The sequence below is a fragment of the Loxodonta africana genome, chromosome 1 (assembly GCF_030014295.1).
Source record: "Loxodonta africana isolate mLoxAfr1 chromosome 1, mLoxAfr1.hap2, whole genome shotgun sequence".
Classification (NCBI taxonomy): Eukaryota; Metazoa; Chordata; class Mammalia; order Proboscidea; family Elephantidae; genus Loxodonta; species Loxodonta africana.
In genome coordinates this window covers 30,432,457-30,502,542 of record NC_087342.1, presented here as the reverse complement: position 1 = coordinate 30,502,542, position 70,086 = coordinate 30,432,457, and the positions used below count along the sequence as shown (strand labels likewise).

General features: G+C 53.5%; 1 protein-coding gene across 2 annotated transcripts; it reads left to right on the top strand.

Moving 5' to 3' along the window:
* The first annotated feature begins 18,770 nt into the window (after positions 1-18,770).
* On the top strand, positions 18,771-40,525 carry EPHB3 (EPH receptor B3). Of its 2 annotated transcripts, XM_064278663.1 has the most exons (16): positions 18,771-19,246; positions 28,061-28,125; positions 29,924-30,596; positions 32,842-32,997; positions 33,775-34,125; positions 34,304-34,428; positions 34,579-34,738; positions 34,822-34,930; positions 35,268-35,320; positions 37,411-37,533; positions 37,649-37,896; positions 38,542-38,757; positions 38,869-39,018; positions 39,108-39,301; positions 39,390-39,545; positions 39,645-40,525. In XM_064278663.1, the coding sequence occupies exons 1-16, from the start codon at positions 19,159-19,161 to the stop codon at positions 39,751-39,753; spliced, it is 2,976 nt and encodes a 991-aa protein (XP_064134733.1). In that variant the 5' UTR covers positions 18,771-19,158; the 3' UTR covers positions 39,754-40,525. The 2 variants fall into 2 exon arrangements, with proteins under 2 accessions (XP_064134733.1, XP_064134696.1); XM_064278626.1 differs by having other exon boundaries at positions 38,542-39,018.
* The last annotated feature ends 29,561 nt before the right edge of the window (positions 40,526-70,086 follow it).

The following is a 70,086-nucleotide window of genomic DNA, read 5'->3' as shown; positions in this document are numbered from 1 at the left end:
GGTGGAACTCATTGACCTAGCCCAAGAGGGCTAGGGATGAGAGTGTGAAGGGCATGTCTGAAGTGCTGGGAGGTGTGTGTGAATGCTCAAGCCTAAGGCTGCTACCCTTTGTGACCCAGCTTGGATGGCTAGGGATGAGCTGACCAGAACCTGACGAATGAAGAGAAAGATGTTTGACACCATGAGTTGGTATGGATTGCTGCAATTTGATGGCTTCCTCTGGACTGGACCTTGCTTATGGTTGTAGATGCTCAAAAGTTCCAAATGGAACAGAAGAGTCTTGAAGACCAAGAACATGCTTGTCTCCCCAGTACTGGTTTGATACTGAGGGCCATTTAAACACTGGCTATCTAAAATGGGGGAAGATAAAAGCGAGAAGTGGCTGGCTTACACCCTTTCATAAGTGTGCTTACATTAAATCATGAGGAGGATCCCCACTAAATAGATGCCTCTTTTACTGATGGATCTGGGGAAGAGAGGTGGGGAAAGACGCTGGTAGGGTTTTATGATTCAACTGTGAGTGTTGATTGTTAACAGGGTTAACTGTGATTGTAAAAACTGTAATTGTAGAAGCAGTAACTGTGACAGAGCAGACTAAGGAGGAGGCACTGCTGGACTGGAGTACAGTGGCCGAACCTAAAGTCTCTTCAAGGTTTTGCTGTGCTGATACCTTGTAAGGCTCAGAGCTAGGGAATAATCCCTCAGTTAAATATTATCAGACACCAGGAGGGGTGAAGCCAAGATGACTTTGGAGAACCTGGCCAGATCAGATGGATACCTGCTGCAGACCTGAACGGCTAGTACCTAAGTAACCTCACCCTGAGGACTCTTTGCCCTAATGAAGGACTAATTGTTAGTGACTGTTTTGTACTGGTAAAATGATTGGGAGAGGGAAGTTATCCTCCAAGTATGGAAGAATCATGGCTAGAAAGCTAGGGGGTGGCCTGTGATGTGATGGATGGCTTTTGTGTAGCCTTTCTAGCCATGGTCTTGCAACTCCCACCCAAGTGATTGGGTACATACCCGTTGACTCATAATAACCCTATAATCACTTATAGTGATTGGGTGGGACTATACAAATAAGGCAGTTGTGGCTCACAAAGGGGACTGGTCAGTTTTGCCTTAAAAGAGAGCCAATTCTAGAGCAGAGGGAGGATCCCAATGCCACCGAGCAAGAGCACCCAGGAACGGAGAGCGTGTCCTTTGGACCTGGGATCCCTGCACTGAGAGGCTCCTGGACCCAGGAGACAGAGAGTGAGCCGTAACCCTGAAGACGGTGAGAAGCAGTGGCAGAGAAGCAGTGGCAGGAGAGGCTGGTAGGAGAGACGGGGCGGTGGGGTTCCCAGCCCACAGACTGAGAAAGCTGAGTGCCTTTGGGCAGAGGCCTAGGGCCTAGGAGAGGTGTGCCTGTGAGCACAGCTGGGAAGAGGCTGTCCTGATGGAAGAAGCGTATCCTGAGTGTTCCTGAACCTGAATTGTAACCTGTTACTTCCCCAATAAACTCCATAATTGTAAGTATTGTCTGTGAGCTCTATGTGGCCATAGCAATGAATTGTCAAACCCAGCGGAGAAGTAGAGATTGTCGTGAGAGGGATGGTTGGTTTCAGAATTGGTAAAGACAGCGGAGACAGCAGGCATGTCTGATTTCTGCCTCATAGGAATCAGCTTTGGGCTGTTGATCTTGATTCTCCTTCGCCCTTGTGAAGTTAGAGATCAGACGCTGCCCCCAATCCATTTTTAGAGACACCAGCCGTACCTCCCATGGCACTCTCTGCTTCTCTGCTGGGTTTGATAATTCATTGCAATGGCCATACAGAACTCACAGACAATATTCATGATTATGGGGATTATTAGGGAGTAACAGGTTACAATTCAGGTTCAGGAACACTCAGGATACAGTTTTTTGATCAGGACAGCTTCTTCTCAGCCATGCCCACAGGCATAACTCTCTCTGGCCTCTTGGCCTCCGTCTTGCTTGGGCAAGTGTTACAAAACTCTTTTAGTTTTGCCAATAAGTGCCCAGAGGCACCCCACTTGACCAGGAAGCCTCCTGCCTGAAGGTGCTCAGCTCTCTTGCTCTGTGGGTCAGCACACCCACTGTAGCTGCCTTGCTCCATGGGCCAGGAAGCTCACCACACCATCTCCTGCCAGTTTCCTGGTTCTGGGGCCTCTGCTGCTGCCGTTCCTCTGCTGCTGCTTCTCTCTATTTCTCATTGTTTCTGTTGTTACATCTCTTTCTCTCCTTCTTCTGGGTCTAGGGGGTCTCAGCGCAGTAATCCCACGTCCAACGGACAAGCTCCACTCCTAGCTCTTCTTTCCTGGTGGTAGTAGGTCCCCCACTGCTGTGCGATTGACTGCTTTTTTAACCTAGAAGGATGGCAAAACTGACCAATCCCCTCTTTAGGATTCAATATACCTTATTTGCATGGTCCCAGCCCCCACAAGGGTGCCACACACCTTTTTTATGTAATTAGCAAGCTGTCCAATTCCCTTGGTGGGCCACAAGTGCCTCATTTGCATAGTCCTCACCCAGTCATTTGGTGGGCGTTACAAAGATGATAGCTAAACAAAAACCCAAACCAGTTACCATCAAGCCAATTCTGACTTATAATGACCCTATAGGACAGAGTAGAACTGCCCCATACGGTTTTCAAGGAATGGCTGGTGGATTCAAACTGCCAACCTTTTGGTTAGCAGCTGAGCTGTTAACCACTGCGCCACCAGGGCTCCAAGACTATGGCTAAAAGAAGGGCCATATTGCATAATTCACTGTACCTCAGGAAGGGCATGTCTTTGCAAATGGCCACAGCACCCAGGCTGGCTGCACCAAGGCGGCAGTACATTGTGGGCACCCACTCAGCCCAGTTACCATTCTGGTGTACCAACTCTCGGGGTTCATTTCAGGAGGAGCTGAGATAGTGCCTTTGTATAGGGAATGCAATAAATACTTATAAAATGTTATCAAAAAATTTCCACAAGAACCCCATCAGGTGGGTACTCTGAGCATCCCCATCACAGAAAAAGAAAGGGGTGCCCAAGAGGTTAAGAGATGTGTCTAAGGTCACCTGACAATTAAGCACTGGACTGGGATAGAACTGTCTCATACAGAAGCCTAGACCTCCACCAGCTTAGGAAATAAAATTTCACTGACATAGTTAAAATCTCTGCTTCTGCTTCCTAATCCCCTTCACCTCTCTCCTCTCCAACCACTGTCTTGAATTTGGTGTTTGTGGTTTTCATGTTTATATGCCTTTACTATATATATGGAGCCCTGGTGGCTCAGTGGTTAAGAGCTCAGCTGTTAACCAAAAGGTCAGCAGTTCATATCTACCAGCCACTCCTTAGAAATCCTTTGGAGCAGTTCTGCTCTACCCTATAGGGCTGCTATGAGCCAGAAGTAACTCGACAGCAATGGGTTTGTTTGTTTACTATATATATAGCACCACCCATCTGCCAGTTTGTCATACCGTGGTGGCTTGTGGGTTGCTATGATGCTGGAAGCTATGCTACCAGTATTTCAAATATCAGCATGGTCACCCATGGTGAATGAGTTTCAGCAGAGATCCATACTAGGAAGAAAGACCTGGCAACCGACTTCTAAAAATTAGCTAATGAAAGCCTTATGGATCATAAAACAATATCGTTCAATGTAGTGCTAGAAGGTGAGCCTCCTGGGTTGGAAGACACTCAAAATACACAGTGGCTAGCACAATGGACTTGTGCACACCAACAATCGTGAAGATGGCACAGGACCAGGCAATGCTTCATTCTGTTGTACACAGGGTTGCCATGAGTTGAATCTGACTTGACAGCAACTGAAAACAACACTGTATATATGAGAATCCATAAAGAGCACCTACTGTCCTATTGTACGTTTCAAACCTTTTGATAAACAGCATCATACTAAAGAAATCCTCCAGCAACTTGCTTTTTTCTCTCAAAGTTGTGTTTTTGACATTGATTTTTTGATACATGTAAATTTATCTCTAGTTCATTTATCATCACCACTTTTTAAAACCCAGCACTCTGTTGATTAAGGTAATGCTCAAGCATATTGCTCCCCAATTTTCGCTATTGTAGACAAGGCTGCTACAAGCATTTGTGTTCAGAGTCCTTCTGCACATTTGAGAAATTCAGAAGGGTGTACACCCAGGAAGGTCACTGGGCAGCACAAATGGTTTGCTCTTGGCTACCTACCGAAAGGCTGATGGTTCGAATCCACCGACGAACACTGGGAGAAAAAAAGGCTAGTAATCTGCTTTTGCATAGATCACAGCCAAGAAAACCCTATGGAGCAGTTCTACTTTGAAATATACGGAGTCGTCATGAGTCGGAATTGACTCAACAACAACGGGTTTAGTTTGCGGTTTATATACCTGGGAGTGGAGTTACCGGCTGAAGAGGCTCTTCAAATTCCTAGTGCAGTTGACCCTGGTGCCAGCATTGTGCCAGAGCTCCTGTAGCTCAGTGGCCTCACCTACACTGGTTTTGCCTGATTCATACGTAGAGCCTATATTCTTTATACTGTAGTTAATGGTCCTTTGTGTTAGAAACAATAGAAGAATCGTTATACAAGCAACTGCATCTAGACTCTATTCTTGGCTATCAAGTACTCGGCAAAGTCTGGCTGAAGGTCACCACGGCAAGCTGTGTCATTAATTGAAAACATCCTGCTAGGAAACATGGCGTGAAAGACATGAAGCCAACGAGGGGCTTGGACAGGCGTGTTGGCCATTCTCCCCTGGCCATCTGCTTCAAGACGTCATCCTTTTGTCTTGACCTTTTGTCTGAGGGTATAAAGAGGGAGTCTAGGCATCTGGGTTTGCCTGGGGTGGTCCTGGTTTATGCCACTTTTCCCAGTGTCATTATTAATAGCACCTCCTTTGACTTTTCGAAGTGTTCAGGTTTGGAAGATAAATTATACGGTCACCCTAACTGTATGAGTGGCAGCTCAGGTCAATTTCCTATCTACAGGTTTCTTATGCTCTCTGGTGGAGTCCCTGGGTGGTGCAAAGAGTTAACACACTCGGTTGTTAATGGAAAGGTTGGAGATTCAAATCCACCCTGAGGCACCTTGGAATAAAGGCCTTGCGATCTACTTCCAAAAAATCAACCATTGAAAACTCTATGGAGCACAGTTCTACTCTGACACACATGGGGTCGCCATGAGTCAGAATTGACTTGACAGCAACTGGTTCTTGGCTGTGGTCAATGCGGATAGGAGAGCCCACGTGCTGCAAATCACAGGGGAAGAATTGGCAATTGTCTCTGCAGAGGTTTTAGGTGGGAGTAGGAGCCTTTGGAACCATTCAGAGAAGGAGCTAACCACAGCCCAGAGGCCCTTCCGCATCACTGTGGAGTCCTGGCATGGCTTCATGGTCACTGCCTGTGGGACAGCTGGCTCCTGGGTCAGGTGGTGCTGGGTAGCTTGGCGGGTGCCACTTCCCCCCAGCCCTCATTGTCCTCTAGCTGCAAATCCGTTCCAGGCCACCAGACAGAGCTGCCTGCCAGCACTTTCATGAGAACAGATCCTGGATGTACTCCGTGAGTGTGGCCAAGCTCTTGTGACAACACCTCCTGGAATAACAAAGGCGTCCTTTGTGGGCAGCCGGCTCCAGTTAACAGCTTGTGGATGGCTGGACTCCCTCTGGCACTTTCTTTTCTAGACAGCACCACCCCCACCTCCCGTTTCCCGCCCCCCCCAATCCATTCAATTCAAGACAATCTGGGATCCTGGATAGATAATTGGGCCTGGGCCATTTGATCAACTTGAAGAGGTAAGTCAGGGCAGCCTTCTAACATGAAGACTTCCGGAGAAGGTGTCTGGCCATGAGGGGTGGTTCCTTCCCAACTTTGTGCCACATCTGAGCGAAGGCCTCCAGCTCAGCAGCGGGCTCCCGAGACAAAGGCTTATCCCCCCACACACAAAGGATTGCCAACGGAGAGGTCTCTGAAGCCTGAATTCTTACTCTGCAGACCAGACCCACTGAGGATTACTTTGACCAGTGGAGTTTCAAGACCCTTCTGGGCACTACCACTCCATGAAGTCTTGGTTGGGCTGCTCCCGCCCCACCTTATCCTGGATGATATCGTGCCCTCTTGCCTTGGCACAATAGTTAAGAGCTATGGCTGCTAACCAAAAGGTTGGCAGTTCGAATGCACCAGCCGCTCCTTGGAAACCCTATGGGGCAGTTCTGCTCTGTCATAGGGTTGCTATGAGTCAGAATTGACTCGATGGCAATGGGTTTTCATTACAGAGAGTATACCCCTTTCTGTGAACTCTGTGAGTTATTCTAATGAATTATAGAACCCCAGGGCAGTGAGGGTCAGCAGGGCCCAGCGTCTGTCCATTTGGCAGTTGATTAGAAGCAGAGTCCTAACTTGTGAAGACCTCAGCCTTGGGTGGCTGGTGGACAGAAGAGGGCCATGTAGGTAGTTGTTTTGTAAAGACCTAACTCTGGGTGGTTAGGGTCAGAGAGGGAGAAAATGCCATGTGGGTCACTGGTGTCAGAGATGGAGAAGTGGGATAGCAGGGATGTGCGTCTCACCTCCCATTAGGCTTTGACTCCAGGATGCCTGGAGCAGCGGTCATCTTAACTACAGCTAACGTTCTTGGAACTGAGCATCCTGGACCCACTTAATTCTGGCAACAGTGCTGTGAGGTAGATGTTAAGATTTAGGGTCATAACTTAAAATATAAATAGGGAGAGACAAAAAGAAAGAGGCAGGATGTTGGAAGAACAAGGATAGTTCACAGAGCTTACAGAACTAAAGGAAAAGATGAACAGACTCAGATTGGACTGGGACGGGACCAGGGCTTGCCATGGCTGTTTGTGGACCTGCCACCCTGACGCAGCACCAAATTCCCAGGAGAAGGACCCCAATCAGCCTGACTTGGGCCATCTGCCCACACCTGTGACCAGGAATCACTTTCTGCAATGACACCAGGTGGAGTGAGTTCACCCAAAGAAAGGGTGAAGAGGTAAATACATTTGGGGCAGTTAAAAAACAGCAGTGGTGTACCATGTAAAAAAAAAAAACAACCATGTAGGTGCTATTATTATCTCTGTTTTCCAGAAAATGAGGCTTAGAGAAGTTACTTGATTTTATCAAGGTCACAGCTGATATTGAATGACAAGACTTAAACTCAACCTGCTTGATTGCAGAACCCAGTGTTAATTCCTACTTTTGCTCGCCACCCAACCAAGGATGGGTGACTGGGGGTGGGGGCGAGGAACAACTCACTTGATTACGAACAGTAATATACAGAATAACAGTGATTTAAAGTTTGGGAACCTGTGAGAAGGTCATTGCAATCAAACAGACAGGAGAGGAAGGACTGACCTAAGCCAGCTCAGTAGCTAAGACGGCTAGGAGATACCTAGAAAGCATGAAAAGAAGTTATGTAGATAAAATCTACCCGGATTGCTAACTAATAAAAAAAAAAAACTAATAGGATGTATGAAATGAAGGAAGCAGAGGAGTGAGGCTACATGGACACTCTGCTTTCTGATTTTGGGCACCTGGGTGGATGGAACTGTCCTCTATAGAGATAGAGAACCCAAGAGAAGGAAGAGGAATGGGAGAGGAGATCAGTGTAATTCTGGATATGTTGAGTTTGAGGTGCCCAGGAGCCTGTTGGATAAATGGGGTCTGGAGCATGGGGAAGAGCACCCCCAAGGCACTATGGAGTATAAGGCTGGAAAAGACCTAAAGAGTGACCCTGGGTCTCAGAGCATTTAGCGGCAGGTGAGTTCAGAACACTTCCTGGCCACAGCAATATTGGAGAGAATATCAGAGAAAGTATCTCATCTCTTACTGTCCATCAGTGCGATTCTTTCTCCTTTCTTTCTACTTAAGATGGGAGTGCTTTCTCCACCCCTCTCATCATCTCGCCTTGTCTGCTAAGTCATCCTTTCCATCTCAGCTTCCACGGCATTTTCTCAGCGTAGCCTTGCCTAGCCTCCCCAACGTGCTTTCACGGCATCCCATATTTCTCCTGCATGGCACACAGTGCATTGTAGTAACAATCACGTGAGTACCATAGTCCCCTCCCCCCATCTGCCATTTTGCTTACCGTGGTTTCTGTTACCCGCAGTTAACTGCATAGTGAAATCTCACTCCAACCGATTCTGTCCCACCCGGGGACCACATTCATACAACTTTTATTACAACATGTATATTGTTATTATAAATAAATAAAACCAAACCCGTTGCCACTGAGTTGATTCCAACTCATAGTGACTCTAAAGGTCAGAGTATAAATGCCCTATAGGGTTTCCAAGGAGTGCCTGGTAGATTCGAACTGCTGACCTTTTCATAAGTAGCTGTAGCTCTGAACGGCTACACCACCAGGGTTTCCATATATTGTTATAGTTGTGCTATTTTATTATTAGTTATTGTTGTTAATCTGTTACTGTGCCTAGTTTGGGAAACCCTGGTGGCGTAGTTGTTGAGTGCTATAGCTGCTAACCAGAGGGCCTGCAGTTTAGACGCTCCTTGGAAACTCTACGGGGCAGTTCTACCCTGTCCTATAGGGTCGTTATGAGTCGGAGTGCCTAGTTTATAAATTAAATGTTATCGTAGGTATGTATGTATAGGACAAAACACAGTATATATAGGGTTCCATACTATGTGTACTATGGAGCCCTGGTGGCTTAGCAGTTAAGAGCTTGGCTGCTGACCGAAGGGTTGGCAGTTCGAATCCACCAGCTGCTCCTTGTAAACCCTATGGGGCAGTTCTACTCTGCCCCATAGAGTTACTATGAGTCAGAACCGACTCAATGGCACCTAACAACAATGACATACTATCCACATTTCAGGAATCCATGGGGATCTTGGAATGTATCCCGTGTAGATAAGGGTAGACTACCGTAATTATTTTCCTACCAGAGTGTAAGCTCAGTGAAGGTAGGGACTGTCCTTATCTTGTTCATTTTTATATCCCCATAGGTGGAGAACCTCCCTCTCTTGCCGTCTTTGTTTGCTCCCCCTTTTCCAGGGATGCTGATTTAATTGGTCATTTTCCAAAGCATGGATTAGGGCTTGTTTACTGGTGGACGGGGCCACAGTGTACATACTAAAACTCACCCACGTTCCTGTGGTCCTTCTTCAGCTTCCTTTATCTGTGCCACTGGCCCAGTAAGACAACCTGGGGTCTCTCTTGCGGGTTGGTATCTTTTCCTCTCTCCTCTTTCCATGAGTCCCAGGCACCTAGAAGGGCTCTTTGTTTGGTACGGCCCCGGTCTGGGCTGTGAGGTCAAGCAGGAGCTCCCACCCAGCTCACAGAGAAGCCTGCCAGGGAACTCATGTGCTCACCCGGCTAAAATGCCATGTTGGTTTCTCATTGACTTTTATCCTCACAGCTTCGGAAGGATGACTGAAGGGCAAGATTTGGCCCTTCTTGGGTCTTTTGGTCAGATTCCATCTAATAGACCTCTCACCTTATTTAACTCCCACTCAATGAAGGAAGGGGAGAGTGAAGGAAAGAAGGGAAGAAGGAGGAAGGAAATAAAGGAATGATGGAAGGAGGGAGGAGAAGGAAGGAGGAAGAAAGGAAGGAGGGAGAAATGAAGCAAGAAGAGAAGGAACGCACACACCAGAGCTGGCTTCCTCCTCTAGTCATGACCATTTATGAAGATCTGTCTCCAGGAAGACCCTGTCTTAGACCACTGAAATACGATGCAAATCCTGGGCTTCGCTCCTGTGTACACGTAATCCATAGGCTGTGTGCCAGACAATGTGACCGCAGTTCCTAGGCCTCATCCTGATGAGTTTCGAAAGGCTCCTCTGTCAATCAGCCAGCCAAGCAGCAGCGCAGACCTCTGTAAGCTGAGCAAGAGTTAGGATGGCTGACGGACCTGTGAGATAGGCAGTGTTTTCTCGACCCATTAGTGGTCTCAAGACCCAATAACAAGTCCCTAAAATCTAAACCTGTTAGTGCTCACACAACCCTACAAACTGGATGTCACCATCTGCTCCTTTTTTTTCAAAAGGGGACGTTAAGGTGCAAAGAAATTCTGTAATTTACCGGACTGCCCAGCGCTAGTAATAACAAAAAAACCAAACCCGTGTACCCACTATAACCAACACCTGTTGCTGTCAAGTTGATTCCGATTCATAGTGACCCAATAGGACAGGGTAGAACTGCCCCATTGGGTTTCCAAGGAGCGGCTGGTGGATTCGAACTGCCGACATTTTGGTTAGGAATGGAGCTATTAACCACTGCTCCTCCAGGGCTCCAGTAATAACAATCATTAACATTAATTCATAATAGTAAGTGGTGCTGCCGTTTATTGAAGACCTACTACGCGCAGGTACTCTGGTTGGGCTTTTCCATACTGCTCTCATTTCATCCTCATATCTGTCCCATGAGGTACCCAGAAGGCCCCACGAGGTAGAAGTCATTATTTTGCAAACGAGGAAACTGAGAATCAGAGATTAAGTGACTCAAGGCCACAGGGCTAATGAGAGGTGGGGCCAGATTTCTAACGCAAGTCTGTCTCCAAAGCCCTTCTTCCTTTCACTATGCTATCCTGCTTCCAGCTGGTAGTAGGAAATGCAGCTAGGATTTTGTGAGTAACAGGAAAGATGGAAAACATTCAGAGAAGGTCTGTGAGGTCTGACCTCACAGTGGTAGCTTCAGAAATCAGGGAGAAGAAAATGTCAGGTGAGTACTATGCACGCTGGAACCTTGGGGCAGAGCAGAGGCCATTTCTGCCTGGGTTGGGATAGAAGCCCAGGATGAAATTGGCCAGACCCAGTGCCTGGGCAGATGCTGAAGACTGGGGACAAGAGAGAGAAGGGGCCGGGGGCATTTGGATGGCCCACGCTGCCTAGAGAAGGGGGGCAGGGTCTGGCAAAATCCTTTAGTTTTGCAGCAGAAAGGACAGCCCTACCCACAGGCGCCACCAGGAGGTTCCTTTGGCAAGATGAGGGGTCAGGAGAACTCCAAGGTTGTTCTCTCTAGGATGCTTCTATACCAGGTGGTAGGGAGGAGGGTAAGAAAATGCTAGGCTAAGATCTCCCTAGAAGGCATTGTTTTGAACAGCAAACTTGACTTTAGTTACTCCTTGGCTTGAAACCTTAAGACCCACCTGGAGCTTTCTGTCTCAGGCTGAGCTCCAAGCTCCCTGACAGGGTGGACAAAGCCCTCTGCAGCATGGCAACTACTGACCTGCAACTCCTCCTAGACTGCACCACCCCAACACACACTTTGTGATCTAGGGAGTCCCCCTACACACACCCCCAACTCCTGCACATGAGAACCATCTAAGGGGCTTTACACACAGGTCTGAGGCCTCACCCAAACCATCAGTATCTTGGGGGTGGGCACCTGCCATTTTTAAAAGCTCCCCAGGTGATTCCAGTGGGTAGCCAGGGCTGAGAATCTCTGTTGCTGGCCTTTCCCCTGTCACCCTCTCCTGGCAAACACCTCTTATTCCCCAGGATCCAGTGAGGTCTCAGCTCAGTGGCTACTTCCTAGGGAAGCCTCCCATGACCCCTTTCCCAGAATGCTGTCTGGCAGGCTAGGCTCAGGTGCCTGGTCTACCCTGAGCTCCCATGGTGCATTGTGCTTGCCCTGTGAAAGCCTGTCACTTGTCTTTCTCTGCTTTGGCTATGATTTCTTTGAGGGCAGGGCCTTGCCTACTGGCTCACAGGTGTACCCCTGCACCTGGCATATAAAACCAGTTCAATAAAAGTGAGCTGAAATGTTAAATATCAAGTCAAAACCTGTCTCCCTAAAAATTTCCCCAAGTCCCTGATATCCCCTCCTTCCTAATTAAACATGGAAGCCCAAGTCTTCTGTGCTTTTTAACTTTTCCCAGCCGTCTATGGGCATGGGTCCTTAATTAGCACTTTTGGATCCCTCCGGGTCCTCCTGAGCTGGGAGCTGGCTCTCTGTTCCTGCAAACATTAGTGTTTCCCCAAATAGCTCCTAGAAAAGGAAACGCGGCTTCTCCGCAAGAAAGAACAGTTTGCAAACAAGAGCTCAGCCCAGGCAGGCTCAAAGGCAGCCAGAGGGTTCCCCTCTCTGGGAGCTGTTTAAAGCACCTCCATTTAAGATCACAGAGAGGTTTAGTCAATACTCATCCACTTCCTGCCTTCCTCAAGGGAAGCCACACCGAGCGCTCTCATCAATGAGGGTACTGGCTGCAGAAGAGCTTCAAGAGAGCGGAAGGGATGATCCGTGTTGGATCTGAAGAAGATGAAGGTGAGAAGCTGCCAGCCGTCACCAACGGGGCATTAGTTGGCTCTGGGACAGCCCAAGAGCCTCATCCTGGCCCAAATGACCTGAGGCCATTTCCGAAAACAACCCTGGAGGGAAAGGCCTGTACCTTCTCACGTCCTTTGAATGGGCCGCTTGGAAGTGGGAGAAGGAGGCAGGAATCCACAGGGTATCTTCCTTCCTTCCGCCAACTGCCCAGGGCCTGGAGGGAAGCCAGGCTGCTTGCTTCTGGGGCTTGGGAATGTCCCCAAGTATAAGGAGTTGCAGCAGGGTCCCTGTCTTTGAAGGGAGGTGCTGACTAGTATCCTGGTCTCCCGCCCAGTGTTGGGGGTGGATAACTAGTCTTTGGTTTCCTGTCTCCACTGGCTTTCCTTCTCTGAGTCCAGTTTCCTCGCCTGAAAATGAGGATTTCAGGGATCCAGATGTCAACGTTTCCTTCTAGCCTGGCCTTCTGGGGTTGGCAAGAAAGTGGGAGAAACAGAAGGAGGGAAAAGTGCCGGAACAGTTGTGACTGGAGAGAAAGAGGGGCACTGAGCAGCCATGCCCGCACAGTGGCATCTAGACCGGCGCCCAGCCCGGGAAGGAGAGGTGAAGAGACTGCCCCTACATCTTTTATGAGGCATCAGATTAGGAAACTGAGACATTGGTGGTTCAGTGGCAGAATTCTCGCCTTCCATGCGGGAGACCCGGGTTCCATTCCCAGCAAATGTACCTGAAGCACAGCCACCACCCATCTGTCAGTGGAGGTTTGCCTGTCGCAGCTGATTGTTGCAGGCATTATGGCTTCAGGTTACTTTGTGGAGCTCGAGTACTGGCTGTGCAGGTTCTGAAGGCCTGTGGTCCCAATGGGGTCGCCATTGTACGCTTAATGGCATCTAGGGGTGGTGTACCTACTGAGGATGAGCCAGCACCAGGGCTGGAGAGGGAGGTCAGGATGACTGCATTGAAAGGACTGGATCCATACGACACGCTTCCTCCAGTGGCAGCTGCAGGCGCCCAGGAAGGCCCCTCCGTCACCAACAAAGAAACAGTGGCTCTATCTGCTAAGACAATCATCTGGTTCTGGCTGCACCAGAGGGAGGTCCAACGATGCCCAAACTATGGAACCCACTACAAGCTGTGCCCCCCCAGTTAACCCACTGAGCCCCTGCACCTACTTAAAATGTGCTGTCAAGTTTTCTTCTTCCCGGTGAAGACTAGCCATTGCGTTGACTCCTTCTTCAAAACACTATGGATCACAGTGGTCCATCTGCAACTGATCTTGGGGATAGCAGAGGACCAGGCAGTGCTTTGTTCCATTGTATAGGAGTTGCCATGAGTCAGGGGCCGACTTGACAGCTGCTAACAACAGCAAGGTCACACAGGTAGCAAGCAGGGGAGCTTTGTCCAGTCCAGGGATGGCAGGTAGGTTTAACTTCATGTGCCAACTCTGACAGATTGGTAAGGGCTGTCTGGAGCATCATGTTAAGGATAGAGTCCATGATCAACTAGCAATGTCTGCCACAGGCTGGGGATTAGAAGGGGGCAGCAGGCATACCACGTATTTGCTGTACTTCCCCATTCGTTTAGTAATTGTTACTGAGAGTCTACTTTGTGCAAGGTACTGTTCCTTACACTGGGGAATCAGTGGTAAATAAGATAAGCCCCTGCTTTCAAGAAGCTTACATTCTAGATGAGGAGGCAGACAATACATGTAAACAAATGAGTAAGTAATATAATCTTAGCTGGTGCTAACTAGTACAAGGAAAACAAAATAGTACAATGGGATAGACAGTGACGATGGGGAGTAAGAGTGAGGAGACGGGGTGGCCAGGGAGTTGACATCTGAGCTGAAACCTAAACATTGAGGAGGGAACAACCTCGTGAAGGGCTGAAAGAAAAGCATCCAGACAGAGGGAACAGCCAGTGCAACAGCCCTGAGGTGGTGCATCCAGGGACAAAAAGGCCAGAGTTGAGGGCAAGGGAGGAGGACAGTACAGGAGATAGGTGTGGTGAGGAAGCCAGCTGTATGCTCAGTGTGCCTGTTTGGATGTCTGACAGACTGTGAAAACTCAGCCAGTTCAAAACAAAATTCCCAATACCCACCCCTTCCCCCACCCCACCCACCCACACCACCAAACTTGCTGGCACCAGCATCCACCCTATTGCCCAGACCACTGTGCCACAACTCCAGCCTTGTCAGCATTAACTGTGGCCTGTGGCCTCCTGGCTGGTCTCCTTGCCTCTACCCTGGCCCCCAGCAGATGCCCACAAGCCACGAAACCAACCAACCCCACAGTCCTTTACTTGCTACCCCAAAGCTCTCTTCCTCTTCAGTTTTGTCTTTTTTGCAACTATCTTCAACCCACAAACCTAGAGACGTACAATTCACTGGCTTTTTAAAAGAGACTCTGGTGTTGGTCACAGCCACAGGGACATTAGGCCCCAATTCTATTCACACATTCCTCTTCTTGTCCCCAAACTGACAGTGCATCTAGAGTGGCTTGGGGACAGACCATAGGCTGCCACAGGGCCATTTATAGGGCACCTGCACACTCCTGGCCCTGTGGCCAGAGAAACCACAGTTGCCATCATTCCACATTCACAAACATGGATCCTTAGACTCTGAAAGATTCTGCTTCTTATCGTAAGTCCCACAACTAGTAAGTGGCTGAGCCAGGATTTGGACTCAAGTCTCTCTGATGCTAAAGCCCAGGCTCCTGCTTCTGCATCAGGTTTCCTCTGGACTCAGATAGGCAAGGGCCAAGGGACTCCCAGAGAGATGCCTTGGCCTCAGCCTGGCATCATTCCAGGCTCAAAGATCAGAGCCTGCTCCGGAAAGAAATGAGGGTTAGAACCTTCTGCCCACCTTGCCCCAAAGAGATGGGGGTATCCTGAACTCTCCTGAGTAGGAATGTCCCAGCATACGTAGCACCCACATCCTGTGGCCTCCCCTAGCCTGGATTTCAGCCCTCATCCCTTCACCTGGCTCCCACCCACATCCCCCCTGTTGCCAGGTGGTCACTTTCATGCCCTGGGCTGTTATAGCTGGTACCTGGGTGCCCTCCAGCCTGTCGGTCTCTTGATCAGAAAGCATTCCCGTGGGAACCATGGTGCCAACATCCGGTGAGGATGGCCCTCCGTTACCTGCCGGCCCTGCTACCACTGCTATCAGGTCCAAGAACAAAGGAGCTTGGTGCCTGCCGCCCGGCTGGCTGTGTTTGTCCAGGGTGAGGCCTAGCCTGGCACAGATGCTGAGTAAACAGGAGTGTCGGCCTCACAGATCCGCCTCGGAACGAGCAGGGCTTCAGCTGGGAGGTGTTGCTGCCAGGCCACCTGCCGAAATACCGCCCAGCCCAACGCCAGCAAGCACCCCAGGGGAGGGGACCTGTAGGGTAAGTTTGTCCCATCTGGGCCTCAGGTTCTCCAGCTCTACAATGGGAGAGTTAGATGAGACGGTCCCTAAGGTCCCTTCTGTGGTCCAGAGCCCTGAGTGACGTTGCTGGGAGCCTCTGGGGTTTGAGAACAGACCTGGGAGGCAGAAATGCCTGGAGGGTAGGGGTGGAATCTGGGCTTCTGTTGCCTGGCACATAACCCACCCCCAGCCTCATGTACCTCCATGTGCCTCTGTTTCTGGCCAGGAGGGCTGATCTCTCTCGGCAATGTCTCCCAGCACAGGACCCATGACCTTGTTCACCCTAAGGGAGTGCCAGACCTCGGCCTAGGGTACTTCACGGGCAGAGGTTTAAGCGTGACCATTTGCTTCTGAGGCCACCTAGGATCTGACCTCTCACTCTCTGTCTCCAGGAATCCGAGGGCACCTGGGGAGGGGGTCAGAAGGACCATGGAGGGATGTTTCTCCAGTTAGGGCAGTGAGAGAGCCTGCATGGTGCATCAGAATCACCTGGGATGTTTGTTAGAATGCAGATTCCTGGGCCCCGCGCCAAGTGATTCGGACTCCCAAGATCCAGGTGGGAAAGGATGGCTCAAGGGTCTGAGTTTTTAACAAGTACCTAGGTGATCCTTGGAGCTCATAGGTGGCAAAAATGGTTAATACGCTTGGCTGCCAACCAAAAGCTTGAAGGTTGAGTTCATCCAGAGGGACCTCAGAAGAAAGTTCTGGCAATCTCCTTTCAAAGAATCAGCCACGGAAAGCCGTGTGGCGCACAGTTCCACTCAGACACCAGTGGGGTTGCCGTGGGCTGGGACTGACCCTGTCGCGACAGGTAGGTGATTCACAGGTTTCAAGGGAAACGGAATGAGTGTGTCTGAGAGCTGGATTCAAACCCCACCTCTGCTACTTATTAGCTGTATGACTTTGGGCAAGTCGCTAAGCCTTTCTGGATCTCAGTTTTGTCTATAAAATAAGGATATAATAACAGCTACCTCTTAATAAGTGAGGTCTGCTTAGCAAATAATCTGAGAACCTGGACTATATGAAGAACAGGGCATCAGGATAGCAGGAAGGCTCGTTAACAACATGTGATCTGCAGATGACACCACCCTGCTTGCTGAAAATGAAGAGGACTTGAAGCTCCCACTGATGAAGATCAAAGACTACAGCCTTCAGTATGGATTACACCTCAACATAAAGAAAACAAAAATCCTCACATCATGATTAATGGAGAAAAGATTGAAGTAGTCGCGGATTTCGTTTTACTTGGATCCACAATCAACACCTATGGAAGCAGCAGTCAAGAAATCAAACAACATATTGCACTGGGCAAATCTGCTGCAAAAGACCTCTTTCAGGTGTTAAAAAGCAAAGATGTCACTTTGAGGACTAAGGTGCACCTGACCCAAGTCACAGTATTTTCAATGGCCTCATATGGATGTGAAAGTTGGACAATGAAAAAGAAAGACCAAAGAAGAATTGATGCCTTTGAATTATGGTGTTGGTGAAGAATATTGACTGTACCATGGATTGCTAGAGAAACTAACAAACCTGTCTTGGAAGAAGAATAGCCAGAACGCTCCTTAGAAGCAAGGATGGCGAGACTTGGAACATGTTATCAGAAGGGACCTGTCCCTGGAGAAGGACATTATGCTTGGTAAAGTAGAGAGTTATTGAAAAAGAGGAAGACCCTCGATGAGAGGCATTGACACAGTGGCTGAAAGAATAGGCTCAAACATAGCAATGATTGTGAGGATGGCATGGGACCAGGCAGTGTTTTGTTCTGTTGTATGTAGGGTAGCTATGAGTTGGAACTGACTCAATGGCACCTAACAACAACAGTTGCTTCAGAGTACTTACTGCACTCTGTGTTTGTTTAGTGAATAGGTCAGAAGTCCATTTGCCCAAACCAGAAACCTAGGTTTTCTCCCTGACTTTTCCATCTAACATATCTCTGTCAACTGCTCAACCACAAATTCAAGGAATACTTCCACCTAAATACATCTTAAACCTCCCTCTTCTGTCCATCTCCACAGCTGTCACCCTAGTCCAAGGTACCGTCTTCATCTTCCCCCGCCGGCTTCCACCCTTGTCTCCTCCCATTCACCCTCTCCAGAGGGTAAGGCCCTGCTTCAAACCCTAGCCCTCAGGAAGACTTTATCATGACTCTAAAAATTTTATTTTTAAATCCTCTGGTCCCTCACAGCTACTTCTAAGTCTCCTTTCAGCTCCTCTCGGGCTTTAACTCAACGCTCAAGATATTCTGGCCTTCTTTCATATTCCTCCAATGAGTCATGTTTTCTCCTGCCCCCCGGTATTCATTTGAAATGTGTTTCTCTGCCAGGAACAGGTTCCCTCCTAAAACACACATCCTTCACCCACTACTCATTTTTCATATTTCAGCTTGAATGTCATCTCCTCAGGGCCAGATACAACCGTCCCCTTCTCATGTACTTCCACAACTCTTTGTTCTTCTTCTATAACAATACTTTTACACTTTACTGTGATGACTTAACACCTGCCTCGGCCACTAGACCAGCCCCAAGAGAACACAACGTCTGTCTTATCCATTGTAGCCCCGGTAGTTATTAGAGTCTTTGGCAAATTGTGGCCGTTCGAAAATATTTGCTGAATGAACAATTAAATATACGGTTGAATGAATGCATGAATGAGTGAATGAACGAGCAAGACGGCCCTGTTCGCAGGATACGCCGCGATGGGCGCTCCAAATAGTGCCCAAGCTCTGCGCTGGCCCAGGGTCTCAACGTTCCTGGAAAAAGACTGCCACGTGGGGGCGACCACGGGCACGTGCGAGCCACAGGGGGGCGCCTCCAGCTTGTTGTATTGGGTTGGCACCCCGGACTCAGGCTCGGTTACTAAGCGCCAATGGGCGGCAGGGGGCGGGGTTCTCCCTCTGATAGACAGCATGGCTCCGCCCAATCTAATTCATCTTTTCCCTGGCCCCGCCCACGGCAGGCCTGACGGAGGCACCGCCCACTGAACGCCGGCAGAGCGCTCTCCTGGCCCAACCAGCGCGCCTGGCAGTCTGTGAGTGGGCGGCCTGCCGCTGGGGGCGGGGTCTGGCGTTGACGGGCAGGCGCGCGACCCCGCCCCTCTCGCCCTGAGCGGCCGCGCCAGCGCTGGGCACAGCAGAAGTGAGTACGTGAGCGGCGCGGCAAGATCCCGGCTCCGACCCCGGACGGCGCGCGCACCCGGAGCCCCGGACCCGAGTAGGGCCCGCAGCCGGCCGCCGCAGGACTGTGCACCCGCACCACGACCACCTGCGCCCCCGCCCGGCCCGCCTCCCCGAGTCCTCCGGCGCCGAGCTCCGCGGACCCTCCTGGACCGGTCGGTCCAGATTCCCGCATCCCCGAGGACCTCTGAGGTTGGGGCGCCGCAGCTGCCCCGGAGCCACCCGCCCGGATCGCACCCCCAGTGGCCCGGACCTCCTGGGACCCGACGCGAACCTCGCCCGGAGCCCGCCGGCGGACCCTCCCCCGGCCACCCGCAGCCCCGCCGGCGCGGCCCGGCTCAGCTCCCCGAGCCCGGCCCCGCCATGGCCCGGCCGCCGGGGCTCCTGCCGCTGCTGGCTCGGCTGCTGCTGCCGCTGCTGCTGCTGCCCGCCGGCTGCCGGGCGCTGGAAGGTGAGCGGCGTCGAGGGGCGCGCCTGAGGGCCGGGGTGCCGGGGCCGCCCGAGCCGGTGGGGGGCCTGCGGTGCCGGTTGGCGCGGGCGGAGCGCACGTCGGAGGAGGCTGTCCGCTGCGCCCGCTCCGGGGCCGGAGGGTGGCTGGGGCGGGCACCCCTGGAGCCGCCCAGGAGGCTCCCCCTGGCTCCCAGGCCGGTGGCTCCCTGGCTGCGGGTCGCGGGCAGCTCGGTTCGGGGTGAGCGTCCCGGAAAGTCAGGGCTCTGCCGTGCGCTTTTGTGGGAGGACCCTGCACTCACCGCAGAGAAGCGGAGTCCTTGGCACCTCCCAGAGGCGAGCAAGTGTAGGCGACGCACGAGAAAAGTGGGGGTCTCCGAGGCTGCTGCGAGGCTGTCGCAGGTGGGGGCGACGCCGAACTCCCCAGGTCGGGGGGCGGCCGCTGGTTAGGAACCCGTTGGAGTTAACTGAGAGTGTTGAGTGCCTGCACCCTGCTTTGTCAGGGGATGGCTGCGGGGCTGGAGAGGCGGGGGCCGGTTATTGTTTATAGTTTACCAAGCGCCAAATAAACACGAGGTGCTGTGTGAGCGGGCAATACATCCAGCTCTGCTCCTCTTCAGGCTGACCCCCCGCCTTCCAGCGGAAGACCCCGAGTGCACGGGTCTCCAGTGAAGCCCTGAAGTTGTAGGGCTCGCCCCAGGTAGCGCCGGAGCCCGACGCCTTAACGCTGTAACCGGAGGGAAAAGGCCGGCCTTCCCAGTGGGTCTATGAAACCTTCCCAGAGGGCCAAGGGGGTAACTTTAACTTCTAATGACTACCTGGGTGAACAGGCAGAGTGTTGCTGGCTCTTGTGGGGAAGCGCACACCATGCCACTTGCCCCAAGCCTGTGGGGGACAGAGGCCGACCCTGATCACCAACAATGGAGGAGCTCACACACCGGTTCCAAAAAATTTGTAGCCATTAAATGAGTGGGGGAAAAAACCTTCCTTGGGGGGGGGAGGGGGAGGGAAGGAGATGCCACAGAAATTTGGAAAACATTGGAATATAGACAGTGTTTAGGCATCTTTAACAAACCTAGTCACTTTCTTAGTTTGGGAACAAAAAATTCAGTTCTGTGTAACTTGGTGTGCTCATCTGTTCACAACTGGTAAACTTGAAGGCTGGTGGAGACTGGAAGGAAAAATGAACACAGTTCAGAGAGAAAGTCAGGTTCTGCTTTCTGTTTTTCTCCAGGGGAAAAAAAGGTTCCTCTGACACCTCCCCCCACCCCCCGGCCTTGATCTGAGTCCACTGGTGCTGACAGATTGATTCACACGGGTGGACCCATGCAGATTCAGGCAGACACACCGAGGTCACACCCACACTTGCGCACACTTACGCACATTCACCCACATGTGTGATAGGATCGCAGGCGTGAGAAACCATTGTGAGGCTTTGTTGTTGAGTGCCTTAAGGGTGTGATCCAGGGAGCCTGTTCCCAGGTCTGTGCCTGTCTCGGTGCCTGGGAGAGGGACACAAGAGCATATGTGCTCACACACTCACGCGGCTGTATGTCACCTCTGTGTGCCAGGTCCCAGGGCCCTTGTGGAGTGCGGTGGGTGCTAGTGCTAGTGGAGTTGGGGGTGTGGTTGGGTCAGGTAAGCAAGGGCTGCCTAGGGAGGCTCACCCCTTCTTCCGCCCTCCCTTCCATCCCTTCGTAATCCTTCCAGTCCTTCGAATCCTTCCAGCCCTTTCCAGGCTCCCAATCTGCCAGACCCCAGCTGGGAGGTGGTATCTAGGCCTTCACACCAAGGAGCTGAGGGGCTGACCAGGAGGCAAAGTTCAGATAAGCTGTGGCAGCCCAGGAGAGAGAGGGCAGAAGGGCCAGTGGCCTCCCTACCTTGACCCCTCTTGATGTGGAATGGGATCTAGGGCTTCTTTCTGGCTGGGGAAGGGGCTGGGAGAACTGGCCACTGTGGAGCTGCCCCTAGAAAGTAGAAATGACCTCTGATTGGGCCTTTTAGCTTCTGGACTAGCAACACCAGCTCCTTCAAGTGTCCCATACCTCCAACCCCATGGTCTGCCATTTGTGTGAGTGAAAGAAAAAGAGAGATGCCCCATGCAAGGCACTGACCTGGGCCCATCCTCCAGTCTCCCTCCCTGTGAAATGGGGATAGTAATAGTACCAAGCTCATTGGTTGTTGTGAGGACTGGATCATGAATATGTGTAAAGTGCTTAGCACACAGTCATTGTCATTCAAGGATTAGCGATAATTGTTAATACCCAAGGGTCTGCTCCCTGGGGACCGAGAAGTGAAGGTGGGAGGCTGGTGTGTGCCCTTGTCCAGTCCAGCCGAGGGAAGTTAGAAGAAGCAATGATGGGGGAGGGAAAGGACAGGACACCTGGGGGACTGAACTCCCCAAGAGGTTGGTCTGAGGGCTGGGGGCAGAAGTTATCCCCTCTCTTTCTCTGTCTCGCTGCAGCTCCAGGGGGGGAAAGGATGGGAAGAGAGCAGGGTTAGGGTGCAGCTGTTCCCCGACTCCAGCCTGCAACTCGCTCCCCATTCTTGAACTTGAAGGGCAGGATGGGTGGACTACGAGGGTCCTGGGCTGTGACCAGAGGTCAGGGCTATGTGGAGACCCTTGGCACTAAAGACCCGTTCAGCCCCCAAGTTTTATGGGTAGAGGTCTAGCCTTCCCCTCCGGCCTTTCATTTAGCTTTGCCAGAATTTGGTTTGCCCCTGGCCTAGGGCAGCATCTTGGCTCTCTGCATCTGGGGGCCATTACAGTTAGGCCTGGGGTGGCTGGAGAGGCCTGTGTATCCCCTCATGTACTCACTGGTTAGATGTTGTCTGGCACCTGATTTCTGTCCCTTGCTGCACACTTGGGGTTCACCAGGGCTCTGTACCCAAGGATCTCTTCAATTTTCCATGTGGATGGGGCTTGGACCTTGCTTATCCCCTGACTGAAGAAACCCCCTTCCTTGTCCTCTGATAGATTGAAACCTACCCCCTACACACACAGATTACCCTCAGATTTACCCACAGACACAGGGAGAGAGGGCCACCTTGTCATTCACTCTCCTTTTGAGTAATGTCCCTCAGCTCCCCCAAGCCACAAACCATCTCCCCTTCAGGACCATGGATGGATGGGGAAGTGGGGTCCAGTACTGTAAGTGGACCAGGAATGGGGCCCAAGGTGAGGAAGGGTGTCTGGACCGTGGGGCCTCTTATACCTGAGATAAGGTGGGGAGGTGCCTGCTGCAGACAGACCCTTTTGGAAAAAGAGAAACAGTCACCAGATCCTAAGCAGTGGTGGCCGGCACGTCCCCCTCCCAGTTAAAGTGAGTCGCCACAGCAGTGTTAATGACCCTTGAGGATAACAGAGAGAGTGGAACTCTTTCTCAGAGTCAGCGGCAATGACCACTGAGAGGGTGGTAGCTGAAAGGGGACCATGAGCCTGGGATTTCCGTGGCTTGCTAACTTGTTTGAGTCGTCTCTAGTGCCCCTCACCCCTCCGGCACATCCCTTTCTGTCTCGAGCTGGCACTTTGGAGCTGCCAAGGAGGGGCGGCAGCAGGCATTTGGGGGAACCGGTTTGCTTGTCACTGCCCTCCGTTTAGCCAGAGCTGCTGCCGCCGCCAACACAGTGACCTCTGCAGCAGCAAGCTAAAGCCGAAGCTGCCATAGGCAAGGCCTCTGCCACCCAGCCTTACACTAATTAAACAGCACGAAGAGGCTGAATCACCAGGCCTGCATAGTTTGAAAATTGTAGTCCTGCCTGTTGTGCTGAGTCAAACTGGTTTGTCGGGATGGGGAAGCTGCGGGGTGGGGGGCGGGTGAAGGCTGGGGCTGGGTACAGCTGGGCACCTGATGGGTGGGAGAGACCCCCTGTCCCAAGGCCAGGCCCTGGGCAGGGTCTCCCCATTGCCTTCTGCCCTCAGACCCTGGCCTGACTGACTGTGGCCAGAGCCCCGGGGAAGGGCTCGTGTCAGTCCATCTGTCCAGCTGTCTGGCTGGCTGGTAGGGCTAGTATGGGGTGGGGGGCATGTGTGAGCACTGAGGCATTTGGGCTCCCTGCCCTGTGCATCCACCTCCCTTCTCCTCCCTTTCAGGTTTATTTTGTTATAAATCCCCAGGATCTGAGGGGAAGAATGAAAAACAAAATGTGTTCTCTGTTCTGAGGTGCTCCCTCCTCCTTCTCAGACATGGGGGCCAGGGGAGGAGGCCCTACGTGAGGGCCTTGGGAGGCAGACCCTCCAGTTTCCATGGCGGGGTCCCCCCAAAATCCCTGTCTGCTTGGGCTGACCACCCGAGTGGGCAGACTGGTACACAAATATACACATTGACACATGCGGAGAGGCGGGGGGTGGGGGAAGACTGGGGAGCCAGATCGCTTGGGTTGGTGGGCTGAGGTAGGGACCCCATGGTGGGGGGACCAGCTGCACGGGTGCACAGAGTTTTCTCCCTCTCTTCACAGGCAGTGCCTCCAGGGTGTCCTCCAGCCCCTGCCTACTCCCCTGGCCCAGCCCTGGAGTGTGGCCTTTCCTGCCACCTCAGAGTCCCTGGTCACGATGACACCTTGCTCCCAGGGCAGGGTATTGCCGTGGGGTCTGGCAGCTCCATGAAGCTGTGTGGCCCTTCGCTAGGGCAGGTGCAGGTTCACACCTGGTGCCCCTGCACCAGGGCAGCCCAGTGAAGTCCTCAGACATGGGCCAGGGTGCCCAGGATGTTCTCACACTTGTATGTGGAAGAGTCATGCCCAAAGCGTCTGGGGCCTCATCTCTTCCGGATGCTCCCCCCTCCCCAAGGGCTTATGGGCCCTTGAGACAGTGCCATTGTGCTGGCAAGGAGGTGGCCTGCTGTTTGGGCAGGGGCTGTACCTGGGAGGCCGCACCCAGCCACACCCAGAATCATCTTCGTGCTCTTGCTCAGCCCCAGCCTTGTGACCTGACAGCTCCTGCCTGAGCCAGGTGACAGGAGGTCGGTCTGGGGCTTGCTCCCTGCTGGATGCCCCTCCGTCCTTCCCTGTGTCCCTGCCCAGGGCTGTCCAACACCTCTACTTCTTTGCAAGAGTGGCCTGTGTGGCTGCCCTGCCTGAGCAAGGGGCACCTCACAGGTGGGGGCGGGAAGGTGACCAGGGAGCATGGAGGGGCTAATTGAGGCACCTTGCCTTCTCCCAGTGGAGCCCTGGTGGCTGTTAACCAAAAGGTCGGCAGTTCGAATCCACCAGCTGCTCCCTGGGAACCCTCTGGGACAGTTCTAGTTCTACTCTGTCCTATAGGGTCGCTATGAGTGGGAATTGACTTGATAGCAATGGGTTTGGTTTTATTATTATTATTATTATTTGCCTTCTCCTAAATCTACCTCGACCTTACTTGAAGACTCATCCTATAGAGAGAACATGCCTACAGAGTGTGTGTGTGTATGTGTTGCATGTGTGGGCAGGGTACACCCTGAGGCTTTCCACAAATTCTTGCTATGGATACTTATACTGTGTCTTCATGCTCCTGTGGGGGCCGTGGTATGTCACGGCGCAGCTGGGTACCTGTATGTGTGTGCCTGGTACGTGACTGTGTAAGAGCATGTCCCTGAGTCTATACAAGGGAAAGCGGTGCTTATGTTTGCACTTGACTACACTCAAGACTGTGACTTGTGGCTGGCAATTGTATGTGCAATTGAGTGTGTAAGCAGAAAGAACTGTTGAGTGTATTTGCCCTCTGTGTATGCATGGGGCTCAGGAAATCTGTGCATATGAAAAGAAGACTGTAAGAGTGAGCTTTGTCTAAGGGAAGCCAAATCTGCGTGTAAAAAAGACTCACTGTGTATGAATGTCTAGGGAAGACTAATCTGTTTGTACCATATGCATCCGTGTATCTAAGAAAGACAGGCTGGGGCTGTTATGAAGCCTATGTGTGTTTGCAGGCGGCTGCGGCTTTGTGTGTTTTTTGTCTGCCATATGTGTTGACTTGTTGGTTTGGCCCCAGAGGTGGGGAATGAGCCCAGCCACTGAGAGAGAACTGGGTGCTGGGTGTGTATCTGTGTGTGCACACACAGGCAAGAGCCACCCAGCTGCTGCCACGTGGCTGCTCTGTGCCCCGTGGAAACCTGAAAGGGGCGTTGCTTCATTCACTTGTGAGCATTGAAGCCTGAGCCCCAGAAAGACCAAGGCCCAGCGCCCACTTCTCAGCTGGCTTTGGGAGGCTTTTGGGGTTCCTGCCTGAGGAGCCTGTGTCTGGAGGGAGGGTGGCCTGCCTCCTCTCTGGTCTCCCTCCAGCAGCCACATGGTGGGGCTGAGGATGGGGTGCAGTAGACAGCTGGGGGAATTTGGTGATAGCTCACTCCTTCCTCTTTTGTCCTGTCCCCCATATCCTTTGCCCCTGCATGTGTATGCCACACACAGAGCAGAGAAAAGTGGGCTCAGCTGGAACATTTCCGTGACCCCCTGCTGCACCTCACATCCTTCTCTGCCCAGACAAGAGGCTGGAGGTGGCACCCAGGGGTCTGAGTCCGTCCTTGCTTTTCCTCTTGTACCTGGGCAGCCTGAAGGGCGTAGACCCCTCCTCTCCCCCTAGAGAAGCGGGGAAACGGAGAGCAAGCCCCCCTCCCCACCAGAGTGACGGGAGTCCTTCCTCAGGCACACATGACTCGAAATCCAAGTCCTCTCCTCATTAATGGGAAAAATGTGCCGAGATTGAGGGATGGCCAAGGCTGAGCGATGGCCAAGGGCCGATCCCCTCCCTCTCTCACTCCCCAGAAATTAAACAGAAATGAAGAGCCTCCCCCCCCCCCCCGCGCCCGCCTGCCCGCCTCTCCACCCTCCTCTCTCTCCCTCCTCCAAGCCAGCGAGCGAGCGCAGGGCTTGTTTTAAACTGTGGAGGAATCTGGCTGGAGGGGGAGGGGGGCTGAATATTTGGGTTTAAACAGTTCCAGATGGGTTTGGCACAGGCTGAGCAGAAGGAAGTGAGGGCGCGGGAGGAGGGAGGCGGTGCGCGCAGCGCTGGGAGCCCTCTCCTGCTCCGGCCGGCGGGCGGGCAGACAAGCAGGCGGACTGGCCGGCCGGCGCGGGAGGGGGCGCGCTTGGCTCCGGTGGATCCCAGGGACACGAATACTCTGGCTGCTGGCTGGGGAAGAGGCCACTTGGCAACCTCCCTCTCTGTCTCTGTCTCCTTGGGCCTCCTTGTCTCTCCATCTCGCTGTCTTTTGTAGCCCGCCGCCGGCCATCCCGGCTGTCGGGTCCCAGCCAGCCTGGGCACACCTCTCTCCATCTCTGGGCCCGCCCACCCGTCCGCCTCCCGGAGGCCCCTGCCCAGCCCCGCCTCTCTACCGCCCTTCTCTGGGCCCTCTTCTGCCCGTCTCGCCTTCCCTACCCAGTATCTGTCTGTCTGTCTGTGTCCCCGGGTGCCGGCCGGCCACCGACCAGGCTGGGCTAGCTCATCCTCCAGCCAGGTCCTCCAGGGACCAGGCTCTGCAGCAGGAGGAGGAGCTAGAAGCGCACCCCCAACAGCGCAGGGCTGATGCCCGGGCCCTCTGCCTCACATCCGCACGGGCCACAGCTGCCGAGTCCACGCGCTGGGCTCCCCACCTTCCTCTGCTCAGACCCAGACTCCAGGAAACCAGTGATGGCGGCACACCCGGAGCCTGTGGGATCTGGTCTTTCCACTCCTCCACCCCCAGCCCGCCCCGCTGTTGCTGTAGGGACCCTGCCTCCTTCCAGCGCAGAGCTGCTGGCTGCCCTGTCCCAAGCAGCAGGAAAGGAGTTGGCACCTCTCTTCTCTCTTTCCTGCTTGAGGTCTGAGCTTGGGGTCAGTGCAGACTTCCAGGGGGCGGAGTTGGCCAGTGAGAGCCCAGAACCAGGTTCCTAGGGGAGCTGGTTTATGTGAGAAACCCCAGTTGGCCCCTTCTTGTGCCTCAGCAAGGGGAAATGGAACGCAGGATTAGTGCTGTGACAAAGCCCTGGTCCTCTGTGCACAGAGAAATGCTTCTAAACCTTGATTTAGGGTTTGGATGAAGGCTTCCTGGAGCAGGTGACAGCTTGGTGGGGACTTAAAGGATACAGAGGTTTTCCAGGCTCTTTGTGTCCCCAGTTTACAGAGGGGCCCCTGGAAATCAGAGGCCCTGGTTCAGGGGTTAGATTTTGGAGTCAGATAGACCTGAATGTGAACTACTCTTCAACCCATCAACCCAAGTCCTAGCTGTTAACATATGTGCTTTATCTGGCCCTCAGTTTTCTCACCTGTGACAGGGATATACTAGCAGTACCTTCTTTCAAGGATTGCAATAAGAACTGGACTAGCTCTCCAGGAGCTGGTGCTGGGTCTTGGTGGTTCCCACACCACCCCCAAAAGGCATTCCTGCCCAATCCCTCTTGGGTGGTTGAATGGGAGGTGAGAGTGGAGGCTGGCTCTGGCTAACGGGCTTCCCCTCTTCCCCAGGGCAGTGTGTGGGGCTGGGCCTTTGTGCTGGGAATGGAGTCAGGGGAGGCCAGGCAGCAGGATCTGAAGCCCACAGCCCTTTGTTCCAGGATAAAGGCCCTGCTGGCCCCTTTGTGTGGAGATTAGCAGAGCCTGTAGGTGTGTGAACCCGCCCCAGCTCCTGCCTCAGCTCCTGCCTCATTAACCCAGGCCTGGGGTCAGCGGCAGACACCCACCCCCAGCCGGCCTGACCTGACATCTCTAGGGCTGGCTGAGGGCCTCCTCCATGGTGGGGAGCTGCGGGCTTCTGGGTTTGGGGGAGTGGGCGATGGTGGGAACCGGCCTCCTGCATCCTTGCTTTCCTGGGTAGCCTCCTCTCCCCATCCTGAACTTCGTCCCTGAGCTTTTCCTTCTCTGTTCCTCCAGAGACCCTCATGGACACGAAATGGGTGACATCTGAGTTGGCGTGGACTTCTCATCCAGAAAGTGGGGTAAGACTTCCCCACTATCTCCTGAGCAAGGGTTGCCAACTGGGCCACTTCCCCCTCCCCGCATCAGCCCCTCCTCACCTCACCAGGGCCTGTTGCCCTCACCTCCTTTGACATTTCCTGTCCTTAGCACCTGTCACCTGCCTTCTTGCCTGCTTCTCTGTGGGTGTTTTTGTTTTTCTTCTGGCTGCCTGTACCCACCCACCCCCATACACATATACCATCTCTGTCCCGTTCTTCCTCTGCTCACCTCTCAGCCTGTCTTCACCTGTACCTGTTCCCTCCTGGAACAGCCCTTCATGTGTCTGACCTGACCATCTCCCTCCACCTTGGGTCCCTGTAATGAGCACTGGCTTGGGAATCAGGAAACATTGGTTCCAGATCTCCAACTTGTTGTATGACCTTGAGGAAGTCATGTTACTTCTCTGAGCCTCCATTTCTTGACCATTAAATATCTGTAGTCCTGACATGGCTGAAATATTCTAGTTAGTGCCTTGGATCGCTTCCATGCCTGGACTGAGGTCTAGAGAAAACGCTGGGGCAGGATGGCACAGCTGTCACCAGGCCTGACCATGTGGCCTTGGTCAAGTCTCTGCCTTCTGTGAGCCTTAACTTCCTCATATCTAGAATGCGGACAACAAAAGCACCTCCTCATGGAGCTGTTGTGAAGAATAAGTGTGATGGTAATAGCGATACCAACCCATTGCTGTCGAGTCGATTTCAACTCACAGCGACTCCATAGGACAGAGTAGAAACTGGCCCATAGGGTTTCCAAGGAGCGGCTGGTGGATTCCAACTGCCAACCTTTTGGTTAGCATCTGAACTCTTAACCACTGAACTGTCAGGGCTCCAGTAGCAGTGATAGCCAGTATTTATCAAATCCTTGCTGTGTTAGGTGCCTTTACATAACGTATATTGAAGGATTTAATTCTGCACAGCCTCATTTCATTCCGATCAGCCCCATTTTACAGAGGAAGAACCTGAGGCATAAAGATAATAGATATTGAAAGATAATAGATATTGTAGCTAATACTCATACAGCACTTGCCACGTGCCCAGCCCAACTCTACATGCTTTGCTCATTCATGTAAAGTCATTTATTCCTTCCTTATCTCTATGTGGCTGGTATCATTTTTACCCCCATGTTACAGATGGGGAAACGGAGACACAGGGAGGTTAACAGACTTACACTGAAAGCAGAGAGCTGGGATTCGAACTCACATAGTCTCACTCCGGAGCTTTGGTGGCACAGTGGTTAAGGGCTCAGGCTGCTAATCAAGAGGTCAGCGGTTTGAATCCACCAGCTGCTCCTTGGAAGCCCTATGGAGCAGTTCTACCCTGTCCTGTTGTTGTTGTTGTTAGGTGCTGTCGAGTTGGTTCCGACTCATAGCAATCCTGTGCACAACAAAACGAAACACTGCCTGGTCCTGCACCATCCTCACAATCGTTGTTATGCTTGAGCTCATTGTTGTAGCCACTGTATCAGTCCACCTTGTTAAGGGTCTTTCTCTTTTCCCCTGACCCTGTCCTTTGCCAAGCATGATGTGCTTCTCCAGGGACTGATCCCTCTGACAACATGTCCAAAGTATATAAGATGCAGTCTTGCCATCCTTGCTTCTAAGGAGCATTCTGGTTGCTATGGGGTCGCTAGGAGGACTCTGTGAGTCGGAGTCAACTTGACAATAACTGGCTACTCTCACTCCAGAGCCTGTGTGTGAAGTAAACAGTAGATCCAGGCACGTGGTAAGCTCTTGGCATATGTTGGTGCTCACTCCATCTTTCTTGCTTGGCCCATGTGCAGTGGGAAGAGGTGAGTGGTTATGACGAGGCCATGAACCCCATCCGCACGTACCAGGTGTGTAATGTGCGGGAATCCAGCCAGAACAACTGGCTCCGCACAGGGTTCATCTGGCGGCGGGATGTGCAGCGTGTCTACGTGGAGCTCAAGTTCACCGTGCGTGATTGCAACAGCATCCCCAACATCCCTGGCTCCTGCAAGGAGACCTTCAACCTCTTCTACTACGAGGCCGACAGCGATGTGGCCTCAGCCTCCTCCCCCTTCTGGATGGAAAACCCCTACGTGAAGGTGGACACCATCGCGCCCGACGAGAGCTTCTCACGCCTCGATGCCGGCCGCGTCAACACCAAGGTGCGAAGCTTCGGGCCGCTCTCCAAGGCTGGCTTCTACCTGGCCTTCCAGGACCAGGGCGCCTGCATGTCGCTCATCTCTGTGCGTGCCTTCTACAAGAAATGCGCATCCACCATCGCAGGCTTCGCGCTCTTCCCTGAGACCCTCACTGGGGCTGAGCCCACCTCGCTGGTCATTGCCCCCGGCACCTGCGTCCCTAATGCTGTGGAGGTGTCAGTGCCCCTCAAGCTCTACTGCAACGGCGATGGGGAGTGGATGGTGCCCGTGGGCGCCTGCACCTGTGCTACCGGCCACGAGCCAGCTGCCAAGGAGACCCAGTGCCGCCGTGAGTGGGAACTGGCCTGGGGAAGGTGGGAGGGGAGAGTCTGGGCCACAGCCACTTGTTCGCCCCTCCCCACCACCAGACAAGGAGGCCTGGCCTCAGGTCTAGGGTGGAGGGAGGAAATGGAGGACTGAGTATCAGGTGCAGAGAATGGGAGGTGGGAGATGAGACAGAGGAAGTGACACAGAAGATAATAAGAGAAAAATGAAATTAGAGAGGAGAAACGTGGAAGATCCTTGACAAGCAGGCACCTGCGGAACCTGGTCAAGGACCCAGGAGGCTGGCAGAGATGTCCTCTTTGTGCCATGCAAGCGCACACTTTATCCCAGGAGTACTAGATGGATCCCAGGGCTGTGGGCACCTCTTACTTGGCCCTCTTACCTTGGATCTCACCTGCTCCTTGAAGCAGTATACATACTTCAGGGCCCAGTCCTGAAGTCCTGGCTCTGCCGCTTAACCCCTGCGTGACCTTTGGGCAATGACTTAACTCTTTGGACCTCAGGTTCCTCACTTGTAAAATGGGGACGATAATGGTGATTACTTTGTAGGGTTGTAGTGAGGCTTAAGTGAGTCGATACACCTGGCACAGGGCAAGCACAGGGGCCATGTCAGTGTTCACCATGGATTTTAGTAGCCCTGGGATGCATGGAGGACAAAGATGATTTTGTCTTTATTTGATACATGAGGAGGTTAGGTGACTTGCCTCTGGTGCTTTACCAAGACTCATAATAAGACCTTACATAGTATTAGACTTTCTAGTTATAAAACCCAGTCACCTAGGATTCTCTCCTGGGAGCCTCACCACAGCCTTGTAAGGTAGATTACAGTTATCTCCTCTATCTTGCCAATAAGGAAACTGAGGCTCGGAGAGGCTCAGTACTCAAGGCCACATAGCTAGGACGTGTTACAGTGGAACCTTGTCAGGTGCTCTGCCTTGAGAGGAGATGCTGAGGGCCTTGTCCTCTGTGATTCTCTTCCCTGGGGCAGGTAGCCTATTGCTCTGAGGAATACAAGAAGGAGCGAGGGGGCTGGGCAGCCTCAACCTGGCTGTGAGGCACAGTGTGGTTATGGGAAGGTGAACAGTGCCTTGCCCGGCCCCTCTCCTCTTCTCTATGGGAACCTGCCTAAGACTTCCTCTTTCTGAGTGGAGAATGGCAGTGGGGGTGATGAGCCTGACAGCCTGGAGAGGGGCTAACACTCCCCAGGTCCCTGGCAGGAAATGCATGCTGGTTCCCATAGCAACCAGGCTGGCCTGGCCTCTGCCCCCTCCCCCACTGGTTCAAAAGAACTAAGATAGAGTATCCCCGTAGTGGGGGCAGGATATTGAAGCCCAGAGAGGGCACACCCCCAGCTCTGGGTTCCACACTCTGGGTGACCCCCACTCCAGGGGTAGTCATGTATGGGTAGGTTGGCCATCTGCTTTATTTGTCCAGGACAGTTCAGATTTATGCCCACTGTCTTGTGCCCCCTTCACTTTCAACATATTCCTGTTTGAATAATAGATTTTATGGCCACCCCAGAAAAGGGGAATCTACAGAACCCACGTCCGGGCCAGTGGAGATGGCAGGACAAGACATGGGGGAAGGGTGTCAGGCACTGAGCACCAGGCTAGCTGTGGGGCCTCTGAACTCTGGGTGACCCCAGCCTTCCTGCCTGCTTCCTTCCCTCCTTTTCTCACCCCTCCTAAGCCCCCACCCCTGCCCAAGAGCAGAATGGAGCCACCTGCCCTGCTCCTCGTGGGTGAGAGTAAGGTTGGTTGGGAATCTCTGGGCTCCGCGTCCTGGCCGTTTCAGAGGTGCCCTTGAGGGTCCCCTTGAGGGTCCCCAGGAATGATTTTCCTAGTGCTGCAGGGAGGGGTGGGGGTGACCTAGCCGAGTGCAGGGTACTGCCAGCCTGCTGGTGGTCTCTCTCCTACCCCCTTCTCTTTCTCCCGCTCCCTCATCCTTGCCTCAACAAGCCCAGGCTGTCCAGGTGATGGGGCTGACGTCTTCCTCTGGGAGGCCCTAGGGTGAGGGTGGGGGGGGCCAGGGTGGGGAGGAATCTGCTGATGTGGGGTTTCCATGGGGCAAAAGAGCCTTTTGAGGCGGCCACTGGAGTTGGGCAACCCTAGCATTGCCCCCACAGTCTAGGAGGTGGAGGGGCCCAGAACTAGGCTGGGGAAGGGCCAGATTCTCACGGAGGCATGGAGGATCAGTGTCCACAGGGCTGGGAGGGGAGGTGACACCCGGCATCTTCTTCTCCCCCGCAGCCTGTCCCCCTGGGAGCTACAAGGCGAAGCAGGGGGAGGGACCCTGCCTCCCCTGCCCACCCAACAGCCGCACCACCTCGCCAGCTGCCGGCATCTGTACTTGTCACAATAACTTCTACCGTGCGGACTCGGACTCTGCAGACAGTGCCTGTACCAGTGAGTCAACGCATGACCTCATGCCACCCCACTCCAGGCCTGCCCACAGGGGGCTGCCTGGGATGGCCAAGACAGTCGCTATAAAATCCTCATTTTCCAGATGGGGAAACTCAGGCTTAGAGAGGTTAGATACTGTGTTCAAGATGGCACAGCTAAGAAGTGACTACCCCTGAGCCAGAACCTGGGTTAGCTGGCTCATCCCTTCCACCAACATTTAAGAAGCTCCTACTAGCCACTAGCCAGGCATGAGGGACCAGCTGGGGTCTTGTAGCTCAGTGCTCCTTCCTTTGTATAGAATGCTGTCCTCTTGGCCCACCCCTCACCATGGAGGGGCCTCACATCCCCGGGGCAGCCTAGCATCCCACTTTCTCCCACTCTGGCCTTTTCATGCCAGGCATTGCGCCAGGTGCTGGGGATGTGGAGGAGAATGAGATACAGTCATTATCCTGAAGGAGTCACAGCCTGGTGGGGAAACAGATGTAAAAACTGATAATGACCATATAACATGAGAAGTACTGAGCTAGAGGGATGCCCAGGAACGGTGTTATGGGAGCGCAGAGGATGGGAAAAGGTTGAACCAAGGAAGGCTTCCAAGAGGAGGTGACATCTGAAGTCGACCTTGAAGGCTAAGTGGGAGTTTATCAGGTGACAAAGTCTAGAAAAAGAGTTCTGCTTGTCAAAGCAGAAGCAAAGGTGAGGAGGGAGGGAGCGGCCTGGGGGGTGCAGGAGCCTTAGGTCCCCCCAGCTCACTGCTCTCTCCCTCCACCTTCCCTGCAGCGGTGCCATCTCCCCCCCGGGGAGTGATCTCCAATGTGAACGAGACCTCGCTGATCCTCGAGTGGAGTGAGCCTCGGGATCTGGGTGGCCGAGACGATCTCCTATACAACGTCATCTGCAAGAAGTGCCAGGGGGTCCCTGGGGCCGGGGGGGCCTCAACCTGCTCACGCTGCGATGACAACGTGGAGTTTGTGCCTCGGCAGCTGGGCCTGACAGAGCGCCGGGTCCACATCAGCCATCTGCTGGCGCATACCCGCTACACCTTCGAGGTGCAGGCAGTCAACGGTGTCTCGGGCAAGAGCCCCCTGCCCCCTCGCCATGCAGCTGTGAATATCACCACCAACCAGGCTGGTGAGGAGGGGCCCAGGAGGGCGGGGCCTGGGTCATCTCACCCTGGACAGAGCTGGAGGTTGTCCGCGGCAGCTTCTCTAGGCCTGCCGAGGGACCACCCGGGGTCCCATGGGAACTGGGCCCTCTGGAAGGGCGTCAGGGCCCGAGGAGCCCCTGGTGAGCCTCTGCTCTTCCCCAGCCCCATCTGAAGTGCCCACACTACATCTGCACAGCAGCTCAGGCAGCAGCCTGACCCTGTCCTGGGCGCCCCCAGAGCGGCCCAACGGAGTCATTCTGGACTACGAGATGAAGTACTTTGAGAAGGTCAGCACCTTGAGTGGCAGGAGGTGGCCTTGGGCTGAGCTGGGGCAAGAAGATTTCCTGCTGAGGGGGCCGTGGGGCAGGCCTGGGTGTGGGCAGGGTCTGAGTGGCCTCAGAGCCACTGAGGATGCCTCCTTCCTCCTGGCATTGCAGAGTGAAGGTATCGCCTCCACAGTGACCAGCCAGAAGAACTCGGTGCAGTTGGACGGGCTGCGGCCGGATGCCCGCTACGTGGTCCAGGTCCGGGCCCGCACGGTGGCGGGTTATGGGCAGTACAGCCACCCAGCCGAGTTTGAGACCACAAGCGAGAGAGGTACAGAGCACCCTCCCCGTTCCCATCCCTGCCCCTGCCCGTACTTAGCATCCCTCCCCTCACCCCGTCACTCTTGTCTCCAGGCTCTGGTGCCCAGCAGCTCCAGGAGCAGCTGCCCCTCATTGTAGGCTCGGCCATGGCTGGACTTGTCTTCCTGGGGGCTGTCGTGGTCATCGCCGTCATCTGCCTCAGGTACTCCCAGTCCCAAGGTCGCTCCTGCGGCTGACTAGAGCTTCCCTTTAGTGTCCCAGAGTCCTTAGGCCCCCCTCAAACTCAGAGCCTCCCTGGACCCCATCTGTCCTTGCTGAACAGCCAGGTCCTGTCATCTTGTCCCCCGTTGCTTGCATCAACTGGAGGGTCCTCTCAGGGACCAAGCCCACTGAGACCCTTTCCCAAAGCCCCACTGGCTGCTACAGCGACCAACTGTGGGACCACGCCATGCCCTGTGCTTACTTTGCCCCCTGGATCCCCGGAGAGAGCCGGAGGACTTGTGACTTGTCTCAGGCCTCCCTTCTGCCCGCCCTCCTAGGAAACAGCGACGCAGCTCTGATTCGGAGTATACGGAGAAGCTGCAGCAGTACAGTGAGTTTGTCTCCTCATCCCAGCCTCCCAAAGCTCCTCAGGGCCCTGCAGGTGTCTGAGACATCCTCTTCCCTGCCTGGATCTTCATTCCTTGAGAGTTTATCCTGGAGCTCCTTCCTGCTTCTAATCATGAGCCATTTCCTGAGCCCCTCCTCACTCCAGGTGCTCTGAGTCCCCCCTCACTCCAGGTACTCTGAGTTCCCCCTCACTCCAGGTACTCTGAGCCCTTCTTCACTCCAGTACTCTGAGCCCCCTCCTTACTCCAGGTGCTCTGAGCCCCCTCCTCACTCCAGATACTCTGAGCCCCTCCTCACTCCAGGTACTCTGAACCCCTCCTCATTGCAGGTACTCTGAGCCCCTCCTCACTCCAGGTACTCTCATCCCTTCCTCACTCCAGGTACTCTGACCCCTCCTCACTCCAGGTACTCTGAGCCCCTTCTCCAAGTACTGAGTCCCTCCTCACTCCAAGTACTCTGAGCACCATCTCACTCCAGGTACTCTGAGCCCTTCCTCACTTCAGGTACTCTGAGCCCTTCCTCACTCCAGGTACTCTGACCCCTCCTCACTCCAGCTACTCCGAGCCCCTTCTCACTACAGGTACTCTGACCCTTCCTCACTCCAGGTGCTCTGAGCTCCCTTCTCACTCCTGGTACTCCGAGCACCTCCTCACTCCAGGTATTCTGAGCCCCTCCTCACTCTAGGTACTCAGTCTCCTCCTCACTTCAGGTACTCTGACCCCTCCTCACTCTAGGTACTCTGAGCCCTTCCTCACTCCAGGTACCCTGATCCTTTCCTCACTTCAGGTACTCTAAGCTCTTCCTCACTCCAGGTACTCCGACCCCTCCTCACTCCAGGTGCTCTGAGCTCCCTCCTCACTCCAGGTACTCTGGGTTCCTCCTCACTCCAGTACTCTGAGCCCTTCTTCACTCCAGGTACTCTGAGCCCTTCCTCACTCCAGTACTCTGAGCCCCTCCTCACTCCAGGTACTCAGTCCCTTCCTCACTCCAGGTACTCCGACCCCTCCTCACTCCAGGTACTCTGAGCCCCTCCTCACTCCAGGTACTCCGACCCCTCCTCCCTCCAGATTACTCTGAGCCCCTCCTCCCTCCAGGTACTCTGAGCCCCTCCTCACTCCAGGTACTCTGAGCCCCTCCTCACTCCAGGTACTCTGCTGCTAGCTCCAGAGATGAATGAGACGTGACCCCTGCCCCCAAAGGCAGTTAATTCTCTAGGAAAGACCAGATACATGTACACAGGAAACAATTAGAGAGCAATTAAGTGTTAAGCCGCGTCTTCCTGTTATGAAGGGCAGTGAGAGTTCAGAGAAGAGGAAGGCTTCCTGGAGGAGGTGGACTTGTGCTAAGCTGGGCCAGGCAGGATGAGCAGAGCTTAGAGAGGTGGGGGAGAGGATTCCTGGCTAGCCGAGCCACTGGAAAGTAGTGGGTGGGATGACAAGGGTGCCCGGCTGTGGGGGCAGTGAGAAGATTGGTTTGACGGGGGCTTGGAGGCAAGGCTGGCTAGTTGCAGCCAGTCCCTGGAGGGTCGTGAAAGGCAAGCAGAGGAGTTTGGACTTGAATCCACCATAGGTAATAGGAAAAGCTTTCAAGCTGGGGAGTAATACAATGAAAGTATTGTTTTAGGAAGACAGCGGTATGTAGGACGGATTGGTGGGAAAAGCGGCCAGAGGCAGGCAGCCCAGCCTGGAGGCTATTGCAATAGTTTGAGTGTTGAAGGTCTGAATAAGGTCAGGGGCAGTGGGAACAGCCAGGGTGGGGGAGGTGGGATGTATCTGAGAGAGGTTTGATGGGAAAAGGTGAGGGAGAAGGAAGAATAAGAGCCGAATCCTAGGTTTCTAGCCTTTATGGTCACTAGGTGTTCTCACCTTGGTGGGGAAGGTAGGGCTTTATCAGAGAGGAACACACAGCCAGCTTGCTGGGAGGTTGCTGGATGTGCTCCCACTGGGGAGAGATTCTTGGGGCGGGCGGGGAGGTAGTAGTGTCCCAGAGTCTGAGTGTAAGGCTTGAGGAGTCCCCTCACCGTTCCTGGCCTGAAGGTCTGCCCCACTCTTACACCCCCTCTTCTGCCTCTAGTCACTCCTGGAATGAAGGTCTATATTGACCCTTTTACATACGAGGACCCTAATGAGGCTGTGCGGGAGTTTGCCAAGGAGATTGACGTGTCATGCGTCAAGATTGAGGAGGTGATTGGAGCTGGTGAGTCTCCTGGGACACAGTGGGAGTGAGAGGCCTGGGGCTCCCTGGGGGAGGGCTGAGGCAGGCTGGGTACAGGGGCGATACCCAGAAATAACTTATGTCCTGCGCCTTGCAGGAGAGTTTGGGGAAGTGTGCCGGGGTCGGCTGAAACAGCCTGGCCGCCGGGAGGTGTTTGTGGCCATCAAGACGCTGAAAGTGGGGTACACTGAGAGGCAGCGGCGGGACTTCCTGAGTGAGGCCTCCATCATGGGTCAGTTCGACCACCCCAACATCATCCGGCTGGAGGGCGTGGTCACCAAAAGCCGGCCAGTGATGATCCTCACTGAGTTCATGGAGAACTGTGCTCTGGACTCCTTCCTCCGGGTAAGAGCCAGCCCCAACCACTAACCCTCCGCCAGAGAGTGGGGTCGGGCCAGCCACCACCCCCACGAGTCGTATCGACCCTATCCAAGTCCACGAATGTTTACTGAGGTGGCCTGGTCTAGGGAAATAGCCAGCCCTTCAGAGCCAGAGTTCACTTCCTGACTCTGCCCCTTCCTGCCTGTGCAACCTCAGGCAAGTTACTTAACCTCTCTGAATCTCAGCTGCCTTGATGTGAAATGGGAGTGGTAGGAGCTAATGGGTCCTCATGGGGATGAATCGTGATGTTGTATATAAAATAGAGCCCTGGTGGCATGGTGGTTACTAGCTCAGCTCCTAACCAAAGGGCTGGCATTTCGAATCCACCAGCTGCTTCTTGGAAACCCCATGGAGTAATTCTGCCCTGTTCTACAGGCTCACTATGAGTCGGAATTGACTGAACAGCAGTGGGTTTGGTTTTGGTTATACAACATGCCTGGCTCATAGTAGGGCAGCTTACTTACTCAGTAGACCCTGGACATGGTCGCAGGGATAGATAAGGCATGGTCTCTGCCCTCTGTCTCTGAGGAGAAGGTGAGCAGGCAGGCCATGGCAGGCACTGGGCCAGGAGGGAGAGGATGGGCCCATGAGCCTGCTCGTTGCCTACAGCTCAACGACGGGCAGTTTACGGTCATCCAGCTGGTGGGCATGTTGAGGGGCATTGCTGCCGGCATGAAGTACCTCTCTGAGATGAACTACGTGCACCGCGACCTGGCTGCACGCAACATCCTCGTCAACAGCAATCTGGTCTGCAAAGTCTCCGACTTCGGCCTCTCCCGCTTCCTGGAGGATGACCCCTCTGACCCCACCTACACCAGCTCCCTGGTACAAGATGTAGCCGGGAGGGAGACTGGGGGTGGGACCAGCCAGGCCGGGGCTTTGGGCTGGGGACCAGCCCCGAGTCACAGGGTGAAGGGAGTGTGCCCCCCACACCAGGGCGGGAAGATCCCCATTCGCTGGACTGCCCCAGAGGCCATAGCCTATCGGAAGTTCACTTCTGCTAGCGATGTCTGGAGCTACGGGATTGTCATGTGGGAAGTCATGAGCTACGGAGAGAGGCCGTACTGGGACATGAGCAACCAGGATGTGAGTGACGCCAAGGCAGAGCACTCGGTGGGTGGGAGCTGGCTGGGGAGCCAAGTGGTGGCTTACTGTGGTCCCCTTCCCTCGACCAGGTCATCAACGCTGTGGAGCAGGATTACCGGCTGCCCCCTCCCATGGACTGCCCCACAGCGCTGCACCAGCTCATGCTGGACTGCTGGGTACGGGACCGGAACCTTCGGCCCAAATTCTCCCAGATTGTCAACACCCTGGACAAGCTCATCCGCAATGCCGCCAGCCTCAAGGTCATCGCCAATGCCCAGTCTGGGTCAGTACTTCTGTCTGTCCTCCCTCCCTGCTCTGGAGCTGCTTCCTTTGCTCTCAGGACTCACCAGGTCCCTCTGTCCCCCCCACAGCATGTCACAGCCCCTCCTGGACCGCACGGTCCCAGATTACACAACCTTCACAACAGTGGGCGACTGGCTGGACGCCATCAAAATGGGGCGGTACAAAGACAGCTTCATCAACGCTGGGTTCGCGTCCTTTGACCTGGTGGCCCAGATGACCGCAGAGTGAGTGTGCCTTAGGGTCAGGGTGTGGGCTGTGGCCTGGGGCCAGAGGATTGGGGCATAAGGAGAAGGGACTGACCTTGCCCTTGGTCCCTCATGCAGAGACCTGCTCCGGATCGGGGTCACCTTGGCAGGCCACCAGAAGAAGATCCTCAGCAGTATCCAGGATATGCGGCTGCAGATGAACCAGACGCTGCCTGTGCAGGTCTGACACCTGACTGCCACGGTGGGTGCCCCCCAAGGACTGCACAGAGAGTGACCAGCCGGCTGGACTTTTGGCCTTTTGGATGCCTGACTTTAGGCTGTGGCCAGAAGATGGAAGTTTGGGGAGAGCCCCAACTGGGACTTCTCCAGGCTTGTGCTCCCTCCCTGGGAAGTGTGCTCCAGACCTCTTCATATTGAAGATGGATTAGGAGAGGGGGTGATGACCCCTCCCCAGACATTTTGGGGCCCAGGTCTTTCTGCTTTCCAACGGGGGAATCCCCACAACCTCAGACTTGGCTATGCTTCAATGCTGGAGGTCCTGGCGGGGTCAGTGTGGGGGCGGGGTAAGCCTGGGCTCTACAGGGCCCAGCCCTGCCTGGGGTCTGGCCTCCCCCCAGGTAGGCAGAAAGCAGTCCGTCCCTCAGGAACTGGAGGAGGAGACTCCAGGAATGAGGAAATGTGACACCCCTACCCCAAAGCCAGCTGGCAGCTCCAGTTTGCACAGGGACTGTTGTTCTGGGGGCTGAGGGCCCTGCCCCACCCCCGCCCTTGGTGCTGTCATAAACAGGGCAGGCAGGGGCAGGCGACGAGTAGCCCCTTGCCCCCAGAGACTCTCAGAGCCAGAGATCGGATGTGTATGTGTGCGTGTGTGTATGCGCGTGTGTGTAAGTGTGCACGCACTGGCCTGCACAGAGTGTGGGTGAGGCGTGTGAAAGCTTGGCCCTGTGCCTTGCAGTGGGGCAGCTGGGCCGTTAGCGGAATAAAGGCAATAAGATGATTCTCTGACCCCTTCTCATTCTGCCTCCCAAGGCAGGACTTTCTGATACCTCAGGTTCATGATCTTGGGCCCATCCACCCTTCAGAACAGAGACCAAATCCAGGCTAGGCAGGTTCAACTTACCTTTTGTGCTTTGGCATCATTTCTTGGAGCATCTAACAAGCTTCTCAGAAGTGGGGCAGTCAGTCACAAGGCAGAACCAACTAGCCCAGAGTGCCTTCCTTCTACACCCGGGCCTGGGGGATGGGTGGGGGGTGCAGACACTTAAACCTCCCAACAGACAGTCCTTTCATGCCCATTGTCTGTGAGAGGAGAGGGGCTCTGTCAGTTTCCAGGGTCAGGTGGCCAGGGACAAAGGGGATAAGAGCCCACTAGTGTTGAGATGTGTTCAGTGGGGAGGCCAGCCCCTTCCACCACGCCCCAGCCCGTAAGAGTGGCTACTCTGTGAGCGCTTACTATGCTCCAGGCACTGGGCTAAACACTCCATTTATACTCAGATCTTACTTAATCTCACAGCAACCCAGCCAGAGAAGGAAGTATTTTTATCTCATTTTTACAGAGGAGGTAAGGGAGAGGGGTTAAGTAACTTACCCCAAGTCCCTGAGCCAGTATGTGAGGCCCGGGGCTGGGATTCCCACCGACACTGCCTGCACACTGGAAAGATTGGGAGGATAAATAACCGGGGAGAGGGTTAGGAAAACAGCTTCTGGAAATGTCAAAGGAGGAAGCGTGGGGGAGTGGCTCGGGGCGGTTTGGACGCAGGAAGGGGGGCGTTGTGAGGGGGAGGCAGGTGCAGTTGGAATTCAAGTGTCAAGAGGGCTCTTGAGCTGTAAACCTTCGCAGGGCAGGGAACAGGTTTCCCAGGTATCTGCGTATCGTTAGCTGGGGGGTCGCTGGGCGGGACCCGTCGGGGTGCGGCCGTGAACTTTGTGCTACATGGACCTCGAGGTGGTCCCTTGCATCTGCCGGGCGTTTCCAGCCAGGGCAGAACTTCGTAGGGGTATTCTGAAGAATGGGGTGGGAGGGGGTAACCTGGGGTTGGCGGGATCTGAGGTCCAGGAAGCACGGGGAAGTGATTTCGGGTGCAGGGGCCAAGGCCCAGTGAGGCTGGGCCAGGGGCCAGGGGCCGCGGCCGCGGCGCAGGCTCCGGAGGCCGCCCCCACCCTCCGCGGCGCCCTCTCCTTAATATCTCCTCACCGAGCCGAGGGCGCGCTGCAGGAGCGGGGCCCGGGTAGGGGGATGGGGACCCAGGCCGCGGCCGCCCTTCTCTGCCGGCTGGGGGCGCGGGGGCGACAGTGCGCGGGCCGAGGTCTCCCTGGCCCAGACGCCCGAGCTGTTAACAGCCCGAGGTGCGGCGGGCGGTCGGGGACAGGCGGGGTGCCGGGTGGTGTCCTACGCGCCCAGAGCCACATTCCCGGCTGAGGGCTCAGATAAAGGGTCGCGGGGGGGGGGGGGGGGGGAGCGCTCCAAGCTACTCAGGTGATGGCTTCCTGCTCCTAGGGCTCAGGGCTGGAGGAGGGGGTGACCCGCTCACCGTCCTGTCCTATCGCTGACCATTTTAAGGAGAGTCTGGGCCAAGTCGCTGGGGTGGGGGCTCTGCCGGAAGAGGTGAGACATCGCCCCCTACTGGGTCCGCGGGAGGGCGGGATTGCGGGCGTTGAGCACCCAGGAAGGAGCAAGGGCCTGGGGGGCCGCACAATGAGGGGGGCACTTGGTGTGTGCACCCCAGGCCGAGAATCTCCAGGGATGTCTTGAGCCCCCAAATCCGGAGTGCATAAGGTACTTGGATGTGCCTTGTGCAGACCACCACACATACCCCCTCCAAGTGTGTCAAGAGATCCTGGCTCCCACTTCCTACCTAAAGCTCTCCTGCTGCTCACCCTCCGCACCGCTCCCCCCGCCCCCCGCCCCGCCATACAGCAGATAGGGGCATGCTACACTTACCCAAGCCACACCCACACCGTACCCCCGCCCCCCCAAACCACCTCCTTTAGGCAGGCTCACATCTTTTCAGTCCCAAGACCCTCCCTGGTCCCACCTCCCAGCCCATATACCCTCAGGGCTTTCTATGACTGAGATCAGGTGAGCCAAGAGAAGCCAGGAAGGAAGGAGAGAAGCCTTTCCAGATGGCACCTCCCTTCAGTACATTGTGGGGTAGTAGGGGGGCTGGCTGACCTAGCTAACCTGTGTCTCATTTGAAAGGCCTAGGATGAGTCTTCAGACTTCTGAGTGGGGCTGCAAGCAGGGGTGGGGAGTGGCCAGGGAAGAATTAGTCTGTCCTGTCTTGGTTAAGTGCACACTCCTGAGGGTAGAAAATTCCATCTCCCAAGTTGAGGGGCAGGAGCAAGGGTGGGGAGGAGAATCTCCCCTCACCTGCCTTATTTCACCTGACCTAAAAAAAAAAAAAAAAAAAAATTTTTTTTTTTCTTTTTAAGGGGTAGCTGCAGTCCCAAAGGACCCATTTCTTGCCTGGGCCTATGCCTGAGCTCAGAGAGTAGGGACAGCTTGGCCCCCAGCTAGAGGGACCTGGATAGCCCTTGGGTGGAAACCTGGGTGGTCAGACTTTGGACTAGAAACTGGAAAATTTGAGGCAACTGGGCAGGGTGGTGCAGTGGGAAAGCCTGGAGATTTAGAATTTAGAGCACAGGCAGACCTGGGTTCAAAGCCCAGCTCTCCTGCTTCCTAGCCTGTGACCTTGGGCAGGTTGTTTAACTTCTCGGTGCCTCCTCATCATACCCACCTCATGAGATTGTTAGGAAGATTGTAACAGTTAATAATGTAAAGTATGTGCTGGGATCATAGTAAAAAAAAAAAAAAAAGCCCATTACCATCTAGTGGATTCTGACTCATAGTGAATCTATTGGACAGAGTGGAACTGCCTCATAGGGTTTCCAAGGAGAGGCTGGTGGATTTGAACTGCCAACCTTTGTGGTTAGCAGCTGAGCTCTTAACTACTGCACCACCAGGGCTCCAGGATCATAGTAAGTGCTCAAAAACGGTAGCTATGATTTTCAGGGGTGTACTGAGGGTAATAAACCCTGGTGGTTAAGAGCTACAGCTGCTAACCTAAAGGTTGGCAGTTCAAATCCACCAGCCACTCCTTGGAAACTCTATGAGGGCTGTTCTACTGTGCCCTATAGGGTCACTATGAGTTGGAATTGACCCAACAGCAACAGGTTAGTAAGGGTAATGAGTGCCCAGGGGCAATCTCTAAATTGTGTTCCCCCCTAATTTCAAGATGAATAGACATTGATGGCAGCCATGAGTCAGCAGAAATGCCTTCCCCTCTCTCGTCCACCTGCCTTAGTCAGGTGCCTTTCATATTTGTGTCACCTCAGAATGTCATCCTGTGCCTTGTCTGGCGCCCCCGTGAACTTGCGTCCAGAGGGCAAATGCCTCCCTCTGTCCCCCCTTGCTATGCCTCTATTTTTATTAATATGAAGTTTAAATAAAATATAGGAACAGGAATGAAAGTGCTCAACAAACAGTGTTTGAGTGTAGCAAGAGCTGAATACACTTGAGGAAACCCTCCAACCCCATTCAGACATCCAGAAGGCAGAAGCTGGGTTCCCACAATCCTAGAAGAGGGTGGGGAAGCTAAGGGAGCAAAGAAACAGGTCCCACCCATGGGGATGCTGAACATTTTGCTGCAGGTTTGGCCTGGGCCCTGGAATGGTTTCTGGGTAGGGCTGCTGGGACCTGGGTGGTCTGAAGGCAAGGAGGTACAGAAGCTCATTCAGGGGTAGAGTATCCAGCAAGTTGTGAGGAAGACTGGGTTCTGCATTTCTCCCCTTAGCACACTGGTCCTGGGCCTGTTGGGAGGGAGTCCTTCCATCCAACATTCGCTTATTCTTATTTACCAGGCATCTACTATGTGCCAGGCACTGTACTGGGCACTAGGAATACTATGATGAACTTCAAAGAGCTTGAAGTCTAATAGTGGTGAAGATGGCATTTAAATAATCATACAAAGAAGTGTATATAATTACAAATTGAGGTAGAGCCTTGTAAGAAACCATAGCTCTAGGGAGCTGAGCTAGACTTTGGCAGGGTTAAACCAAACCCATTGCAGCCAAACCGATTCCAAACCCTATAGGACAGAGCAGAACTGCCCCATAGGGTTACCAAGGAGCAGCTGGTGGATTTGAACTGCTGACCTTTTGGTTAGGAGCCGAGCTCTTCACCACTGGACCACCAGGGATCCTGGGCAGGATTGGGGGTCTCTAATCCATTATTTGATGCCCAGTAGAGGAAGCTGGGAGCCCCTCTTACCATAACTCAAAAAACCAAACTCACTGCTGTCAAGTCGATTCCGACTCATAGTGACCCTATAGAACAGCGTAGAACTGCCCCATAGAGTTTCCAAGGAGCGCCTGGCGGATTTGAACTGCTGACCTCTTGGTTAGCAGCCGTAGCACTTAACCACTACGCGACCAGGGCTTCCCCTCTTACCATACGGGTCTTTTTAACCTTTTGGTGTCTGACCCTCCTTCCCTGTCTCCTTCTTCATTCATCTATTCAATGTACATTTATTGGGTTCTCCCATGTGCTGGTCCCATTGTAAGGGGCTGGGGATGTAGAGATGAACCAGCCGCAGCTTCTGCTCCCTGGGGGTGTGCACAGCTCAAAGGAGGATACTGATATATAAACCAACTAATATAGTGTAGTGGAGCCCCAGTGGCGCAGTGGTTAAGTGTTACGGCTGCTAACCATTCAGCAGTTCAAATCCACCAGCTGCTCCTTGGAAACCCTATGGGGCAGTTCTACACTGTCCCATAGGGTCGCTATGAGTCAGAATGGATTTGATGGCAACGGATTTTGTTTGGATTTAAAATAGTGCAGTGAAATAAGGGCCACTGCTACGTAGGCACCAGGTGTTGTAAGGAAGGGACCCAGGCTGAGAGCTCTGTCCAAGAAGTCTGCCTAAAGAGCTAACTCTTGAATGAAGCCTTGGAAGCCACGTTGGAGTTAGCAAGAGAAGGAAGGAGAGGGGAAAACTCTGTGAAGTGGTCCTGAGGCAGGTAAGAGAAGGGGAGTCTAGATGCACACAGGTGTTCAGACTAGAGAATGGGGAAGGAGCAGGGTCATGGACATGCGATACTGGCCAAGCCTTCCCTTCCCCGTAATCCATCTCCAGGTGGGGCTACTGGCTTCTTGAGTCTTGAGCAATTCTACAGTGTTCATTGGGCACCCTCTGTTTCCAGCGCCAGAGCCCTCTGCTCTGCCTCTTCCCTGTTACAAGACACATTTGTCCATGTGTCTGAGTACAGGATGGGTTCCATCTCCATTTCTATAGATAGCTCAGAGAGGTCAAATGACTTGCCTGAGGTCACAGAGGCAGACAGGGGCAGAGCCAAGATCTGAACCTGAGCTAACCTATCTGTGTTCTTCCCACTACATCAGGATGCCTTTCCTTTCCAAGGGGCCCAGGAAACTGAGACACTCTGCGCCTGGATGGCAGGTGTTCCCAGGTCCTTCCTGGGCCACTTTGGAGTGGCCCCCTACCCCAGGGGTTGGATTCTGCATGGCTGGGCAAGGGTTCCCTCAGATTTCCTTTTTCAGAGAGGGGAGTGGAAGGGAAAGGCCCGAGGTGCTGAAGGCGCTTGTCAGGAGGACAACCTGGCAATGGAATAGGGTTCCAGCTTGGGGGTAGGGGCACAGGGCTGACAGGCAAGCCATGTCCTCCTGCCACTCTTCCCTCCCTCCCCCTCTCTGTTTCTCATTAATTTTTCCCCTCTCATGGAACGTGAATGAAAACAGACTCAGGATCTGGCTGGAGGCCTGCTGTGACATCAGCCCAGACATGGCTGCCCTGACGCTGACTGTTGGAGCTGGGGAAGACCCCCTTCTCCACTTTGTCCTGGCCTGACAAGGTGAAGGAGAAAGACAGAGGACAATTCTCCGTGGGCCCAGCTCCCTTCTGTGGGCAGTGGACTTGGGGTAGGTGAGAGAGGTGGCATTGGCCTGAGGGGACCAGAAAAGGGTATGTTGAAGGAATGTGAGGGTACCAAGCTGGCTTTCCTCAGTCACCACTGCCTCCCACATACCCTGCCACTCCTTCTTTCACAGATACCCCAACACCACTCCCAGGCATTGTTCTCCCAGCAAACTCTCCACTTCTGAAGCCACCTCTTCTACTGAAGTCTTCGTTTCGACTACCTTCTCCCCATCCTCACTGCCCTCATCATCGCTGAGCCTCAGGTTTATAGTCAGGTTTCTTCCTGGACTTTGTACCTGGCTGACCAGATTCTTCTGGCTCCAGCTTCTTGGTTTTCATGCCCAGTTGTTGACCTTTCACCTCCAGGGACCTCCTCCTTCATTCCCAGTGTGGCCTCCTAATAGCACACGGGCTATGCTTTGATCCTGGTCACCACTTAACCATCACCTTCAAGATTTCAAGTCTGATGGTCCAGGCTTCCGCCACTTCCTGGTGTCTGCTCAGTCCCCCACTCCCTGGTTGCACTCCCACAGAACCTATGATTTCAAAATCTCTGGTCCCTGAAACCCTTCTTCTCCCCAAGGAGACGGGGCTCTTGAGGTGCACTTCTCTCCCTGCCCAACCTAGACCACTCCCACCCACAAACATTCCCGGCATGTTCTCTCTCAGCGATCCTTTTCTTGTTTTGCTGATTTCCAGTAAAATTCACCATAGCAGCTGGTGCAGCCTTTTCTAAAGTACTAAGCTCTCGACCGCATCCCTGTCACTTCTTGGCAATTTCTCACTTCCTTCTTTACTAAAAGAATGCACCCTCTCTAGAACACTTGTTGAGACTTCCTCTTTGCCAGCACTGAGCCTCAGGCAATGGCGATAAGTCAGCTGCCTTTAAGGAACCCACAGTCCAGTGGAGGAGATAGACAAGCGACAGGGTGACACCGGAAGATTCCAGGTGTCACTGACCTGTTTTGAAGAGGAGAGTGACATCACAGGGACAGTGCTTTGGAAAGTAGAGTGAGGTAGGTGTGGAGTGGATTGGAGCATGTCGAGATGGTGACAGGAAGGCAGAACAGGAGGCCACAGTCTAGGTGAAGGGTAACAAGGTCCTGGATGGAGCTGAATGAATGAATGAATGGATAGACAACAGTTGTATGGGTGAAAGATGGATGGATGGATGATTAGATGGCTGGATGGATCACTGGATGTGTAGATGGTTGGTGGATAAAGGAATGGATTTCTATATTTAGGGTTATAAAAGAGGATAAGAAAACCCACCAATTATAGCCTCTACCCTTTCCCCTAGATACATCTATGTCTTCTCTTGGCCATTTCTTCCACACTGGTAATAGAATCTGTCCTGACCTCCCCTCTTCCCCCCTCTTCCCCCACATACATACATATATACAACTCACAGCCAGAAACCAAGGCTTGGTCCTCAGCACCCTGAACAGAGACATTCTGGAATGGTTTCTGGCCATCCTGATTCCTTTAACTGGTTTTCTGTTCAGGGGGCTTGGTGTCCGAGAGAGTACCTTCCAAACAAGCAGCCTAGGAAGTGGTGATGGTGGCAGCTCTTTCCTTTGTTCTTCTGTTGAGGTGTCTTGAATAGGCCCAGTGTCAGGGGAGAGAGAGGTGTTTTGTGAGGCTGGAAGGGCAACATATCTTTTCTCAGGCAGACAAGAGGTTTTAGGAAGTAGCATTCAGGCAGGCTGGAAGTAATGAGGCCTTGCTGAGTCAGAAGGCAGGATCCACCTATGAAGGTATCTGGGCTAGAGGTGGCAGCCGTCCCTAGCTCATACTCTGATAGACCCAATTGCAAGGCCTCAGCTTTGTTATAGGGAAGCTGTGGACCTTGGGCAATTTACTTGGCCTTTCGGAGTTTTCTCATCTGTAAAACGAACTAATAACCTCTACCTCACAAGGTTGCTGAGAGAATGAAACAAGATGATGAAAAGAATGTGTGGCACATAACCCAAAACCAAACCCATTGCCATTGAGTTGATTCCAACTCACAGCAATCCTAGAGGACAGAGTAAGAGTAGAACTGCCCAATAGAGTTTCCAAGGAACACCTGGTGGATTTGAACTGCTGACCTTTTGGTTAACAGCCGTAGCACTGAACCACTACGCCACCAGGGTTTCCGTGTGGCACATTAAAAAAAAAAAAAAAAAAAAATTTTGGCACATAGCAGGCAATTAATTATTAATAAATGCTTTCAAGAAATAATAAAGTATGTAATTTCATTTTTTCTAACAAAAAAAAAAAAAACACCAAACCCGTTGCCATCAAGTCTATTCTGACTCATACAGGACAGAGTAGAACTGCCCCATAGGGTTTCCAAGGAGTACCTGGTGGATTCAAACTGTTAACCTTTTGGTTAGCAGCTGCAGCTCTTAACCATTACACCACCAGGTTTTCCTCAGATACCTAGAGTCCGTAAGGGCCCTAGACTGTGATGACTTCATCCCCTCAAACCCATACTTCTTCCCAAACAGGCACAGCGCAGAGATTTCTTAGTTTATGTCCCCCTAGAAAAATGAAATCTATGTTTCATTTCAATCTCTGCATTGTGTCTGTTTGGAAAGAATTGTGGGTTTGGGGGTTGATCACATCACAGTCCAGGGCCCCTGTGGCCTCTAGGTATTCCAGGACAGCCCCATGGGGACCCCACTGAGAAGTCCTCTTCTGTTTCCTGCCCCCACAGACCCAAGTCCTTATAAGTCCCCAAGCACTGATCTGGGGGAAACAGCTCCGGGGTGCAGGTGGGGGTGGGAGATAGCCTTGGAGCCCCGAGGAGGCCAGACCTTCCCTCCAGTCCCTGACCCTCCCTCTCTGGGCCTGGCGCCAGCAGGCTGGGCACCAAGCTCTGAGCTAAACAAAAAAGAGCTGCTTGTTCTGGAGGGTGAGTCATGGAGACCCCAGAATGGCCCTGGGAGGAAAGAGGGGGAAAGGAATCCTCCCCCCTCCCCCCCAGAAACAGGCCTTCTCCCACAGATAGACCCCAGTGAGGGAGTGTGTGGATTCAAAGAAGGCAGAAACTGGGATTTGCACCTTTTTCCTTCTCCAGTGCTTTCTTTCACCTCTCTTGTCTCATTTTACCTCCACTGTACTCATGTGTTTACAGACGGAAGAGCAGAGGCTGGGAAACTCGGGCCTCACAGGAAGAAAAAGAAAAAAAACCACTGCCATCGAGTCGATTCCAACTCATAGCGACCTCATAGGACAGAGTAGAACTGCCCCATAGGGTTTTCAAGGAGTGGCTGGTAGATTTGAACCGCTGACCTCTTGGTTAGCAGCTGTAGCTCTTAACCACTGCACCGCCTGAGTTCTGGGCCTCACAGATACCCGTAATATGGAATAGCTGGACTTTCCGTTCTGCTGGGGGCACTTTCTCCTCCCAGAGTGGGCTTGTGCTCTGCTTGAAAATAAGATAGTTCACTGTGAAGGGAGGAGAAGAGGACTGTGTCTTGGAGACATTTACGTAGCTTCATCTCCATAGCAACCATATGAGGATGGCATTATAAGCCCATTTTACAGATTAGGAAATGGAGGCTCAGAGAGGTAATTTACACAAAGTCACATGCCTGGTAAGGGTTAGAGACTAGACTTGAACCCAGGGGGTCTGGCTCCTGACCAGGGTGGTTCCATAGAGAGGTGGCTTGAAGACAGGACATCACGGGAGTCTGGAATAGGATGCAAGACACTTAGCGGGACGAGGAGGATGGGGGTGCTGCTCTGTTTGACTCCGCACTAGGGCTCCAGGCTCCACACAAAGCTCTGTGCTGGGAGCCCCAGGTCTGCATGTATGAAGTAAAGACGCTGAACTGGTGCCAACAGGGCCATACCCAGTCCCAGCCCCCACCCGCGGGCTCAGGAAATGACACACCCCAACTGCAGAGCAGATTGTGGGACCATCTCCAGGGTCACCTTTCAGGGGAGGGGCTTGCAGATGGATGCTCAGCAGCCCCCAGCAGGGAGGAGGCCTCCCGGGCTGAGAGTGTCCACCATGCTGACCCAGACTGGGCACTGTGGTGGGGTGGACAGTGCTGGCCTGAGGTCAGGTGGCCTGGATTCAAGTTCTGCTGTATGATTTAGGCAATTTGCTCAATGTCTCCAGGCCTCATGCTCCTCTTTTGTAAACAAGATTTTTTTTTTTTCTGCCTACCTTCTGGGCAAAAAGCTTGGAGGAAGAGACCTCCTACCCTTTGGAGGTCTGACTCTGGGTCAGAACAGAGTCTGCGAGAAGAGGTGTGGGCATGGGGTCTCTGCATGATCTGACAGTTGGTAAGGAGTGTTAGGAAGCATGAAACAGCAGCCTGGGGGCAGCCTGTAACTTTTTCCCAAGTCTGGCCATTTGTAAGGGCGTCTTCTTTAGATGTCTTTGCTGTGGCATCTAAAGCCAAGAGCCACTCCTGGGAGATAGAGAAGGTGTTAAGGGGCAGGGGAGGGGTGTGGCTAGCAGGTGGCAATCTGCTTTGATTTGGCAGCTTAACTCCACTGCAGGCTGAGCTGGACACTGGGCTTAGCTGTGGGCAGTCATCTGCTCCTTGCACAGGCAAGGGACTGAGGCCCAGGAGGGACAGCCCACAGAGCCCAGGCTCCCTCATTCCCGGGCCTGAGACCCAGCTCTGAGTAGCCAGTCTGTGGAGGGCCTCTCTTTTAGGGCTGCAAGCTGTCTGGAGGCTGGGAGTGCCCAGAGGGAGAGATGGCACACCAGCGTCAATTCCGTTGAGGGGGGGGTCATCCCTTCTTCCACAGCAGCCTTGGTGGAGGCAGCAGCCCAGGCAGGAGGGAGGCTGGGGAGGGGAGCGCAGAGCTTTGCAAGGGAGGAGGCAGGAATTCTGGTTGGAAATCATTCAAATGAAGCTTTGAAATCAGAGCCCTGTCTCAGAACAAATTGGCCAGATTTGGCCTGGGGCCAGGGGTGGAAGGGGCTGGGAGGAGGTTGGGCCCTGGATGAAGGGTAAAGGGGGGCATTTGTCTCCCTTCTTGTTCCCCAGCTGTCCCTGGGGGCTGCCTGCCATGATACAGCTGGGGGAGCCAGGTGCCCCAGCCACCCACCTGACCTGTCCTAGAGGGAAGGGGTCTAGTTTATCACCCGCACCCTCTAGGGCTGCCCAGCTGTGACCTTGCCCCACTCCTAACCCTGGCCTACCTTGGGAGCAGGGGGGTCCCTGGTGTTCCCCAACCTACCAAGTATCCATTCAAAGCTTCCTAAGTGCCATGCCCTGTGCTAAGCCCTGGGGGTGCAAGGGTGAACTCGGCTGGGAGGTAGTCCTGCTCCTGGGTTCGCATTCCTGGGGGATGCCTCCCTCTCCTTGGTCACAGCTGGGGGTAGGCAGGGGTGGGAAGTGGGGGAGGTCCATGTGGGGCCAAGCAGGGGCAGGCAGTGGAGGAAAACCAAAGCCTTCAGAGACTCATCAAAGGAGTTGCTGTAAGAGAGGCAACCCTGGAGAGGTCACCCGGGTTCAGCCGCCTGGAGACGGATGAAGGCCTAGTCTGACCGAAAGTGGAGGGCGCAACGGGCTGTGGGGGGGCGTGGCGAGACGGCTGCGAGGGGGCGTGGCGAGACGGCTACGAGGGGGCTTGGCAAAACACAGGACAGTAGGTTCCTAGTCCAGCGTTAGCTTCCTGTCCAGCTGGCTGGCTGGCCGCAGGCGGAGCCCCAGGGAGCTCTTTCTAGGGAGCAGCTCTGTCTGCCTGTAGTGGTCTGGACGTCTGGACCTCCACTCAGAGAGGGAACAGGGCTCCTCGGCAACCCCCCCACACCCCCCGCCCCAGGCTCCAAGGCCCAAATCAAGTCTCTAGCCAGACAGAAGCGGGACTCAGACACAGCCATGATAACCCCTTCCTGTCTGACCTTTCCCCGTCCTGGTCCCATCCCTGGGATCTGGCATCCTGCTCACCAAACACCACCCCACCAGGCAGGATTCTGCCTTTGTCTCCATGTGAGGCGCTCGTACTTTCTGTCCCCATCTCCCCACTCTGTGACCCAATTTCTGCTCCCTGGAGAAGGAATAGACTGATGGAGACCCGTTTCCCACACCTCCCTGAGCTATGATAGAGACCTTAATCCTCACCCAGCGTGGGGTCTCCGAGGCCTCTCTGACCCTCCCCGCTCCCGGCCACGACAGACACTCCCAGAATCCTCTCTGCTTTCTCCTCCATGTGGATTCCCAGGGTCTTCTCTGACCTGCCGCTCAGTGTGGGTCTCCAGAGTCCTGTTCACCACTATCGGTAGGTACTCCCATCCCCACCCAGAATTCTCTCAGCCCTCCCCCGCCCCACTGTGGACTTCCAAAACCTTCCTCTGTCCACCCCCCAGTGGGAGCCCTGGGATGGGAGTTTAGAGGAGTCTCCTAGAAGAAAGACGTTTCAGAGAGAACGAAGGGGTGGTCTGCCATGGCTTGGGATGGGAAGGGACCTTGGCTTCTGGCCCCTCCTTGGGATCAAGCTAGGCCTGGACCTCCACTCCCAACCCCTCCCTCAGCTGAGGGGATGCCGCTGTGGCGGGGGGGGGGGGATGAGCTGAAGGGGGAATGGGAGGGACAGGAGAGGCGGGGGAACCGGTCTTGTGTTGTTCTTGGCGTGGAGCCCCCAGCCCCAGGGAAATCCTGACTCTGTGGAAAACTGGGCAGGCAGTCAGGCAGGGAGGAGGAGCTGGAGGAGGAAGAGGAGGAGAGGGGGGAGGAGAACAAGGGCTCAGGGTGAGGTGGGGGTAGGGGCTCGGCTCATAAATCAATCCCACCAGCGTCTCAGGCCTGAAAGAAACCAGAGACCTGGGGTCCCTTGGGGGCTGGGGCTGGGGAGGTGGGGGCTGTGGGGGAGGAAAGGCTGAAATGAGGGACAGCATCCTGCTCAGAATACTCTGCCTCCAGCCCCCCAAGACAACAGGTGTGTGTGTAGGAAGGGTCTGAGAAAACAACCTTACAACCACAGAGCTGAGCCAGGACCGCTGTGACAGACTGATGCGGGGGGGACGGGCAACCCACTGCCCTGCAATTCAGAACACTTTTACTGCCCTGAATTCTGGTCTGGTTCAACTCCTGAGGAAGGGGGTGACTTCAGACAAGTTGTTGTTTGACCTCTCCAGGCCTGTCTCCTCAGGGGAGGAGGCACCGATGAGGGGTGAAGTTTGGAGACCCACTCGGGTGTCCCCTGACAGACACTGTACCTCAGTCCTTTTCAGAGGTTGGTGGAGGAAAGAACACTGCTCTGGAGTTAGTGGGATGACGGAGTCCAGGCTCCATCACTTCACAACTGTGCCCCTGGGCGAGTCACGTTACCTCTCAGGTGTTACAGATTGACGAGGAAGGGTCAGGTGCTGACGATCCTCAGTTTCTGTGTCTGTACAATGGTTATAATAACGCCTTGCTGGCAGGGATGTGGAACCCTGGTGGTGCAGCGGTTAAGATCTTGAGTTGCTAACCAAAAGGTTGACAGTTCAAATCCACCAGCCGCTCCTTGGGAACACTATGGGGCAGTTCTACTCTGTCCTATCGGGTCACTATGAGTTGAAATTGACCCCAGTAGGAGCAAGGATGTTATGCCAGCGAGTGAGACAATGTAGGTAGAGTGCTTGGCATGGTGGATTCTCAGTCAAAGGTTGTTGTTATTTTTGTTTGCCTCTTGGGTGTTTGCAAGTCTCTCAGCTTTCCAAGGATCACCTCTTTCCTTTAATAGCCAAAGTGGCTCCAGTTCTCAAACCAGTGGCACAGAAAACCCTCTCAGTATTTCCGACGATTCTTGAGATGTCTGGAGCCTGGGTGGCGCAAGCAGCTTTCAATTTGCTGCTAACCGAGAGGTTGGTGTTTCGAACCACCCAGTTGCTCCATGGAAGAAAGGCCTGGGAAACTGCTTCCCTAAAGATTACTGCCAAGAAAACCCTGTGGTGCAGTTCTACTCCATAACACCATGAATCAGAATTGACTCGATGGGTGTTTTTTGGTTTGAGATGCCTGTACTTCTGCTTGTGCTGACCCCTCCTGCCATGGCTGGTGTCTTCCTGTACTCTTGGCCCTTCGGGATGCATCAGCTCTGGACTTGTGTGTTGGAAACCCTCAGAGAATGCCTGGGCTGTGAGTGAGATGCAGCCCAGCAGTGCTGGCAGCAACGTGTCACTGAACATTGGCCCACACGGGCCTGGCCCCCACTCTTGCCAGCCACTGGCCTTGTTCCCACACAGGTCCAGCGTTCCCCACTGAGACCCTCCTCAGGATGTCTTGTTCCCTCACTGCATTCCATCCAAATTCTTTGTGGCTATTGATGGAGCAACTTAGCACCCCTTTGCACTGCTCTCCTGTCCCTGCTGGGCTGGGCGTCACCCAGCTTCAAGTAGATCCCTGGTACAGTGCACTGAGATATTCCAACCAGCAAAAGCAGCTGATTTTTTGAAGTATATTTCATTCCCCTGAGAGAATGCCATAGGGCAGCAGTGCATTTATTTCCTAGAAAATAATGTTTTCTTGCCACTACATTCTATTATTATTTCCCAGGAGAATGACTTTGACCAACCCACCCCCAGCCCTGAGCCTCCCCGCCTCACCCCCAGCCTCACTTTAGAATTCCTTCTTTGTGGAAAATCTCTAGGTGGTTAGAGGTGGGTGGTGAGGGAGAAGGGAGGCACTGATTGGCCCAGGCCACTCAGGGTCCCTACTCTTCTCGTCATTGTTGTTAGGTGCCATTGAGTCGGTTCTGACTCAGAGTGGTTCTGTGTACAACTGAACAGAACACTACCTGGTCCTGCGCCATTCTCACAGTCATTGCTATGTTCGAGCCCATTGTCACAACCACTGTGTCAATCCATCTCGTTGAGGGTCTTCCTCTTTTTCACTGACCCTCTACCAAGCATGACATCCTTCTCCAGGGACTCGTCCCTCCTGATAACATGTCCAAAGTACGTGAGACAAAGTCTCGCCATCTTCACCTCCAAGGAGCACTCTGGCTGTACTTCTTCCTTACTCTTGAATCTGAACAAACTCCCTGGGCTGGGCCAAGCTAGGGCACAGCCTGCAGTGTCTTTGGAGGGGGTTGGCCTGATTCCTCTTGAGCCCGTAGCTGGAGCCCCTCTTTCCCAGGAGGCCTTGCTTACCTCTGGGATTTTGTACCCTGATGCAGCCCCAAAGGTCCATGACTCAAGGTGCAGGGGCCAATGGAATCAGAGGCCTAAGACAGCCTGGGTCTTGCTGGGTGCCTCTTGTAGGGGCCAGAACTGCTGTTCTCTGAAGCTGTGGGCTCCCAGTGGTCAAGGAAGTGTAAAAAGCCTGGAAGAGAGAGAATGGCTGGCAGGTTCCCAAACTGTAGCTTTACAAGTATGTCTCCTCCACTGGATGCCAGCCCCCCAAGGGCAGGGTCAGTACATGCTTGCTATGGTGGCTCTTGGGCCCTCTGGACCTCCTGCTCTTGCCAGGCTTTGTCTTCTCTTGGGGTGTCCCAGGGCTGTGAGGAGACTGGCCAAGTCAGCTGGGAATTTCTCGAGAGATCATTCCTCAGTCAGCAGGGCCCCCACTCCCTCACCAGGAGCAGCTTCCATGACAGACAGGTGGGCATATGTGCTTGGTCACTCCCAGGGACAAGGCACTCATTACCACCCAAGGCTCCCCCATCCTTGAGATGACTGAGAAGTTCTAAGTGGAGAATCCAACAGGCATTTGTTGCTGGTCCCTCTGTGGGGGTGAAACAGGGGTCAGAGAGCACAGCTGTGGAGGTCTCCACAAGGGAGGGAAGCAGGGCTGCCTATTTAGGGGGAGGCCCAGGATCCTGAGGAAGAGACTCGGCATTGGGAAGCAAGGGACGAGGTTTGAGGCTCTGCCCTGTGGTGAACTCAGTGTGTGGCCTTGAGGGAGAACGTCCCCTCTCTGGGCCTCAGTTTCCACACCATAAACTTTAGGGGCAGGGCTTGGGGACTTCTAAGCACCCTGCCCCTGGAGACGGATGCACTTCCGTAAGCCTATGAATAGCTGGCACTGAGGGACCAGGCCTTCGTTCACGGGGCCAGGCTGGCCCTAGAGTGCTCAGAGAATGAGCCCTGTGTGCAGCAGGACAAGGTTCCCTTTCATTTCACCAGGTCTTGGCAGTAACCCAGGGCCTACAGGCTCTCCCTTCTGCCAAGGTCAACCCGACCCTGACCTGGAGGCACAGCCTTCTGGGGCCGTTGAGGTCAGGAGCTGGTGGCTTGGGAGCCCAAGCTTCAGGCTCCTGTTCTCTGCCCAGGGGCCAGGGTCTGAGCAGCTGTGCTTCTCTGTGCCTTGTGTTCCCGACAGTGACCTGGGACTCCTCAGTTCTCCCCTGCAGCCTTGGTGGTCCCTGGCAAGATCTCCAGTGGCCGTGGCATCAGACAGACCTGGTATGGAATCCAGGCCTGCCACTTAGCAGCTGAGTGACCTTGAGCAAGTCACTGCCTCCTGTCTCTGCAGCCAGTAACTCTAGGTTCTACCTTGCAGGGTTACTGAGAGGATTAGGTGCTTGAGTGAGCAGCACGCCCACAGCACGCAGTCCATAAAGCGTGGCTGTGAATATCATTACCTGAGGCCTCGCTAAGCAGAGGCAGTGGCCACAAACTGGAAGGAGCCTGGGCTCTGCTCCTGCAGCCCAGCCCTCAGTCTCTGGGCCAGTTTGTCCATCAGGGTGTTGCAGGCTTTCAATTCTCAGGCCCTAAAATCTGCACAGTTTAAAGCAGTCAAAACAAACCCTCTGCTCTATTTATGCCGAGAGAGAACAAGCTCCTGGCCCAGCCTAATGGATTCCAGGTGTGCTGTGTACCCTGCAGCGGCTGTGCCATAGCGGCGGCCGGGGCTGGGTGAGAAGGCTCAACGAGGCCAGCCTTCTCCAGCTCAGCCCTCCAGCCTGGCTACAGGAGGTGCCACCCCCACTCCTAGCAGCATAGATGGAGGGCCCCCGGGCTCTCTCACCATCTCTCCCCAATTATCCCAGTCAATGCTGAGCGCCTACTGTATGTCCTGCCTTGACCTCTGGAGATTCCAAGGCTGCTAAGAGCGCTTTCACAGACCACTAAAAACTCCCTCTCACATGAGGTCCACCACGGGAGTGACCTCCCAGAGAGGCTCCGGGAACCAGGTGGGCTCCCAGAGGGCACAGGTGAGATTTCTTTTTATTGCCATTATATGTGAATTATCATGTTATGTAATCAGGGTGGCAGCCGTCACTTATTAATGGTGACCCACGGGCCAGGCACTGTATCCGGTGCTTTCCTACAGGGGCTTCTCCAATCCTCACAGCCACACATGGCGATGCTATTGTTATCTCAGTGGACAGAGAGGGACCCTGAGGCTTGGGGACACCAAGAGCCTTCCCTGAGATACTACAGTCAGGAAGTGGCTGAAGTGGGACTTGAGCCCAAGGCTAATGTCTGTCCCACTACAGTGGGCAGGGCCTGATCCAGCTATACATGGTCACAGGCTGTTCCTGCCCTTCCCTAAAGGATCAGGGAGGATGTATTTTTGTGTGTGAGGGTGTGTATGGGGCAGCTGGTTAGGAGGCAGTGATGGTAGAGTTTAAACGCCCAGCCAGTGGGGCATACTGTACTCTCCCCAGAGCCGACCTATCCCTCCCCAGACTCCACAAGCCCCAGCCCTGACCTGCTACCTGGCTATCACCAGCTCTCCCAGGCTCCTTCCTGCCTCTGGATTGGGCCACTCCCAGCCCTGCACTGGGTATTGGTGATGGTGGTTGGCGGGGGGCGGGGGGGCGCTGTTGGCATTGGAGCCACCACATAATCACCCCACTCTCATCCAAATGAGCTGAGCCCTCAGGGGCAGGCTGAGGGTTCACCATTGGGGGAGGATTAGAGACCCAGCCCAGAATCACAGGTGGTGCCTGGGCATGATGGCAAGCGAAGGGGCTGCCTCTGCCCTACTGTTTGGGAGTCATTAGAAATAATCATTTTTAGCCTCTTTTTTAAAAGTCTCAACAAGGAGCCCTGGTGGCGCAGTGGATAAGTGCTTGACTGCTAACCAAAAGGTTGGCAGTTTGAACCCACCAGCAGCTCCTCAGGAGAAAGATGTGGCAGTCTGCTTCTGTAAAGATTACAGCCTTGGAAACCCCATGGGGCGGTTCTTCTCTGTCCTGTAGGGTCACTATGAGTTGCAATGGACTCAGCGGCAATGGGTTAGAAGGTAAATGGTACTTCCTACCTTGCAGGGCTGCTGAAGGCTTAAATGAGCTCGTGTGGAAAGTTACCCAGGCTAGCATCACTACCAAAAAAACCAAACCAAACCTACTGGCTTCAAGTTGATTCCGACTCATAGCGATCCTATGGGACAGATTAGAACTGCCCCAGAAGAACCCCATAAAGGGCTTGGCTCTCATTCCTGCTCAGCCACTCACTGGCTGTGTGACCTTGGGCAGGACCCATCCCCTCTCTGGGTCTCAGCTTTCTCATCCATCCCACGAAGGGTTGAATCAGATAGTCTAGAAGGCCTCTTCCAGCTCTGACTTGCTTGGTGCTATTCTGAGTAGGGTGCCCCACCTCTGGGGCTGGGGGAAACAGGAGTATTCCTTCGGCTCAGATTCAACCGGGGCACATGCTTGCCCAGCCCCACCCCTCACATTTAGCCTGTAGCTGTTGCCAGGCTGGCCACACCCTTGGCACCACCATGTTCCCCAACTCCAACTTGCTTGCCAGGGCCACAGGTGGGTGGCTCCATTCCTGTGGGGCAGAGGGAGCCTGGGAGGACAGAGTAAAGGCATGGGAGGGGAAGACGGCCTGAGAGAGGGACTGACCCTAGAATAGTGAGGTAGAAGGGCGGGGCCTTAATTCCAGCTCTTCCACTTTCCATCGTGTGTCCCTGGGCCTGCTATTTTAACATCCAGAAGTCTGTTTCTTCATTTATGAACTAATAATAATTTTTAAAACCCCATTAGAGTGCTGTGAAGATTAAATGAAATAATGTATGTCAAGCGCCTGGCATTCTGGTTTTGTCCTCCGGGGTGGGAGGGAAAAACACCTTTTCCTTACCTTTGCGGGATGGGGGATGTTTCCCCGAAGGCCCTGTGGGGCGCTTTGGCGGGACCTGAGCAGGAGAAGGTTGCAGTCCTCACCCCGCAGCCAGAGCCCTGTCCCCCTGGGCTGGCATCTGGGGTCCTTGGCCTGGGAGCCCCAGCCCACCGAGCCAGCCACCTCCCCACCCGCACCGCCTTTGCCTCTTGCCTTTGATCTGCAACCTTCAGGGAGATTAAGAGCCTGAGAGCCGGGTTCCCCGGGGTCCCCCACTCCCCACCGCCCTCCCTCCAGGTTGACCTCTCAGTCTGCAGCCTGGCTGGGGGCTGGCTCCACCGCTGGTGGTCTCCACCGCCCCTGCACACTGCACCTCCCGGCAGGCCACTTGGATTACAGGGGCAGCGGCCGCGATGGCGGCTTTGGGGAGCCCCCAAGGCTGGGGCGGGGGGGGGGTGGTGGTGGGAAACAGAGCCAGAAGACAGGGCTGGAGTGGGTGGGGGCCCGGACGCCTCCTGGCCATGTTGGCGGGGAATCTGTGTAGTGTTTAAAAAGAAAAACTCTCCGGAGGAGGACGTAACCTTTTCTTAACATCTGGGGCTCAATTAGCTAATGACAGCAAAGCCTTCTCCGGTGTCGCTGACCCCTGGGCAGCAGCCCTGCTCCCCCACCCCCAGTATTTATACAGCTGCGGCCCCTTGCTGGGACAGGGGCAGGGGGCTTGGCTGGGTTATCTCGGTGGAGATCCACCGCCCACCCGAAAAAAGAGTGAAAAGGCTTAGCACAGGGTCCCACCCATCGGCCCCCCAGCCACCTCCTAGCAGCTCTTTCCCTCATCTTCAGCTCTCTGGCTGCCTTCCTCCCCCTTCCCTTCCTTTTTTTTTTTTTTTTTGTAGTGTTCCCTCTTTCCCCTTTCTGGGCCTGCCAACTCTCTTTTCTCTCCAACCTCTCTCTCCTCCCTTTTCTGCCCATCTCTCTTTCCTCTACACTCTCCATCTCTGCTGTCTCTTCCCTTTCTTGCCCCCCATCACTCCCTTGCTTGTCCGTCTCTCTCTTTTCTCTTTCTCTGTCCATGGCCTCCCCCCTCTCTCTCTGAATAGCTCCCTTGTTCCCCCTCTGGGTTCCTGTCTCTCTCGCATTCTAGTGCTTCCTCCCACCTTTGTCTCTCTGTCCCCACCTCTGAATGCTTCTCTGTCTCTCCTCCTTGCAGAGGTGCATCCTGCCCTGGCTGCCAGCAGATACACCTGAGGCAAGCAGTGCTCGGCCATCTCAGCTGAGAGGGCCTAGAGCTGGCCACTTGAGGCTGATTCTAGACCCCCAGTGTGGGAAGCTTGGGACCAACGCTGTGTTAAATGCACCCACCCAGCATGGTTAGAACCAAAGGGGGATCCCAAGGGCTGCCCTAGCTGCTTCCCACGGGGTCCTGGAATCTCACTTTCCCTGGAGGCTGTGCTGCCCCCACCCCCACCCCCACCCCCACCCCCCAACACCATGCTCAGGATTTTGAACTCAGGCCCAAGTGCAGACACACACGCAGACACACACTTCCCTGTCTCCTTTCAGCACAATTAAAAAAAATCACCAATACCAAGGAAAAAGTAGTGCAGAAACTATAAATACCACAAAGTCGTCAGGTCCAAAACCAGCACAGAGCAGCAAAGAGGAGGCAAGGATTTGGGATGGAAGGAGTTGAGTTCAGATCACAAGTCCATTGCCTAAAAGATAATCCTGTAAATCTTAGGCAGGCACTTAACTTGAGCCTCAGTTTCCTGACCTATGAAATGGGAATAATCATGGTTATTAAACAAGGATGAAACTTAGTGCTTGCCTCTAAGACTGCAGGCAGTGAAAGGTGAACTTCTTCAGGGCTTTTGCATTTTGTTTTCCTGGAGAAAAACCTGGAGTGAGGCCTGGGTAGGAAGAGCAAAGAGGAACAGCTCCCACACACACAGCCACACTGGGCCACACCAGAGACTAGTGTATGATTCCCTCCCACACACACAGCCACACTGGGCCACACCAGAGACTAGTGTATGATTCCCTCCCACCCCCGGGATAACACTGATTTTCAGAATTCTACCTCTTCCAAATACACTTTATTTAAACTTTTGCACCCGTTGCAGACTGCTCTATGTAAAGCTGGAAGGCTTCAGACCACTTTCACAGGAAAACGCAGACAGGTAACATTTGCAAACAATCTGAGGTCACAGAGTCCTGAGCCCTTGGGTTGACCCTGGATCGACCCTCGGCTTACTGTGTCCTGAGTGCTTTGGCTCATATTCACGACCCTGAATCCTCACCAAAACCAAACGAGAAGGGTGCTGTTGCCTCATCTTACAGCTGGGGAATCGGAAAAGCAATTGACCAAGGAGCACAGTTATCCCGGGGCACTGGAATCCAGGGGTCTCGTCTTTAGAGTAAGTATAATACGGAGGCTGCTCGGAAACCTTCGGGAGCCCGCGTTGACCAAGAAGGGGCACCGCTGCCACTGCTTCTGGGAGGCAGGAGTGGGTGGGCTGCATCCTCCGACCCTAGGTTCAGGCCGGAGGGGGTGGGGGGAGGGCCAGGGAAGGGTAAGGAGGTTGCTGACTCCTCGCTGCTGCCCGCGCCCGCGCCGGCACCCTCCGCCCCCAGGTCTGGCTCCCTGCGGTCCGGGCTTGCTGCCGGCACCGGATGGAGAGTCTTGGAAGGCTTCATCTCCAGGAAGACATTCTCATCAGATCGCCTGGACCCGGCTCCTCCCAGCGCCCCTCCCGGGACCCTGGCTGGGCGAAAACAGAGGTGGTGGCAGGGAGAAAGTGGAGCCCGGGCACCGGGGCTGCCGCCAGGGCCCGAGACCTTGGAGGGTTTTGCTCCTCCAGGCAGGTCAATGAACCCGCCTGCGCTCAGGAGGCGCGCGCTGGGCGTCCCGGGCTGCTGGGGCGGACCCGCCGGAGGTGGGCGTCCTGGGCTCCGCCGGCGAGAGTGGGGCAGGGACCGGCGCCCAGGCCCACTTCCCTCCCCAGCAGCTGCGCTGAGATTCCTGGACCTGGGGGAGGAGTGGGGAGTCGGGGTCCCCAGGTGGGGGTGCTGGGGCCAAAGACTGGGGCGGGGGCTCTGGGACACAGCTTACCCGGGCGGAAATGGATACTAATTAAGGACGTTTTTATGCTAATACACACCTGGCTGGGCTTTTCTAGAGAAGAAAAAGGGTGCGCAGTAAAAGGGAAGAAGTTCCGGTGAGCTGGAAACTTGCGGAAGCACTTGTATTCTGATAGAAGAACCCGGTTCTGCCGCTCACCTGCTCTGTGGCCTTGGGGAAGTTACTGGAGAAGTTATTGAGCTTCAGCTTCCTCCACTGGCAGAGATAGAGCGCGGGTCAAGTTTTCTACCCAACCTCAGTCACTGTCAGGGAAAGGATGGATGTCGGCCCTCAGGCTGCTCTTTGGGGATAGTGAGGGGTCGGGATGTCAGGGCATGTGAGGGGAAGGTGAGGGGCTGATCCTGGGAGAGGCCGAGGGTCCAGAGTCACAGCAGCCAGGAGAATATTTCCAAGGGGGTGTGGTTCACGGTCTTCACTGTTGCCTCGAGGTCAAGATGGGGGGAGGAGGACGGGGACCTCAGATTCCTACATTTGTGGCAGGCCGGTCAGAGGGAGGTGGCTCGGTGGGAAAAGGGATGGGATGGGGAGCAGCGTAGAGAAGAGGGTGTTCAGTGATGGACTCCACCTCAGAGTTATCGTAGTGTGGGGTGGAGAGGAGGGATGGGTTGAAGACCGCAGGGAGAGGAAGGGGAGATGAGGGAAGGAGTCATGTGTTCAAGAAGGATGGAGGCGGTGGGAGCCAGGGCACAGTGGTTGGGAGATTGGGTGCTGGGATTGGGTGGAGAGGAGAGTGTACCAGGATATTCTGACCACAAGGGAACCCTTTTCATTGGACAACTCCACTCAGTGCTGGAGGAGGCCTGGTTGTCATAGAATTAGGAATAAGAGTGGATCTGGGAAGGATCCACCTTGGAGACCCAATCAGGAGTAGAGTACGGAGTTTAGAAGGGCTGACAAGCAGGAATGCAGCTGAGGTTGGATTTCAGGAATTTGGAAGTAAAGGACACTTTTGAGGGGATGGGGTAGGGCCAGTATTTACTGAGATTCGCTTGAGCCCTTTTCTACATTCTCATTTAAATGGAGAAAAGATTGAAGTTGTCAAGGATTTCCTTTCACTTGGATCCACAATCCACGCCTGTGGAAGCAGCAATCAAGAAACCAAATGATGTATTGCATTGGGAACATCTGCTGCAAAAGACCTCTTTAAAGTGTGGAAAAGCAAAGATGTCACATTGACCCAAGTCATGGTATTTTCAATCACCTCATACGCACGTGAAAGCTGGACAATGAATAAGGAAGACCGAAGAATAATTGATACCTTCGAATTATGGGGTTGGTAAGGATATTGAATATACCATGGGCTGCCAGAAGAACTCGCATGTCTGTCTTGGAAGAAGTACAGCCCGAGTGTTCCTTGGAAGTGAGGATGGTGAGACTTTGTCTCCTGTACTTTGGACATGTTATCAGGAGGGATCAGTCGCTGGAGAAGGAAATCATGCTTGGTAAGGTAGAGTGTTAGGAAAAAAGAGGAACACCCTCAACGAGGTGGGTTGGCACAGTGGCTGCAACAATGGGCTTGAACATAGGAATGATTGTGAGGATGGCAAAGGACCGGGCAGTGTTTCGTTCTATTGTACGTGGGGTCGCTGAGTTGGAGCCAACTCAACGGCACCTAACAACGAAAGCAACAACATAATTCTCATTTAATTCTTACCACACTTTGTGTGGTAGGTGTTATTATTCCCACTCTACAGGAAACTGAGTCTCAGAGCAGAGGAAACCCTTGCTAAAGGCCACTGAGCTAGTCAGAGATGAAGGCAAGATTTGAACCCAAGTCTGTCTGCTCCAGAATTGAGTCTGCTTCCACTGTGCTGCACTGGGTGAGATCTTGACCCTGAGGCTGCAGCAATCCTTCCTCCCCCAGGTGTGGCCATCCTGGAGCACTGACCCATTTGGCCGGAAGGAAGGGGCTGGGCTTTTAACCTAGTGCAGCCAGCCCTGAACCAGCCTGAACATGGTAGGAAGACTCCACCCAGCTCTGAGAGGACAGGGAAAAGGGTGAGCTCCCCCCGCAAACGGACAAATGGAATCAAGCCATATATATTGCTCTGCAGCATGCCCTTTTTCTCTTACTATCTCCATGCTTGTATGTACAGGTCCCAAAAACCCTGGTGGCACAGTGGTTAAGAGCTATGGCTGCTAACCAAAAGGTCAGCAGATCGAATCTACCAGGTGCTCCTTGGAAACCCTATGGGGCGAATTGACTTGATGGCAGAGGGTAATGGGATGTACGAGTCTATTTAATTTTTAAGGTTGCATAGTATTCCTTTATATTCATTTACTATTAGTCTGTCCCCCTGCCATGGGACATTTATGTGGTCTCCAATCTAAATGTTCTAAGTGTTTCGATTTATTGAGTAATTTTTTCTTTGTAGTTTGGCGATCACAAACAATGCTTCAGTGAGCATCCTCGTAAGATTATCTTTGTGCAGACAGAAGTATTTCTATAGGATACGTTCTTAGAAGTGGTATCAGTGGGTCAAGGTTATACTTGATTTAAATTCTTATGGATAGTATTAAACTTCCCTAGAAGAGGCTATACCAGTTTACACTCCCTCTGTTAAAATATGAGCATGCCCATTCCCTCACACCCTTGCTTTCTTAACCCGTTGCTGCCGAGTCGATTCCGACTCATAGAGATCCTACAGGACAGAGTGGAACTGCCCCAGAGAGTTTCCAAGGAGTGCCTGGTGGATTCGAACTGCTGACCTTTTGGTTAGCAGCCGTAGCACTTAACCACCATGCCACTAGGGTTTCCACACCCTTGCCATTGTGTACTATATTAAAATATATACATATATATAGAGAGAGGGAGAACAGCCAGTGGTGGTTCAGTGTTAGAATTCTCATCTTCCACGCGGGAGACCATGTTTGATTCCCAGTGGCCAGTGCACCTCAAGCACAGCTAGCCCTTGTCTATCACTGGAGGCTCGCGTGTGTCGCTATGATGCTGAACAGATTTCAGTGGAGCTTCCAGGCTAAGACAGACTAGGAAGAAAGGCCTAGTGATCTACTTCCAAAAAATCAGCCAGTGAAAACCCTATGGATCACAATGGGGTCATCATGGAGTTGGGGGCTGCCTCGATGGCAACTAGCAACTATCTGTTTGCCAATCTAGTAAGCGAAAAAAAAAAAAGGGTTTTCACTTTTGTTTTAATATGTATTTCCCCTAGTCTCCACAGCTCAGCCACAGCCCCACTATCTGAAGAAAGCGTTATGAAGAGGTGAAGGAGCGCCCCAGAGCGATTGAGTAGCAGAGATTTAGGGCGGCTCTGAGGAAGACTCACTGTCAGTGAATGCTGTCAGATAAGGGTGGTGGCAGAATTCCTTTCTCTGAGCACATTCTTATGCTCCCGGGTGGATCAGATGGCCCTAGGCGCTCTGAGTTAGGATTGGCTACCTAGGGGCTTCACAGTTAGCCACCAGGTACCCACTGGGTGACCCTGGCTCTGCAGAGGTTGCAGGGACAAGCTAACAGACTGTATGAGACAGAAGAGATCAGAGAGGGCACAGGAATGGGTTCAGCTTCCTGAGAGAGCCAGGGAAGATGAGGGCCACCAGGGTGGGGGTGAGACTGCCCTGGGTGTTATAGGAAGCCTGGAAGGTTCTTAGGCTAAGGAGGTGAATGAAGGGAAGAGAATGGGACTCCAGGCCTAGCTTAGCAGAGGTGAGGTGGGGGTAGATGGAGGGTGGGGAGAGCACCCCCCCCAACAGACACACATACATATCCATCCCAGCCCATCAATAATAATAATAGAGCTGATATTTATTGACTATTGGCTATATAAGACATTGTTCTAAATGTTTCAATTTATTGAGTAATTTTAGCAACCATTCTGTGGAAACCCTGGTGGCATAGTGGTTAAGTGCTATGGCTGCTAACCAAGAGGTCAGCAGTTCGAATCCACCAGGCGCTCCTTGGAAACTCTATCGGGCAGCTCTACTCTGTCCTATAGAGTTGCTATGAGTCAGAATTGACTCGACGGCTGTGGGTTTGGTTTTTGGTCTTGGAACCATTCTGTGAGATGGGTATAATTATTATCCACCTTTTATAAATGAGAACATAGAGCTCACACAGCTGGAAAGTGACCACGCTGGGATTCACACTCAGGTCATGGGGCTTCAGAGTCCACGCTGCCAACCACCACCTGCATGGTTTTTCGTGGCCTGTCTTAGCCAATTTAATAACAATAACTATCACTAACTGAGAGCCTGTGCAGACCGAGCACATTACGTATCTCATCTCTAATGCTTATGAAATCAGGGCTATGAAGTAGAAGGTGTCACCCTCGATTTACAGATGAGAAAAGTGAGGTTCAGAAAGGCTGACCATCTTGGCTAAGATCGCCCAGCTAAAATGAGGTGGAGCTGGAATTTGCGCTCAGATCCCTGTCGGTTGGAAGTTCCTGTCCCTTCCACATCACTACAGAGTCTTTCACAACATACTAAACCAAACCTACTGCCATCGAGTCGATTCCAGCTCATAGCGACCCACTAGGACAGAGTAGGACTGCCCCATAGGGTTTCCAAGGAGCAGCTGGTGGATTGAACTGAACTCTTAACCACTGCACCAGCAGGGCTCCTTGACAACACAGGAGGAGGGGAAATCACAGAACCACAGAATGGTCAGCGCTGGAGGGGCCCTCTGAAGCCATCCAATCAGAATCCCTGCTTATGAATGGAGAAAGGGAGGTACAGAGAAGACACCTGCCCAAGTTCCACAGTAAGTTTCAGAACGAGGCCTTCTGTGGGGTTAAATGCTTCATCTCATCTCTGTGAAAACAGCCTGGAGGGAGAGCATATGTGTATGTGTGTGTGTGTGTATTTGTGTATGTATGTATGTATCTGTGTGTGTACGTGTGTGTGTTAGGGGGAGTATGCTGTGCTGGGAGAACCTTCTCTGAGGGAGAATCTCCGTGTGTGTATGTGTATGTGTATGTGTGCGTGTGTGTATGTGTGTGTGTTGAGGGAGTATGTGGTGCTGGAGAAAGACCCCCCACCCATCAGCAGGGCTGACTGGAGGCAGAGTGGCAGTTTATTTTCCAGGGAACCCCTGTGGAAGCCATTCCTTTCCGGTAACTGAAGCTTGGAACTTTCCCATACCCTCAAATCCCCTACAAACACATCCACCCCAGCCTAAGTAGAATGCAAGCTGGTGTATCCTGGACAGAGCTGATTCTGAAGGGCTCCAGGAACCTCCCACCATCCTGGGTGATGCAGGGACTACCGTTGCGTTTTATAGGGCCACCCAGTTAAGCACTGCCCTTTCTGAGGGTACAAATAACAGTGCAAATTACCCAGTGGGGCCTAGTAACCCAGTGAAAAGATATGTCAGTCATTCACACCTTCCTGTGAATGGTTTGACAGCTATCAGTTGCTGTAAGTCAATTCCGACTGGAGGTGACCCATGTGTGTGAGTACAACTGTGCTCCATGGAGTTTCCAGTGGCTGATTTTTCAGAAGTAGATCACCAGGCCCTTCCTCCAAGGCACCTCCGGGTGGACTCGAACCTCCAACCTTTTAGTCATTGTTAACAGTTGAGTGAGCGTGTTAACCATTTGCACCACCCGGAGGCTCTGTTTGCCAGCTAGGACAGTGTTTCCCAAGCTAGGGTATTGTTATGGATTGAATTGTGTCCCCCAAAAATGTGTGTCAACTTGGCCAGGCCATGATTCCAAGTATTGTGTGATTGTCCACCATTTTGTCATCTGAAGTGATTTTTTCATGTGTTGTAAATCCTACCTCTATGATGTTAATGAGGCAGGATTAAAGGTAGTTATGTTAATGAGGCAGAACTCAATCTATGAGCTTAAACCAAAAAACCAAACCCGTTGCTTTGAAGTTGATTCTGACTCATTGTGACCCTATAGGACAGAGTAGAACTGCCCCATAGGATTTCCAAGGAGCACCTGGTGGATTTGATCTGCAAGCTTAGGTTCTGTTTTAAGCCAATCTCTTTTGAGATATAAAAGAGAAGAGAGCAGACAGACACAGGAACCTCATACCACCAAGAAACAAGAGATAGGAGAATAGTACCCACCTGGGGTCCTGCCCTGAGAAGCTCCTAGACCAGGGAGGATTGATGACAGAGAAAGAAAGCTTTCCCTTGGAGGTGATGCCCTGAATTCGGACGTCTCGACTGTGCCTCCTAGACTGTTAGGGAGTGAATTTCTGTTAAAGCCACCCACTTGTGGTATTTCTGTTATGGCAGCACTAGATGACAAAGACAGGTATCTATTCTCAGAGTCCCTAAATTCTCTGAATATTTTAAAGCTTTGGATTTATATTTCAATGATATTAAAATATTTTTGCAGCTATGAAGACAGAACTCTTTTGCAGTTAAACATTTTCGGAGGCTAAGGCTTTAGTCCCTTAAGTTTGTGTTGCTGTAATCTGGGTCTGTGGACTGCTGGGAACTCATAATCTGTGAGAACGTGCTCTTGCTTTCAAGAGGTCCGTACATAAGTTTGGGAGATCCTAAGCAAGGATGGGTGTGAGCTCTGTCACAACGGGCTTTTCCAGCCATGGTGCCACAGTTGCCAGCGTACTGGGCTTTGTTCTTGGCCATTTGACCACTCTGGGCCTCAGTTTCTTCAGGTATAACCTCCACTCACTCTTTACCACTTTTGCAGCATCTTCTCTGTCAGGCCTGCAACGGTTGCCAAGAGGCACAAGAGATGAACGAAGTTCAAGTCCAGCCTATGAGGACTTGACAAGCTGGTGAAGGCGCTGAGCCTTGCACTCTCCTGTCTGATAGTTCAAGGTAGGAGGAGTGCTTCTGTGGCAGAAGATCCATAAAGGCCATTGGGGTCTAAAGGAGGAAAAGGCTGCTTCTCCCTGCTAGGCTCAGGTGGGCTTTGTGGCAGGATTGACTTTGAGCTGGGCCTTAAGCCAGGGTCACAGAAGGTGAGGGTCTGGCACTACAGGCAAAGAAAAGGAGTGAAACAGGTTTGGAGGCTTGGGCTTGAGGAGAGAACCAGAGGGACTGGACTTATAGCTGAAGGGTAAATATCTTATCTAACTCTGTTGGATACAGTGGAACATCATAAAGCCCAAATTGGCTCAAGGGCCTCCCCAAGGTCATATAGCCAGTTGGGGCCATTCAGATTACCCAGTTAAAAATTAGCAACTGATAGTTGAAAAACTAATTCACAGGATGGTATGAATGACTGACAAATCCTTTCACTGTGTTGCTAGGTCCTGATGAGCTATTGAGGTGAGCTAGAATGTTTCCAGTCCAGAACTGAGTTCCTAACCTCAGGAATGTTTTCACAGGGTCCAGTCCAAGCTGGCAGCCCTCTCCTTCACCACACACTCCAGGAAGCTGACCACAGACTCTAGCAACCCACCTCTCTAGCCCTCAGGGCTCTTGAGGCACACAGGCCTAGAGTCTAGGGGGTGTTTGAATTTTATTTCCATTTAACAAAACAGCCACATCCTGTTTCTGGGGAGAGGGGGAAAAAAAAACACCCAGGGTGGAGGAAGGTCTTTAGCCCACCTTTCTGGGCCCCTAATCCTTGGACTGCAGCA

What these genes read in the sequence shown, in the direction of transcription:
- EPHB3 (XM_064278626.1), top strand. Translation starts at nt 19,159, where the DNA reads ATGGCCCGGCCGCCGGGGCTCCTGCCGCTGCTGGCTCGGCTGCTGCTG. An exon ending in AGATGAAGTACTTTGAGAAG is followed by an intron (nt 34,429 to 34,578) that starts GTCAGCACCTTG and finishes CTGGCATTGCAG; the next exon opens with AGTGAAGGTATCGCCTCCAC. An exon ending in ATCGCCGTCATCTGCCTCAG is followed by an intron (nt 34,931 to 35,267) that starts GTACTCCCAGTC and finishes CCGCCCTCCTAG; the next exon opens with GAAACAGCGACGCAGCTCTG.